This window comes from Lathyrus oleraceus, chromosome 4 (assembly GCF_024323335.1).
Source record: "Lathyrus oleraceus cultivar Zhongwan6 chromosome 4, CAAS_Psat_ZW6_1.0, whole genome shotgun sequence".
Lineage (NCBI taxonomy): Eukaryota > Viridiplantae > Streptophyta > Magnoliopsida > Fabales > Fabaceae > Lathyrus > Lathyrus oleraceus.
Window position 1 is genome coordinate 418828771 of NC_066582.1, and position 72089 is coordinate 418900859.

The 72089-nt window shown below is 38.6% G+C and overlaps 1 protein-coding gene, 1 long non-coding RNA gene and 1 other non-coding gene across 12 annotated transcripts; 1 reads left to right on the forward strand and 2 right to left on the reverse strand.

Moving 5' to 3' along the window:
• Positions 1-1880: 1880 nt before the first annotated feature.
• Positions 1881-36745, forward strand: LOC127075800 (uncharacterized). 10 transcript variants are annotated; one of them, XM_051017287.1, is made up of 4 exons: positions 2002-2210; positions 2846-2936; positions 32365-32429; positions 34818-36745. In XM_051017287.1, the coding sequence occupies exon 4, from the start codon at positions 34864-34866 to the stop codon at positions 36583-36585; it is 1722 nt and encodes a 573-aa protein (XP_050873244.1). In that variant the 5' UTR covers positions 2002-2210; positions 2846-2936; positions 32365-32429; positions 34818-34863; the 3' UTR covers positions 36586-36745. The 10 variants fall into 10 exon arrangements, 5 of the variants coding, with proteins under 5 accessions (XP_050873244.1, XP_050873243.1, XP_050873242.1 ...); XM_051017285.1 differs by having other exon boundaries at positions 2003-2210; positions 2362-2936; XM_051017283.1 differs by having other exon boundaries at positions 2009-2210; positions 2300-2936.
• LOC127075802 (uncharacterized) lies at positions 22388-23516 on the reverse strand. The gene is made up of 2 exons (XR_007786669.1): positions 22945-23516; positions 22388-22847 (listed from the first exon to the last, which is right to left on the reverse strand). It is a non-coding gene; the product is annotated as an uncharacterized LOC127075802 (long non-coding RNA).
• Positions 36746-52525: 15780 nt separating the features above from the next.
• Positions 52526-52599, reverse strand: TRNAV-AAC (transfer RNA valine (anticodon AAC)). The gene has a single exon. It is a non-coding gene; the product is annotated as a tRNA-Val (tRNA).
• Positions 52600-72089: the final 19490 nt, after the last annotated feature.

Below are 72089 nucleotides of genomic sequence, written 5' to 3' on the forward strand. Positions count from 1 at the left end.
GACTATATTTTCGACAAATTTTCCATCCTTTGTCTTGGAAAATTGACTATCCTTCCCTTGCTTGAAAGTGAACATCATATAAATCCTCCCCTCTTATCATTCAAGCAACCCAAAAACAAATATGATGTTGCAAAGCGAGTGATTCCAGGTCTTATCAACTCACTTCCTTAAGCGTAATGATGCAACAAAGTTATAAGATCAATCATAACATAAATGTAAGTTGTGATCTTTTTACCCGAAACAATAATCTCCTTATGCATAGGTATCTTGATCTCAAAATACTCTAACATTATATCAATGCAATGAGCTGCACAAGGTGTCCAATAAAGCTTATTCCTTTTATCCATCAACATTTGTTCAGCCAACTTGTAGTTTGCAACATTGTCTGTTACAATTTGGACAATATTTTCTTCCCCTACTTCCTCAACAATATCATCCATCATTTTGAAAACTTTATCAACTGTCTTTGAAATGCCAGATGCATCAATTGATTTTAAAAAGAAAGTACCCATAGGACTATTGACTAAAAAGTTTATGATAATCCTCCTCTTTTGATCAACCCATCCATATGTCATTATTGTACATCCAAACTTTTTCCACGCAGTTTTATGCTCCACCAATATGCTATTTTATTTTCTTTAAATATTTACCTCGAGTGTCATGGTAAGATGGTGGCTTATATCCTTTACCATATTGGACAATCATTTCACACATCTTTATAAATTCTTCATCTTTTACAACGTTAAAGGAGATAACATTATTGTAAAAATAAGTTGCAACTTGTAAGTCAGTGCCCTCCTTCTCTTTTTTCTTAAAAACATCATTGATAGTTGATTGAGAAGTTATCCCCCTCTTGAAAATATTTGCAAGACCTGAAGAATCAACTTTTTTCTTTTACCATCTTCCACATCAACCTCTACTACATCTTCACTTAGAGTTCTCTTCTTTATGAGTTTGCATTGCAATCTATGAACAATGGTTCACATTTGTTTGCAAACTTCATCTGGAACAAATACATAGGATTCAACATTACTATTTGTCCCTGTTAAATGATGCTTAAATCGAAAAGCATCACCGCTATATTGATTATGACAATAGTTACACTTGATCTTTCTTGATCCATCGTTTACCGGAGTGCCATGTTCCCATGCCACATCTTGTCTTTGACCATAAGTATTTTTTGCAACTTTCTTATTTCTTACATTTCTAACACTTGGGTTTGTTGGAGGAGAAAGTGACACACTACTAGTACGATAAGCCATAGATATTTGTCCCATTAAAAAAAATTAAGACAAATAACTTTTATATAAAAAATAAAAAAATACAAATATTGTTTGAAAGTTAAAACACATAGTAATATAAAACAAGAAAAAACCAAGGCAAATAAATTTTATATAACAAATTTAAAAATACAAATATTTTTTAAAAATTAAAACACATAGTAATATAAAAAAAACAAAGAAAGAGTGTAAATAATATGTCGTACAAACATATAAATTAATTAATTAATTAAAAAAGATAAATAATTTTTATAAAAAGAACAAATAGATAAATAAATTTAAAAGGATAAATTATTTTTTTCTAGATCTATATTCATGTGTTTCTAATATAATTTAATAAATAATATATTATTATGTAATGTCACTATGTCATAATTTGTAGCATATGAAAACAAAAATATTCATTATTAAAAAATAAAGCCAATTAAAAAAATAATTGTAATATATTACACTCACACCGTCAGAAGTGACCAAAAGAAGGAACAAAATTACATTATTAAGAAAGTAGACAAGACATTACTTTGAGTCTGACAGTGTAGATCTAATAAAGCTTTCTTCATATTATTTTAAGAACTCTTCATAAATATTATAGTAGAGTAATGACTAAAAGTATATTATATTAAGTACAAATAATCTTAAGAATCTTGCACAACTAATACATCTGACTCATTCTATATTATATTGAATTATTATAATAATTATATTAAAAAAGTAATTTTAAAAAGCTACTTTGTAGTACTAAGTCACACGTGAACCGTCCTTACTACTTACAAATTGCCAAAACCAAGTAGTAATAAATAACATTAAAATAAGAAGATGAAATAAGAAACCGAGCACGAACACAAAAAATAGAGTGCTTTTCTCCAGCAGCAAAACTTGAGAAGGTTGAAGTTGGCCAACAATTAGGATTCAGAGTTATTGGAAATAAAGGTATTTATGTATTTATAGTATACGAATTATAAATCAGATTGCATTTGACCCAAATAATTAAGTCCAAATTTATGGAATTTTACTTTCAGATTTCGAAATCAATTAATTTCGTCGCAATTTTTACCTAAAAATGATTCTGCTTGCGATCCAGATCGGTGGAGGTGATTGAGATCGCATAATTGTGCGATTCCACGATCTGGATCGCACTCTTGACAACATTGGTTGAGATGATAATGACTAGATGTTGACATGTGCAATTCAATATGTTGGCATGCTGTTATAAATTGTGTGAAATTTATAAATAATGTAATTTATGTTTTGAATCGTTAAAAATAATGTAATTTGTGTTATTGAAGTTTATTATAGAAATGCATGTAATATAGTTTGAGTGTTTAAGTTTATTATAGAAATATCAGAGAAACAAATCTAAGTGGGTTCAAGTCTAAGATTACAAAAATGCAAGAAATAAAAAGTATGTAACAATAAAAAAGAAATGAAAAAAAAGTAAAAACCCTTAAAATATGATAGAAGGTTGAAGGTTGGAAACCTCCATTATTGTTTATTTGTGTTTCATGCTTTACAAGCTTCTGACCCTCTGTGTCATTTGTGTAATACTATTGTAACTTTGCGATGAGGTCTAACATTGGGGTGAGAGAGTTAACAACAATGATGCTTCGGAGAAAAACTGTCTACTTAAAGCATCAACAGTAAGATTAGATCTGTCAGGTTTGTAAAAAATTTCGAAGTTGAATCCTTACAATTTTGAAATCCAATTTTGTTGTTCTGGAGTCTGGATTTTTTGTAGTAACAAGTTTCTGAGACTCTTTTAATATGTGTAAATATGAAAGTATAACACCAATCGCAACACCTGAAGCATCTGTTTCTACTGTAAAAGTTTTTGTAAAATTTGGCAAGGCAAGAACCGACATGTCGGTCATCTTGTGCTTTAATTCTGTAAAGGTTGAATTAGCCTCTGTAGTCCATGTAAATTTAGTGGAACGTAACAAATCAGTGAGCGGAGCGGCGAGAGTGGTATGATTACGCACAAAGCATCTATAGAATTCGGTGAGGCCTAAAAATCCACGGAGAGTCGTGAGCGATCGAAGTTGCGGCCAGTCCAATATGGCTTTAACTTTATCTGGACCAGGTACAACACCACCAACCGAAATCACATAGTCTAAACAATCAATTTTATCAGCTGGAAAAATACACTTCGATAGTTTCACAAAAAAAAAGTGATTTTAATAAGTCAAACACAACCTACAAATGAAGTAGGTGATCATTGAAAGTAGAACTGTAAATCAGAATGTCATCAAAGAACACTAAAATAAGTCAATGTAAGTAAGGCCTGAGTAAATCATTCATTGTTGACTGAAAAGTGGATGGGGCATTCGTTAACTCGATGGGCATTACAAGAAACTCATAATAACCATCAAATGTATGAAAAGTTGTCTTATGCGTATCTTCTCATGCAACACAAATCTGGTGGGAGCCTGAGCATAAGCCTATCTTGGAAAAATGGTTGCAGAGCGTAACTCATCTAACAATTCATCAATAGTGGGTATGAGAAATCTATCTTTAACTCTAACAACATTAAGTAAATAATTATACAACATAAATCCATTGAGTAGTGTTAGGAAGAGGCATTGGACAACATATAGTTTGTTGTGGCTTGTAAGACTAATTGTACTAAAGTACTAATAAGTGATTTTTCTTTCTTGGGTTGTGGACTCATCCCCCCAGACGTAGGTGTAGTTTCATCGAATTGAGTAAATAATTGATTGTGTTAATTATTGCTTTTCTGCTCCATCATCTATAAATAATTATTATAGTGATTCTAGTGTATCGTAACGAACCTGTTGTCGGAGCATTGTGTTCGACATCTGTCCCCCTGAGGAAAAAAATTAAAATTGGCATCAGAGCAGACACCCTAGCCTGTTGGGTGAGCTCTATGAAAGAGAAGTTATGCTCAAATGGAGACCATGAAAGATGGATGATCAGTCAATAAACCACCTATTTTGTATGGCACACATTTTTCTTATTGGAAGGTGATGATGGTTGCTTTACTAAATTCTTTAGGAAGCTAAGCATGGAAAGTCGTGTTCATATGATGGAAACAACCAATAATCACTACTAAAGATGGCACAACCAGTCCAAAATCATAAGTAGATTGGACTGATGTTAAATATGAGGAAGCTCTTGGAAACTCAAAGGCTTTGAATGCTATTTTTAATGGTGTGGAAAAGAGCATGTTCAGGTTGATCAACGCATGTTCATAAGCTAAAGAAGCTTGGGAGATTGTCAAAACATCTCATGAAGGCACATCTAAAGTTCGTATGTTAAGGTTGTAGCTCCTTATCTCTAAGTTTGAGAACTTGATGATGAATGAAGAATAATCTATTTGTGAGTTCCATATTGGATTGTGTGATTTGCTAACACCTTTTTTGCCTTAGGTGAAAAGATGTATGAAGAAAAGCTTTCTAGGAAAATTCTTAGATCATTTCATAAGAGGTTTGATATGAAAGTAACTTCTATTGAAGAAGCTCAGGATCTAAGTAGTATAAAGGTTGATGAACTTATTGGTTCCCTACAAATCTTTGAGATGACCTTGAATGATAAATATGAAAATAAGAACAAAATCATAGCTTTTGTGTTCAACACTGAAGATGATGAAAATCAAGGTGGAGAAATATTTTCAGAGGCTATAGCCCTTGTTGGAAGAAAATTCAATGATGATTTGAAAAAGCTGGACAAAAAATGGAGGACAAATGTCTGAGACAAGATGTCAGACATCAGTCCACTGAACAAGAGCAGAGATGATTTCAAAGATAACAAAGTCAAATAAGGTCAATGTTATGAATGTGAATGGTATGTCCACACTATAGCTGAATATCCCACTTTTATAAAGAAACAGAAAAAGGAATTGCCAATCACTTGGTCCGAGTATATTGATGAAACAGCTAATAAAGTGATGGTTTTGTTGGGAAATATGACTCTTGCGATGAGTCTAGTGATGAAGAGATGTCAGTAAAATATCTTGTTGAAACTTTTAGAGAGTTTCTCATTGAATGGAAGGAATATTGCTTGAGATAAGAGAAACAAAAGAAGACCATAAGTGTTATATTCCTAGAAAAAGAGAAGTTTGGTTTAACCATTGCAGGACTGAAAAAGATGTCACATTGTTAAAATCCAAACTTGACAACTTGACAAAATCTATTCGTATGTTGAACAGTGTTTCTGATATGTTAGATGAGACATTAGAGATTAGCGAGAAGAAAACTATAGGGTTTGACTATAGTTCCATGAACAAAAAGGTCGAATTCCCCACTAAGAAGAAAACTGAGTTTCAAATGTTGGACCACATGTCTCAGCATCGTGCTAGACATTTGTACCCTTAACACAAGGGTTACAAGAACTTTGTAAAGAGATATCACCACTGTGGTAGATGTGGTCATATAAGACCATTTTGTTATAAACTTTATGGATATCCTCAGTATTATAGTCAGCCAAAGTCCATAGAAAAGAAAGGGAAGAAAACTCAAGCTAAGAAAGTGTGGAAACCCAAGGAAACTATTAAATGTCTTTTAGCGCATGTTCCTCTTAGAGTTTCTTCTATAAAGGATTGATATTTTGATAGTGGATGTTTATAGCATATAACCAGTGAAAGGATCTATATTGAAGAGTTAAAGCCCTATTCTAATAGATATGTCACATTTGGTGATGGAACTAGAGGAAGAATCAAGGGGATAGGTGAAGCTACGTGAATTATACCCTAGCGCATCGCACGCTCAAAGATACAACAGAGTTGCCATCAAACTTTATTTATTCCCGAAGGAAAGGGAAAACGTCGATAAAACCCAGGGGAAAGAGAAATGGGTAAGGAAGTCGGTTATGTAAGGGTAAGGTATTAGCACCCCTAACATCCATGGTACTTCATGGGAACCGTTTTGAATGTTCTTTGCAAGAATAGGTGTTATTATCTTAAGATTACTCGCGGAAAGGGAAACGGGGGTTAATAGATAATTGTGAAAAAGGTGAGAAATAGATAATTATGAGAATGAAGGTTATAAATAATTATGCTCACCAAGGATTTGGGCCCTCGTGCCTATGTATCCTCATTCGTGCAATGAGGAAACCAAAGCTCTGTAGTTCGTGGAACTAGGACTGATGTGTTAGTTGTTTTTAGTGAACAGTATTAACGTTCACGTTCTACTGTCAACTGGCTTGTATGCTCGAGCATGGGAGCTTTAAGCGTCTGTTTGTTTGCGCTAGAATGGATGAACTCAGATCGCACTCTAGCAGTTAAACATTGCTTGCTCGCGCATGGAGGCTTAAGTGTCGTTCACGATAGAGCGGAAGTAACACGTCCTTTCTGAAAAGGTTTTAAACTAAAAATGAATCCCAAAGGCAAAACTGAGTTCGATGAGGTGAGTTTGATTTTATTCTGAAATGAGAGTCATGATTTGGATCGTACTAAATTCTATGAATGGAGATGAATACAGTGAGCAACTGGGTCATTCATCTCGTACCCAAAGATATTCAGAATGGGGGTAGAAATTCTCCAGTCCCATTCATTCTCCATTGCTTAAGGCTCGTGTCGTACAATCCTAATCGTAGGGTTAATTGTTTTTGAATTTATTTATAAAATGGTTTTAGTTCTACTGGGAGAACAAAGGGATAGAAAGTGAAATCCTAAAAGGTGGAAGTCTGATCTTCAGTCTGATCTTCAATTTATGTTTCAGTCTGTTTAGAAAGACTTATCAATTATTTGATTTGAATTGCACTAAAGTCTATGAATAGAGGTGGATACAGTGAGCACTGGGTCATTCGTCCCATATCCAAAGATATTCATAATAGGGGTAGGAATCCTCCAGTCCCATTCCTTCTCTACTACTTAAGGCTTGTGACATGAAATTCGCCTCATAATCGATGAGTGTTGAATTTGAATTTCCTTGCAGTTTCCCATGATGAAGGGTTGTCTTTGAAGAATGAAGAGGCTTGTTAATCAACTAGAATGAAGTTGTGTTAAAGCCTATGAATAGAGGCGAATACAATGAGCAAACAGGCCATTCGTCCCGCACCCAAAGATATTCAGAATGGGGATAGGAATTCTCCAGTCTCATTCATTCTCTATTACTTAAGATTCATGGCACACAACTCGGCTCATGATTATCAAGCGTTGAGCTTGACATTTGTAGTGCTTAAATAGTAGTCATGTCTTGTACTGATTTGCATTGCTTGAACTCTCGATCTTGATCTTTTAATCTTGATTGACCTTGGGGATCCAGTATCCAACATCTTGATCACAAGGACTTGCTTTATCAAGTGATCAAGGGTCTTTTGATCACTTGACTAAGCTTGGGGAATTAAGCACAATCAAAGGATTTAGTCAATCAAAGCGTACTTTGATTGACTTAATCGGTGAGAAGAAATTAACTGAAAGTGAATACAATTACCTAAAGGGTTAGTGTTTTTTTTGGAATATTTTATAAGTCATAAGACTAAGGGAACATGCAAAATTGACTATTTCTAACCTAGGGGTAAAACAGTCATTATTCACCATTATGGTTATTGACTTAAAATTCTAATTATCAATTCTAACGAAAAATCAATTAAGTTCTAAACTATTCTAAGTTTTAAAGTTCTAAACGATTAATCTAACCTAATTATCCTAATATTTCTAAGATCCTAGAATTTATTACTATTTCTAACCAAAATTAATATTCCTAAAAATTCTATTAAATTCTATTTAAGACTTTATTCTAAAATTCTAAATATATTCTAATTTCTAGAATTCTAAAAGATTTGTATTCTAAAAATTTCAATGAACCTAAATTCCTATTTTTTTCTCTTAAAATCTAATTAACTTCTAACCAAATTGCTTCTAATTACTTTCTAACTAAGTTCTAACATAATTTTAATGCCTAATTAAAATTCTAAAAAAAACTAATTATCTAACAATCTAATCTAAATCTATATTTCTATTAAGTCCTAATTAAACTATTTAATCTTAATTAATTCTATAACTAATCGAGATTATTTCTAAAAAAAACTAAATAACAAAGCCCCCAAAAACATGAAGAAAGGTGGATGTGCCTTGGATGGTTGTTGCGAAGGGGTGCATGCCCGCTCGCTGGGGGTGTGAGAAGTGGTCCTGGGATGTAAACCAGAGTTCGGACCTTGGGCCCAAATCCAAACCCAAGGCCCAACAGGGAACAGCCTTGCCCTCGTTGAAAGGAAAAAAAGAAACGCCCAGTTCCAAAAGCGCTTCTGCAAAGAAGCTCAAAGCAAAACGGCCACCGTGACGTCGCGTCCATCACTATTCCGTTTCGAAGCTTCAAGAACTCGCGGATTTACAAGTCTCATAATCAGCCATGGTTCACACGATTCAAGTCGTCGTGGCGGTTCGAAGGTTCAAGGATTTTGCGATTCAACTCGCTTCGTTATCATACATGCAAACGGAGGGGAAACATCATCGAGATGGAATCGGGAAACTCACCGGACTGAAATTCGGATCGTAGATGAACTTCTGTTGTTAGGCTTGACGGTGTCGTCGCGTTGCCGGCGGAGATGACGCCTTCAAGTTCGCGCTGATTCCCAAACTCCGACGCCAACTTCATGTATCTCGCTCTGTTTTCGTCTCTGCTTACTCTTATGCTTTCTTCGCTTCTTCTTCTCTCTTCTGTGCTCGAGTCTGGATTTCACGATGGTGGATTGTGAAGGCGGAACGTGGATTGATTGGTGAACTCGCGAGAGAAGGAACGAAAGACTCTGTGCTTCTGCGTTGATGAAGAGTCAAGAGTCCGAAAGAAACCTCTCGAGCTATGAAGGTCGATTTGAATATATAGGGGAAGATCTAACAGAGCAATCTAACTCTGTTAGAAGCTGAAGAGGAAAGTTGGTTAGATCACTCACGGAGTCCGTTCTGTTAATTCAATATGCTTCAGTTAGTTAAGGATCGAGATTTCTGTTATAGCGGTTAATGATTAAGTTAAAGTCGTTAGAGGTTCGTTATTAGGGTGCAAGGTGGTTTTTGTTGAATGCCGCGATTAGAAAAAGAGAAGAACGTTTGGATGTTAACTGGGATTGTTTGTTACTCTGTCAAAAAAAGTTCAGCAGATGAAGTTTAGTCCTTTGTATGTTTGCAGTAGGGGTGGACATCGGTTGGGTTGGATCGGTTTTCGGGCCCAAATTCCCAATCCGACCTAACCATCGGTTGGAAAAAACATAACCAAAACCGACCGGTTTGCAATTCGGTTATTTTCGGTTTCGGTTTTGTTCGGTTCGGTTTCATAATGCGGTTTATTCGGTTTTAAAAATAATTGAGCTCATTCCAAAATAAACCCAACACAAGTGGATTTTATCTAGGATTTAAATAGCACAATTTTATACTAGTCTTTAAACTTTTAGTTTACTTATGAACAAAAAAATAAAACAATATATCTTAAAACTTATGAAATTGCTGCATTTTTCGGAAATGGATTGAACAATCATTGTTAACATTTGTATTCTAAATTTCTACTCATATTATATCTATCTTGCTGACATGGATACAGGGCCGTTCAATGTAACAAATGTCTTTGAGTTCCATAATGGACGGTGGTATATGGTTCATCATCACAGTTCTGTGATGAATGGGGATGTAGAGCAACAAATTATGCATGGATAGTAATAGTAAGAGAGATGATATGTTATTATGTCTGATACTGGTCTCAGAAAAGGTTTATTTGCAGAAGCAAGATGCTTGAAATTATTTTCGTAATTGGAAGTTTTGTTTTGAGCTTTGAATCTTTTGTTTTCATACTGTATATAATACAGGAAATTGCAATGGGGCCAAAAAAGTGTGAAAAATAGATTAAGTGGATTAAAGTAAATACAAAAGATCGATGGAAAAGATTACATGTGAATCAACGTCCAATACATCGGTGAGACTTGTGAAAAACCAAGGCTGTGCAGTTGCAGGAGTTACTAATTCAAAAGTATAGTCCAATTTTGGCGTGCATTTTAGTTCTCTAGCAGTGTGTGCATTTTTCAATATTGTAAGAGACAAGTCCATTCCGGCAATGCAATATCCAATTAACCTTCAATGCAATATCCAATCAACCTTACCTATAGATGATCATCAATCAACAATCGTATATATAAGAGCTAGTGCATAACAATTTCTATAACAAAAGATAAAATCAAATCAAATTCTTTTCATAAGCTATTACCAAGTTCAAGTGATGAACACGCGTTAACACCTTAAGCTCGGCAAAAAATTCTTTTGATGCTTTCATGTCCATCTTCTTTATTGCAGCTTTCTGTGTAATTAGATAGAACTTCAGCATTATCATATTCAACATTAGTTAGCATGAGAAAAACAAAAACCAAAACAGACACAATACATATCAGCAGCATTAAACCAGAGGCCATGCTTGTTTTCACTTCATGAGCATATTCAGCACAAGCTAGACCAAGGAATGTTAAAGGGAATGAGTAGATCCACCATGTAATGTTTAACCTTTTTATAGTTTTCTTGAACAGTCCTGGCCTGCAAATAATGTACCATTCCTAGTGAAAACATTGAAATCGCAAACTCGCTCCAACCGATTTCTGTCGCAACTTGAGCCGCCACCAAGTTTCCTATAACAGAAACAAGGTTAACAGGGTTTGCTACCACTGATAGAAACCTCTTTTCAATAGGTAAACTTTGAGAACAATGGTCTTGTACTCACCAAAAACAAACATGGTAGCTCTGAATCCACCTTTCTTTCTCTTCCATTCAGCAAGAAGCTTGAGCTATTCAGTCTCCTCTTGATATGCCTGCAAAACAAAAAAATTTGAATCTCATCAACATTATGCATAAAAAAAGTATATAGAAAAATGGTTGAGTAAGAGTTCATTCAAATCCAAAACAGGAAAAAAATTGAATTGTATTATTGATGATTAAGGGTACAGATTAATGATGCTTAACCAATCAATTATCATAATCATAATCAAACCTAACATATAGTATAGTATACCCCACTCTGTCTTTATTCCACAGCTTAAGCATTAGTACTGTAAGGTGAAATGTCTTGGGCTTAATGAATATAGATTTGTTAATCCCCAAGTCTGTAAGAGTGAAAAAAACCAGTCATATTTCAGATAAAAAAATAGCACATAAGCGAATGAGATTAAAACAGAAGCATACCAAAAAAATGTAACATTTCGAACACTGAATTGTTATGAAACTAGCAGCAGTGGCTGCCCAAAAAGTTTCTGAGTCATGATTCTCATAACAACAGCAATATGAAATAACAACAATCTGAAATAAATAAACATGATTCTCATAAATAACAACAATCTGAAATAAATAAACATAACAAATGATCCATGAACATTATGCAGAGGCATTACCTTCCTGATGACCAGCAAACGCAGTAGCTACTGAAACGGTTCCATCCTTAGTTTCAAAAAATGACTCCAAAAAAGAAAGGCTTGTCTTATTGAATCACAAAGTGACTCCAAAATATTCAAAAATTCACAGCTGCAAATCAAATCAAATCAGTATAGTTAAACCAATGTAAGACATAAAACAAAACTATATTTTTCATACCTAGGCGAGAATTAAACAGGCCCAGCCTGTGTAGGAGCAGCTGCTCCACCAGTAGCTACTTGAAACTCTACAAGTTGTTTAAACATACGTTAAACATATAGCAAGAGGCTTAATTTTAACAAATATTTAAAATAATGTTAAAAGAGACAAAGTTTTCATTAATAACGTACCTGAAACAATTGATTCACTAATCTCATATTCTTCAGTCATATTAAGGACATTTAGATCATTGTCAGAAGGCTTCAACCAGTTTTGAGTACATATAAGCGCTTCGACCATATCTGGACTCAAAGAGCTCCTATAGATATCTAAAATCCTCCCCCCGTGCTAAAAGCACTTTCTGAGGCTACACTAGAAACAGGTGTTGCCAACACATCCCGAACCAAGGTTGCTAATATAGGATAACGGGTGCAATTTTCCTTCCACCAATTAAGAATACTAAAATTTTCCCCCTCCCCGCAACAAGGGTCACCTAAGTACTTCTCTAGTTCATTTTCATTTTCAATTGTGTCTTTTTCCTTCAGATGTTTCTTAAAAGCATTAGCCCTTGTAAAAGGTGATGGTTCTTTTGGTTGGGAAGATGCTTCTCCAAGGGAAGTGCTCCCTGGTGCACTTAAAGGACTAGCCCCAACATTCTTATCATGATCAGATTTATGCCAATTATATAGTTTAAACAAACTAGTTTTGACACATTCAATATTTTTCTTGGCAAGGTCACTAGAATGCCCATACATATCATTAAAAGACCACTCAATATAGTTAAACTTAAACCTAGGATCAAAGATCACTCCATAGTAAAGAAAATGATTCACTTTTCCCACATCCCCCCAATACTTATCATATTTAACATTCATATGTGAAATCATTGGAGCCACATAAGAATTCAAGTTAAATGAAGCTTCTTGAAGCTCACACAAAATTGAAGACAAGTTATGAAAAGCTAAATGCAAGGACACTTCTTGCGAAGTTGAAAACACTTTGGTTGCCTCATAGAAGGTTTGTAAGAAAACCACAAAAGCCCTAACTTTTTTCCAATCCTGAGAACCGGGTGGACCGGTAAGGAGGTCAAAATATTCGATGTATCCAGGATCCTCATCAATCATATTGTCAAATGCAGCTTACAAGGTTTGTCTGATTGGGGTCTTTCAACAAAAGGGCAGGGTTTTTGTAACACACTTTCGAGTGAGCTAGCATGTTAGAAGTACCATGTGTTTTAGGGTCACATCGGTACCTTTTATGACAGTGTTTACACGCGGCTATAGGTTCAGGCTCATCCGGTAAAATGTTAAACTCTTCCCAAACCGTAGAAGTTTTTCTACTACCACTAGCATTAAGTTTCCTTTTTCGAAGTGGAGGGAGTGCAGTACCAGCAGCTGCTCCTATAATTCATACATTTAAAAATGACAGCATAACATGTATCACTTATTAAACAAACACTCAGTATAAAAATGACAGGTGATGGCATTACCTTGACTCACTCCTTGATCTACAACTCCGCTAGGAACTCCAACTCCTTGCAAGCTAGGAACTCCAACTCCTTGCAAGCTACTTTTGCCGCGCTCCATCTTCCAGTACCAAAACACAACCAACAAAACAAGAATTGTCAATTAGAAACATAAAACAGAAGGAAAAAGATGAGATGAGAAATACACATGGAATATTTAACCAACAAGCTTTCTCAGTAAATGAAATTCATTTATAGGCATAAATATCAAAACTCAGTTAGAAACCAACCTGAAGCTGTTACTCCGAAAGAGAATGATTCAACTTCCACCTCAAGGTTACTGTCTCAAAGATCAATCTCTTCACAACAAGAGTTGTGGGCCTATTAATAACCTCTAAACCAATAGTTGTGGGACTGGAACCATAATCTGGCAATAAAATGTGATGAAAAATCATTTGAAAAAAGAAGTGTGATTACAGAAAACTAGTACCAGAAGTGTGATTACCGAATTCTACTTCATATCCTTTAATATACCAACACGCACCAATAATTTTCCTGCCATTATATGAAAGGATAAATGTTTAAGAACTGCATCTACTATAGCAGAACTAGAAATAAATTTTAATGATATGCATCCACTGCTTCTTGACATACAGTGTTGTTGAGTAGGCAACCCAAACTCAAATTTATCTTCTTCCCATTGCGTGCTATGATCAATTAGCTGGCACCTTCATAACAAATTATTATCACACTAAAAGCATACAGTACAAGCCAAATAACTAACAACTCATCTTTAGCCTAAATGCCACTTCATATGAGAATACCTATTAGGACACTTACCTTGAAATTGTGTCGGTGGGTGATGCTGGTTAGAAAGTTCAATGTTTTCAACGAAAAGAAATTTAAAAAGACAAGTATTTGAATAGGGAGTGTTAGCGCTGGACAGAATAAAGAAACTCAGCCCAAACCGACCAAACCATGTGGCCCCTTAGAGGAATACAAAACAAATAGAGGAATACTTATAAATATTATTTTTAAATAGTTACAAACAGACAAGAATTACAAATAATATTTTATATTAACAAACTATCAAAGTATTAAACTGATGTGTAAGGATTAAAACGGTTTTTGGACACAGATTTATACTTCGATTGAGTTAGGTCGTTGGCGGCAGGACTCATCCAATTACCTTTAGAATATTGTTCCTCGTTACAATAACAGCACATTGTGTTACCAGATATCCATTAGAAACAACCAAGATTGAAATCACTATTGACCATGCCTCATAATTATTAAAATTTTCATTTCTTTTTTGATTTTTATCGAATATTCAAGACTTTGTAAACAAACTTGGTTGTTGGTCTACATCTTTTCTGTGTTAAAGCAAATTTCAAATTAAATAACACGACTTCCAAAAAAAACTACAGTTGGACAGATCTATTGTGTAAAGCAAATTTCAAATTAAAAGATGTACATATAAACATATGTTAGGCCTGATTTGCACATACTTTCACCCTATAAACCAAATATGATGACAGAAACAGCATATAAATTACTAGATAACGTAATCAAAAAGACTGATGAGGTTCAGACATTGACAAAAAAAACATTTCAATATGCAGCTAAGGTAAAAATTTAAGTATATCATCTATATTTATATATCTATACAAATAGATGAAATGAGAAAAGAGAATAATAAACTTTACATGAACTAACAAAGTTTTCAACATTGGGGGAAGTAAGAATTCTCTAACGGAGAAGATATAAAAATTGAATTCCTCAATTCAAATTTATAATTAAAAGGTTTAAATCCTAGGATTAAAAGCAACAACTATTAAAATGAAGTGTGACTTATGATCCAACACCTAAGCATCGTAATATCTTGATATGTCCAACCATTCTCATAATATTCAAACAAGCCATAATAATCAGTATAAAAGCTATTCAAAACAAAACCAGAACTAATGTGAACCATACCACAAAACTCAAACCATCAAGTATAGCTTAGCTTACTCAAAACTAATAATGCCACACAACCCAAACAACTGAACAATGAAATAGTTTTATAATCATATTGAAATATCAAGAAAGTACAAAATAAATAGAAAATAAAACAGAAACAATGAGGCTGCAAAAACAGTAGTTCAAAAATACTTGCCCCAATCACAAATAACTAATTCTAAAAACAAGTATTCCTCTATAACAACTTAAACTTATTTCTGTCAGATGCAAGACTAGCATGATAAAGAGCCTATTTGTTAATGCTTGAAAAAAGTGATTTCAAACTTGTGTAAGAAAATGATTATTTCTTCATAGCAGTAACTAATGATTCTTCATAGCAGTAGTTATAGCTTTAAAAATCACTTTTTAAAAATCACTTTTTATTTGAACAGCTAGTTATTAGTAGCTATAGATAACATGAAGTTTATAACGGCCAAGAGTAAAACCTCAGGCTTCTTATTCTGGAAGTTGTCGGCGAGCTGAGTAGGAACAATATTTACCGACAACACCTTCACAAAATCAATCTGAAGAAGCAGTTTTAGAATCGGAGTTAAAACAAAACAAAGTCAAACCCATCAGAAATAGTTCAACCAAACTTAACATTTCAACCATAGTCAGAGAGAAAGAGAGGGAAAGAGAGAAAGAAAGATAAGGAGTAACTTACATCGGTGGTGATTTGTGGTTGAATAATGGACGGCGACGGTTCTTCGTTAAACGATGAAACCACGAACTAGCATCAACCGAAAAATTGGAAGGTAGAAAGAGTTAGTTCTTAAACGATGAAACCACGAACTGGAAATTGAAAGGATGAACCCTAGAATCAACCGATTACCTGAGAGAATGATGAACCCTAGCGGAGTAACGTTGCTGTTTGTGCGTATGAATCTCACGAAGAAGTGGAACTAATGAATTGAGATTTGAGACTGAGAGAGAGTCTTGGTTTTGGTTGGGCCGGCCGGTTGATTTAGGAATTTATGGTCTATAACATAATTTCTACTGAACCGGTCGGTTTAGGATATCATCGGGTCCATAAATTCAAACCTAAACCGACCGGTTTAACCCATGTGAACCCAAGATTATTCAAACCGTCAAACCGAAAAACCGACTCACCCGAACCGGTGTCTAAGGGGCCACATGGTTTGGTCGGTTTGGGCTGGGTTTCTTTATTCTGTCCAGCGCTAGTTCACATGTAATGCATTTACCTGCAAACTAGCGCTGGACAGAATAAAGAAACCCAGCCCAAACCGACCAAACCATGTGGCCCCTTAGACACCGGTTCGGGTGAGTCGGTTTTTCGGTTTGACGGTTTGAATAATCTTGGGTTCACATGGGTTAAACCGGTCGGTTTAGGTTTGAATTTATGGACCCGATGATATCCTAAACCGACCGGTTCAGTAGAAATAATGTTATAGACCATAAATTCCTAAATCAACCGGCCGGCCCAACCAAAACCAAGACTCTCTCTCAGTCTCAAATCTCAATTCATTAGTTCCACTTCTTCGTGAGATTCATACGCACAAACAGCAACGTTACTCCGCTAGGGTTCATCATTCTCTCAGGTAATCGGTTGATTCTAGGGTTCATCCTTTCAATTTCCAGTTCGTGGTTTCATCGTTTAAGAACTAACTCTTTCTACCTTCCAATTTTTCGGTTGATGCTAGTTCGTGGTTTCATCGTTTAACGAAGAACCGTCGCCGTCCATTATTCAACCACAAATCACCACCGATGTAAGTTACTCCTTATCTTTCTTTCTCTCTTTCCCTCTCTTTCTCTCTGACTATGGTTGAAATGTTAAGTTTGGTTGAACTATTTCTGATGGGTTTGACTTTGTTTTGTTTTAACTCCGATTCTAAAACTGCTTCTTCAGATTGATTTTGTGAAGGTGTTGTCGGTAAATATTGTTCCTACTCAGCTCGCCGACAACTTCCAGAATAAGAAGCCTGAGGTTTTACTCTTGGCCGTTATAAACTTCATGTTATCTATAGCTACTAATAACTAGCTGTTCAAATAAAAAGTGATTTTTAAAAAGTGATTTTTAAAGCTATAACTACTGCTATGAAGAATCATTAGTTACTGCTATGAAGAAATAATCATTTTCTTACACAAGTTTGAAATCACTTTTTTCAAGCATTAACAAATAGGCTCTTTATCATGCTAGTCTTGCATCTGACAGAAATAAGTTTAAGTTGTTATAGAGGAATATTTGTTTTTAGAATTAGTTATTTGTGATTGGGGCAAGTATTTTTGAACTACTGTTTTTGCAGCCTCATTGTTTCTGTTTTATTTTCTATTTATTTTGTACTTTCTTGATATTTCAATATGATTATAAAACTATTTCATTGTTCAGTTGTTTGGGTTGTGTGGCATTATTAGTTTTGAGTAAGCTAAGCTATACTTGATGGTTTGAGTTTTGTGGTATGGTTCACATTAGTTCTGGTTTTGTTTTGAATAGCTTTTATACTGATTATTATGGCTTGTTTGAATATTATGAGAATGGTTGGACATATCAAGATATTACGATGCTTAGGTGTTGGATCATAAGTCACACTTCATTTTAATAGTTGTTGCTTTTAATCCTAGGATTTAAACCTTTTAATTATAAATTTGAATTGAGGAATTCAATTTTTATATCTTCTCCGTTAGAGAATTCTTACTTCCCCCAATGTTGAAAACTTTGTTAGTTCATGTAAAGTTTATTATTCTCTTTTCTCATTTCATCTATTTGTATAGATATATAAATATAGATGATATACTTAAATTTTTACCTTAGCTGCATATTGAAATGTTTTTTTTGTCAATGTCTGAACCTCATCAGTCTTTTTGATTACGTTATCTAGTAATTTATATGCTGTTTCTGTCATCATATTTGGTTTATAGGGTGAAAGTATGTGCAAATCAGGCCTAACATATGTTTATATGTACATCTTTTAATTTGAAATTTGCTTTACACAATAGATCTGTCCAACTGTAGTTTTTTTTGGAAGTCGTGTTATTTAATTTGAAATTTGCTTTAACACAGAAAAGATGTAGACCAACAACCAAGTTTGTTTACAAAGTCTTGAATATTCGATAAAAATCAAAAAAGAAATGAAAATTTTAATAATTATGAGGCATGGTCAATAGTGATTTCAATCTTGGTTGTTTCTAATGGATATCTGGTAACACAATGTGCTGTTATTGTAACGAGGAACAATATTCTAAAGGTAATTGGATGAGTCCTGCCGCCAACGACCTAACTCAATCGAAGTATAAATCTGTGTCCAAAAACCGTTTTAATCCTTACACATCAGTTTAATACTTTGATAGTTTGTTAATATAAAATATTATTTGTAATTCTTGTCTGTTTGTAACTATTTAAAAATAATATTTATAAGTATTCCTCTATTTGTTTTGTATTCCTCTAAGGGGCCACATGGTTTGGTCGGTTTGGGCTGAGTTTCTTTATTCTGTCCAGCGCTAACACTCCCTATTCAAATACTTGTCTTTTTAAATTTCTTTTCGTTGAAAACATTGAACTTTCTAACCAGCATCACCCACCGACACAATTTCAAGGTAAGTGTCCTAATAGGTATTCTCATATGAAGTGGCATTTAGGCTAAAGATGAGTTGTTAGTTATTTGGCTTGTACTGTATGCTTTTAGTGTGATAATAATTTGTTATGAAGGTGCCAGCTAATTGATCATAGCACGCAATGGGAAGAAGATAAATTTGAGTTTGGGTTGCCTACTCAACAACACTGTATGTCAAGAAGCAGTGGATGCATATCATTAAAATTTATTTCTAGTTCTGCTATAGTAGATGCAGTTCTTAAACATTTATCCTTTCATATAATGGCAGGAAAATTATTGGTGCGTGTTGGTATATTAAAGGATATGAAGTAGAATTCGGTAATCACACTTCTGGTACTAGTTTTCTGTAATCACACTTCTTTTTTCAAATGATTTTTCATCACATTTTATTGCCAGATTATGGTTCCAGTCCCACAACTATTGGTTTAGAGGTTATTAATAGGCCCACAACTCTTGTTGTGAAGAGATTGATCTTTGAGACAGTAACCTTGAGGTGGAAGTTGAATCATTCTCTTTCGGAGTAACAGCTTCAGGTTGGTTTCTAACTGAGTTTTGATATTTATGCCTATAAATGAATTTCATTTACTGAGAAAGCTTGTTGGTTAAATATTCCATGTGTATTTCTCATCTCATCTTTTTCCTTCTGTTTTATGTTTCTAATTGACAATTCTTGTTTTGTTGGTTGTGTTTTGGTACTGGAAGATGGAGCGCGGCAAAAGTAGCTTGCAAGGAGTTGGAGTTCCTAGCTTGCAAGGAGTTGGAGTTCCTAGCGGAGTTGTAGATCAAGGAGTGAGTCAAGGTAATGCCATCACCTGTCATTTTTATACTGAGTGTTTGTTTAATAAGTGATACATGTTATGCTGTCATTTTTAAATGTATGAATTATAGGAGCAGCTGCTGGTACTGCACTCCCTCCACTTCGAAAAAGGAAACTTAATGCTAGTGGTAGTAGAAAAACTTCTACGGTTTGGGAAGAGTTTAACATTTTACCGGATGAGCCTGAACCTATAGCCGCGTGTAAACACTGTCATAAAAGGTACCGATGTGACCCTAAAACACATGGTACTTCTAACATGCTAGCTCACTCGAAAGTGTGTTACAAAAACCCTGCCCTTTTGTTGAAAGACCCCAATCAGACAAACCTTGTAAGCTGCATTTGACAATATGATTGATGAGGATCCTGGATACATCGAATATTTTGACCTCCTTACCGGTCCACCCGGTTCTCAGGATTGGAAAAAAGTTAGGGCTTTTGTGGTTTTCTTACAAACCTTCTATGAGGCAACCAAAGTGTTTTCAACTTCGCAAGAAGTGTCCTTGCATTTAGCTTTTCATAACTTGTCTTCAATTTTGTGTGAGCTTCAAGAAGCTTCATTTAACTTGAATTCTTATGTGGCTCCAATGATTTCACATATGAATGTTAAATATGATAAGTATTGGGGGGATGTGGGAAAAGTGAATCATTTTCTTTACTATGGAGTGATCTTTGATCCTAGGTTTAAGTTTAACTATATTGAGTGGTCTTTTAATGATATGTATGGGCATTCTAGTGACCTTGCCAAGAAAAATATTGAATGTGTCAAAACTAGTTTGTTTAAACTATATAATTGGCATAAATCTGATCATGATAAGAATGTTGGGGCTAGTCCTTTAAGTGCACCAGGGAGCACTTCCCTTGGAGAAGCATCTTCCCAACCAAAAGAACCATCACCTTTTACAAGGGCTAATGCTTTTAAGAAACATCTGAAGGAAAAAGACACAATTGAAAATGAAAATGAACTAGAGAAGTACTTAGGTGACCCTTGTTGCGGGGAGGGGGAAAATTTTAGTATTCTTAATTGGTGGAAGGAAAATTGCACCCGTTATCCTATATTAGCAACCTTGGTTCGGGATGTGTTGGCAACACCTGTTTCTAGTGTAGCCTCAGAAAGTGCTTTTAGCACGGGGGGAGGATTTTAGATATCTATAGGAGCTCTTTGAGTCCAGATATGGTCGAAGCGCTTATATGTACTCAAAACTGGTTGAAGCCTTCTGACAATGATCTAAATGTCCTTAATATGACTGAAGAATATGAGATTAGTGAATCAATTGTTTCAGGTACGTTATTAATGAAAACTTTGTCTCTTTTAACATTATTTTAAATATTTGTTAAAATTAAGCCTCTTGCTATATGTTTAACGTATGTTTAAACAACTTGTAGAGTTTCAAGTAGCTACTGGTGGAGCAGCTGCTCCTACACAGGCTGGGCCTGTTTAATTCTCGCCTAGGTATGAAAAATATAGTTTTGTTTTATGTCTTACATTGGTTTAACTATACTGATTTGATTTGATTTGCAGCTGTGAATTTTTGAATATTTTGGAGTCACTTTGTGATTCAATAAGACAAGCCTTTCTTTTTTGGAGTCATTTTTTGAAACTAAGGATGGAACCGTTTCAGTAGCTACTGCGTTTGTTGGTCATCAGGAAGGTAATGCCTCTGCATAATGTTCATGGATCATTTGTTATGTTTATTTATTTCAGATTGTTGTTATTTATGAGAATCATGTTTATTTATTTCAGATTGTTGTTATTTCATATTGCTGTTGTTATGAGAATCATGACTCAGAAACTTTTTGGGCAGACTTTTTGGGCAGCCACTGCTGCTAGTTTCATAACAATTCAGTGTTCGAAATGTTACATTTTTTTGGTATGCTTCTGTTTTAATCTCATTCGCTTATGTGCTATTTTTTTATCTGAAATATGACTGGTTTTTTTCACTCTTACAGACTTGGGGATTAACAAATCTATATTCATTAAGCCCAAGACATTTCACCTTACAGTACTAATGCTTAAGCTGTGGAATAAAGACAGAGTGGGGTATACTATACTATATGTTAGGTTTGATTATGATTATGATAATTGATTGGTTAAGCATCATTAATCTGTACCCTTAATCATCAATAATACAATTCAATTTTTTTTCCTGTTTTGGATTTGAATGAACTCTTACTCAACCATTTTTCTATATACTTTTTTTATGCATAATGTTGATGAGATTCAAATTTTTTTGTTTTGCAGGCATATCAAGAGGAGACTGAATAGCTCAAGCTTCTTGCTGAATGGAAGAGAAAGAAAGGTGGATTCAGAGCTACCATGTTTGTTTTTGGTGAGTACAAGACCATTGTTCTCAAAGTTTACCTATTGAAAAGAGGTTTCTATCAGTGGTAGCAAACCCTGTTAACCTTGTTTCTGTTATAGGAAACTTGGTGGCGGCTCAAGTTGCGACAGAAATCGGTTGGAGCGAGTTTGCGATTTCAATGTTTTCACTAGGAATGGTACATTATTTGCAGGCCAGGACTGTTCAAGAAAACTATAAAAAGGTTAAACATTACATGGTGGATCTACTCATTCCCTTTAACATTCCTTGGTCTAGCTTGTGCTGAATATGCTCATGAAGTGAAAACAAGCATGGCCTCTGGTTTAATGCTGCTGATATGTATTGTGTCTGTTTTGGTTTTTGTTTTTCTCATGCTAACTAATGTTGAATATGATAATGCTGAAGTTCTATCTAATTACACAGAAAGCTGCAATAAAGAAGATGGACATGAAAGCATCAAAAGAATTTTTTGCCGAGCTTAAGGTGTTAACGCGTGTTCATCACTTGAACTTGGTAATAGCTTATGAAAAGAATTTGATTTGATTTTATCTTTTGTTATAGAAATTGTTATGCACTAGCTCTTATATATACGATTGTTGATTGATGATCATCTATAGGTAAGGTTGATTGGATATTGCATTGAAGGTTAATTGGATATTGCATTGCCGGAATGGACTTGTCTCTTACAATATTGAAAAATGCACACACTGCTAGAGAACTAAAATGCACGCCAAAATTGGACTATACTTTTGAATTAGTAACTCCTGCAACTGCACAGCCTTGGTTTTTCACAAGTCTCACCGATGTATTGGACGTTGATTCACATGTAATCTTTTCCATCGATCTTTTGTATTTACTTTAATCCACTTAATCTATTTTTCACACTTTTTTGGCCCCATTGCAATTTCCTGTATTATATACAGTATGAAAACAAAAGATTCAAAGCTCAAAACAAAACTTCCAATTACGAAAATAATTTCAAGCATCTTGCTTCTGCAAATAAACCTTTTCTGAGACCAGTATCAGACATAATAACATATCATCTCTCTTACTATTACTATCCATGCATAATTTGTTGCTCTACATCCCCATTCATCACAGAACTGTGATGATGAACCATATACCACCGTCCATTATGGAACTCAAAGACATTTGTTACATTGAACGGCCCTGTATCCATGTCAGCAAGATAGATATAATATGAGTAGAAATTTAGAATACAAATGTTAACAATGATTGTTCAATCCATTTCCGAAAAATGCAGCAATTTCATAAGTTTTAAGATATATTGTTTTATTTTTTTGTTCATAAGTAAACTAAAAGTTTAAAGACTAGTATAAAATTGTGCTATTTAAATCCTAGATAAAATCCACTTGTGTTGGGTTTATTTTGGAATGAGCTCAATTATTTTTAAAACCGAATAAACCGCATTATGAAACCGAACCGAACAAAACCGAAACCGAAAATAACCGAATTGCAAACCGGTCGGTTTTGGTTATGTTTTTTCCAACCGATGGTTAGGTCGGATTGAGAATTTGGGCCCGAAAACCGATCCAACCCAACCGATGTCCACCCCTAATGTGAACCTTTATGACTGTGTTTCTTGTGATTTTTACAGGCTGTTTTGACTTGATGGTTATTGCATTGCCTTCAGTTCCGTACGTCACTTCATAGCTGGCGCGTTTGGCTTCGTCGCAGCACTTGAAGCTTGTTTGCGCACGCAGCTTTCCCAATTGCATTTTCCCGTTTCTTTCGCTTCATTGGGACATATGGGGTTACCTTGTGGGTACCACTTGCATAAGGGATAATTGGCTTTCCTTTGGACTGTTAACGCTAAAAACAAAATGATGATGTACTTAGAAATTGTATTGGGTTTTTGATAATTGTTTTGTGAATGGTTTGAAGTGGTTCCAAATGGATAATGGATATGAATGAATTTGGTTTTAAAATGGGTAGTTGGATTAATGTGTATTTAAATGCCGAACTAGTAAATGGATTTTGATTTTTGGAACATGGATATTGAAAATGAATAATAATTGGTTAATGGATAATGGAACTTGGATTACAATTGGGTTTGATAAAATGGATAAAATGGTTTTAAAGATTTTGATAATGGATAATTGGATTATGTAAGAAAAATTGGATTAGAAATGGATTGATATGGATGTTGGATATGGGGTATTAGAATATGGTTTTAATGGATAAAAAAATGGATGGTTGAAAAATGGGTTATTGAATGGATAAAAATGAATAATGGGCTAAATTGGATTTCAAATGGATAATTGTTAAAATGGGCTAAAAAATGATGAGATGGTTATGAAGTCGAACTAATTCTCTAAAGTCGATTTGAATCTCAAGGATCAAGTTTTGAATGATCAAAGACTTAGAGGTTGATGGTTGACTTTGGTCAGCTGGTTGATCAAAAAGTCAATAGTGGACCAAAGGTCAACCTAGGTAAAAATGCATATTTCCTTATGGATAAACGAATATGGATCATAATATCCTGAACCAAACGACTTATGCCAAACCTATAAATCAAACCAGGTGAATGTCCACCAAACATGTCATGCACAAGATCCTTAACTAACGAGGTCAAGAGTCAGGATTCCAATCCATATTATGTGCAATGCCATAAACTTCAATCCAACTCCGATTTTATCACCCACAATATCTGAATCCATGATACTTGCTAACAAATGTTGGTCATGAATGAATGAATGCACGTGAATGAGCATGAATGAGGTCAAATGGATATCAAGCTATAGTCAGATGAAAAAGCGAAAAGGAAGGCAAATTTTGGGGTATGACAATAGGCAAACTGGTGAGTCCAGATTTACCATGTCTTAATGGTGTGCTGCTAGTAGAAGGATTAACTGCTAACTTGATCAACATAAGTCAATTATGTGATCAAGGTCTGGATGTTAGCTACAAAAATTGAGAATATATTGTCTCTAGCAGGGATCAAGTTGTGTTAATGAATGACTCAAGATCCAAAAATAACTATTATATGTGAATTTCTCAGCCCTCATCCAAAGTTAAAATCTTGAAGGAGATCATTTTAAAGATGATGTCAAGGGGTTACAAAAACTAAAGATTGAAGAAGAATTGCCACTTATGGGATTTATGAGACAAATGGAAGGAGTTTTCATTGAAGGGAATGTTGATGGTCAGGCTAGAGGTCCTCACAACATTGAAAAACAAGTAGTGGTTCAGAAGAAGGAGTTGGAGGTTAAGAGGAATTTTGGCATTCCTTATGATATGATGGGAGTTATGATTAACCAAAATCATGATAATGAGTTTGGTGAAACAGTAATTGGTGTTTCTCATAGTATCTTAGAGTCTAGTCTTAGGTTGTATGTCAAGAAATATGTTTCAGATATTGCTCTCCATAACATTCCACTTGTTGAAAAATCTGATTTACCAGCTGGTGGAATTGTGATTAATGCCCCTCGCATGTATGGGTCAATGGAGAATCATCATCTAGTTCTGATGTCTTTTGGTGAAGAGACCCATGAATCTAATCTGGGAATTCATAATGATGATAATGATGTGTCAGACATCATGTACGACATGTTGACATAATCTCAAATTCATAAGGAGAATGACGATCATGAAGATGTTAAGGTTGATACTATTGTATCCAATGAAGACCTTGTTAATAATAATGAGCATACAATAAAAGATGTGGTGACATGGTGTGAAGAAGTGAGAAGTAAGGATGAAAATGTACTTCTGGTTTGTGATGTTAACAACAAGGAGTATGGATTGTTTACCAAGGGCACCCAATCTGTAAATGATATGTCTCCCCAAAATAGTAAAGATGTTGATCTCAGTGGTCTTGCTATGAAGCAGGTTGTTATTGACAAATCAGGTAACATGTTGCTTCCCGCTGGAGAAGATGGGAGTATATGTGATGCTGATACTTTTGGAGCCATTAGTTTGAGATCTAGACTGTCATGTATCATGAAGCTCAAACTTAACCGGATGAATGATCAAAGTACCTTCTTCAGTAGGAACTTAAATGTAAAAGTTTAAGACTTATCTTTTGTTATCATGGTGAAAAAGATCATGAAGATCTTGTTCAAGTCTTGTGACGAGGCTACTCGTGAAAATAATCATAAAGGGAATGACCACATTGATGATGTTGTCAATATAAACAAAAAAGTTCATGATAGGTCTGAAGCTTGTTGGAACACTCTTAAGTTTTTATGATAATAAAGTATTTAAAGATATCTATAAAATAGTTTCTTATTTTTTTCAAAAACTTGACTTTTTTATTCTAAAATAAAATTTTTATTGGGTAATGCTAACTTGTGCCCCAAGGGCACATGTTAAAAAACCCATAAATAGAAAATTCATATTGAAAGAAATAATAAAAGCATTAATTATAAAATTTTATTAAATTTAAGGCACAATTTTCAATAATTTTTTACTATATTTATCTCTTAACTTGTGCTCTTGGGGCACAAGTTAGCATTATCCATTTTTATTTTACAAAATCAAAACTTATATCGATGTGGTAATTTTTTAACTTAATTTTAAAATCAAAGATTTTTAAAATGAAGAATTAAAAAAATAAAATAAGAAAGCTATTGTGACCTAATTATTAATTCTTCTAGCTTAAAAAACTAGAAATTTTGTGTTATGTGGCGCTGATTTGGTGCTATTAATGCTAGGAACCCATAATGCCAACTGTAACCCTTCGTTTTCTAAAAAATGTATATATGGCTTCGCCCGAACTTGAATCGGAGACCTTCAGTGTGTTAGACTGACGTGATAACCAACTACACCACGAAACCATGTTATAGTGTCCCCTCACATTTCCTATCCATATTTTGTATCATTATGACAATCTTCAGAAGAAAATCATCCAACTACGAGGCTTCTTGCTCCAAATCAAAGTGAGTTGTACACAATATATGTGAGAAAGATTGAACATATATTGAAAACCAATTTTGATAAATATTCTAAGGTGAGTATAATCAAGATATTGTGACTGATCTCTTGGGGGAGCGGATTTTTGTTGTTGATGGTGAAAAGTGGAAGCAGCAGAAATAATGCTGCCAAATTAGTTGAAGTTATATCAGAATTTTCTCACGAGGGTCTTCATTTTGATATGCAAGTGAGTAGTTACTTATATTTTCCTATAATTTATGTTCAAGTTGTTTTGTTATTGAGGAAGCATTTTGTTCTTCTTTTTGATGGGTCGAATGTGCAGAGGAGTTTCGCCCGGAAAGATGGATTAATGAAGGAATTTTCCAACCGAAATCGCCGTTCAAATTTGTAGCATTTCATGTAATTTGTATATTTGTTTCCTTTGATTTTTCTTTCTTTATAAGAATTGATTTGATATTGTTTATGAGAGTTATTATGGTGTGTAAGTTTTCAAGTTTGATTGTTGTAGGGTGGACCTCGCATGTGTTTAGGGAAGGACTTTGCATACAGACAAATGAAAATAGTAGCAACCACTCTTTTACATTTCTTCAGATTTAAATTGGCAAATGGAATACAAAATGTGACTTAAGCTAAGAAAGTGTGGAAACCCAAGGAAACTATCAAATGTCTCTTAGCTCATGTTCCTCTTAGAGTTTCTTCTATAAAGGATTGGTATTTTGATAGTGGATGTTTATAGCATATAACCGGTGAAAGGAAATATATTGAAGAGTTAAAGCCCTCTTCTAATAGGTATGTCACATTTGGTGATGGAACTAGAGGAAGAATCAAGGGGATAGGCAAACTGGTGAGTCCAAATTTACCATGTCTTAATAGTGTGCAGCTAGTAGAAGGATTAACTGCTAACTTGATCAACATAAGTCAATTATGTGATCAAGGTCTGGATGTTAGGTACAAAAAGTCAGAATATATTGTCTCTAGCAAGGACCAAGTTGTGTTAATGAATGACTCAAGATCCAAAGACAACCATGATATGTGGATTTCTTAGCCCTCATCCAAGGTTAAGGTCTTGAAGGAGATCATTTTAAAGATGATGTCAAGGGGTTACAAAAACTAAAGATTGAAGAAGAATTACCACTTATGGGATTTATGAGACAAATGGAAGAAGTTGTCATTGAAGGGAATGTTGATGGTCCGGCTAGAGGTCCTCCCAACATTGAACAACCAATAGTGTTTCAAAAGAAGGAGTTGGAGGATAAGAGGAATTTTGGCATTCCTTATGATATGATGGGAGTTATGATTAACCAAAATCATGATAGTGAGTTTGGTGAAACATAAATTGGTGTTTCTCATAGTATCTTAGAATCTAGTCTCAGGTTGTATGTCAAGAAATATGTTTCAGATATTGCTCTTCATAACATTCCACTTGTTGAAAAATCTGATATGCCTACTGGTAGAATTGTGATTAATGCCGCTCACATGTATGAGCCAATGGAGAATCACCATCTAATTCTGATGTCTTTTGGTGAAGAGACCCATGAATCTGATCTGGGAATTCATAATGATGATAATGATGTGCCATACGTCATGTACGACATGTTGACATAATCTCAAATTCATAAGGAGAATGATGATCATGAAGATGTTAAGGTTGATACTATTGTATCCAATGAAGATCTTGTTAATAATAATGAGCATACAGTAAAAGATGTGGAGACATGGTGTGAAGAAGTGAGAAGTAAGGATGAAAATGTAAATCTTGTTTGTGATGTTAACAACAAGGAGTATCGATTGTTTGCAAAATGTAAATCTTGTTTGTGATGTTAACAACAAGGAGTATCGATTGTTTGCCAAGGGCACCCAATCTGTAAATGATATGTCTCCCCAAAATAGTAAAGATGTTGATCTCAGTGGTCTTGCTATGAAGTAGGTTGTTACTGACAAATCAGGTAACCCGTTGCTTCCTGCTGGAGAAGATAGGAGTATATGTGATGCTGATACTTTTGGAGCCACCTGTAACACCTCAAAATTTGCCCTCCTCTCTTGGGACTAGCATTAACATATTTGCATTTCATTTTAGGACATTAGGCATTTCATATTGCATAACATGTGGTTACATAGTGCAAGCTATCTTCCCAAGTCTTGATCAGAAGATGAGGAAGTCAGAAAATGCAAGCCTAGGGTTGTACTGATTGATCATGGGCCATCTGAGGATTGGGCTGTGAATTAGGGTTTTGTGACTCCCAAGGGTATTGGTCTTCATGTTGATTGAATCGATACATCATCATCATCATGGTTGGATGTCATCAGAAGATTGGAGAAGATTCCTTGAGGTTAGGGTTTTGACCACTGGTCAACCCTAATCAGTTGTATTGGGCCAATCAGGGTTTAATCAGGAGATGGTGTTTGAGATGGAGATGAGGTTCATTATATGGTTAAATGGTGATTATTGAGGCTAGGGTGTCACCCTTGAGCCATTTCAGTTGAGAATTGGGGTTCAATTTGATCTGTGCATTGCCAAATTCATCTATCAGATGAAAAGTCAACTGTGGTCAACTGTACATGATCTGGTTAATTGGGAGGTGGAAATGAGTTGAAGACACTTCATTCGGGTTGGAACAAGTGTTAAATGACATCTCAAAGCTTAAGAATGAAGAAAATCAAGTCAGGACAAAAACTGCCAAAAATAGCAACTGACTTGTAATAGAAGTTTCCAAAAGTGGAAAGTTTTTGACCTCAAAAACAGAAGTCCAAGGAAGCTTCAAATGAAAAATTGTTCAACATGACAGTTGTAGATCTTGCTCTTACCTTTCCAAAAAGTCCAAGAACTTGAAAATCCAATGTACGGTTTGCAAAATATGGCTCAGTGAATTTCAGAAAAGACCCGTAATCAGGAGGTCATAACTACCACATACTTTGTCCAAATTGCAAGTTCTTTATATGCACAAACTCCATTTGACATGTACTTTGAGGGTGCATCATTGGATTTGTTCAAAAATGGCCAAGGCAAAAAGTCACTTTTCAACTGGACAGCTGAATTGGACCAGGGGCAAAATTGTCCAAAAGTCAAAATATTGGGAATTTTTGAATGGAACTTTTTCCAACACCTCAGGAATGGCATTTTAAGTGTGTTTGAATATTCATTTCATGGTTAATGCACATGGTTTGAGTTTTGTCTTGAAAAATGGAAATGACAAAAATGGACACTTTGCAAATACATGGTGAGTTTGAGAAATACATGACCAATTGCAATGGGAATTGTTTCTACACTTCACATATGGTGTTTTGGACATGTTGGAACCAATTGTGAGCTGGCATGTGCTGTCATTGTGTATTGACCAATTTGCCCTCATTTGCAAAAATTACATTATCACTTAATTAAGCCAAATGATAATTAACAAGATTAGAGCTTGGATTAAGGGTGCATATAAATTCCAAATCATCTCCTAATCATAACTAACTCTCACAATTACCAAGAACAGATCTAGAAACCTCTCATTCTCTCCATTTTGCTCAAGAACACACCAATCTTCAAATCCAAATTTCTTCCTCAATCTTCAACCAAAACTTGATTTTCTTTTTGCTGTGATCTTGTTTCAACATGTACTAGGACTGTTTTCATGATTCATCATCAATCAAGCCTTGCATCGCAACTGTTCAAGAACACCTCAACAATGGCAAATTCGAATTAAGAGCAGTAGAGGTCGAAGCAATTGGAACTGGACACGTCATTCATCTTCCACAAGGCTCTAGTACAACTGTTTTGAAGAGTTGGAGCTTAAAGCCGCGATCTACGCACTGCCATTGCCGGTATGTCGAAATTTTGAATCTCCTGTTTTGTTCGATTGATAGGTGCTTTGTGTAGTGCATTTCTTGTAGAATCCAATGGTGCTTGCGGTTTATAGAATGGTTGACTGTAGCTTAAGAAATCGCGATTTGAAATTATGAATTCAAACCCTAAGTGAGTCGATTCGAGAGATTTAGGAACTTTTAGGATGTAAGAGTGTGATGTTCATGTTCCTCTTGAGAAGACGGTTCGAATGATATGTCGCATGCTTGCTTTGGTGTTGGTTTGAAATTTGTGTGTTCTTCGTGTGGCTGTGAGGAAGACGATGAAGGTTCTGCGTGAAACAGTATTAGATCCAAAATCCCGTTCAAAAGTTTGAAAAAACTGTTTCCCTCCCCCGCCAATTATAATTACCATTATGCCACTGAAATTTTTAATTAATTATTAAAAAATGTTTAACACATTAAAAAATTTCAGAAAAATAGTAAAAAAAATCAGAAAAATATGAAAAAAATTGTGTTGACTTTGTCTTTGAGTGTAGGATTTTTTTGACCTATTGGTCAAAGTTGTGCTTGGTAGGATTTTCAATTGACCTAGGGTTTTCCATTGTATGTCCATTTTTGACACATGTTTGTAATTTGATCATGGAATGCATATGGTGTAAAAGAAATTTGTGCCAATTTTTGTGGTGATTCATGACTATTTGAGGTTTATTTGGATATAAATTTTGTGCATTTATGATACCTGGACAGGGAGATATGATTTTTGGAAGGTAGGTGTGACAATTTGTGTCACACCTCTTAATGTCAACTTGTGGAATTTAATTGGATAACCTATGCATGTTGGAATTGGATGAAATTTTGCATGATGACTTGTTGACATGTTAGGTTGTTATATGAATTTTTGTGGAATTGTTCGTTGCATTTTCAATTTAATCTTGATTTTTCATTTCTGGTTGTTGAAATTGCAAGCTCATGTGATACATGTTGGTAGATTGATTGGGAAATCCTCATATTGTATTGTATGGTCATGAAATTTGATATGCATGAACTAGACCCATGTTAGGACCTCCCTGTTTTGGTCTCATCCATTTCTTTTTAGTTTTCAATGAGATATTAATTTTTGAAGTGGATGTATGCATTGATGGTATGAATTGAAGCATGTAATTGTGTCTGTTTTTGTTGATTTTCATTGACATGGTTCCATTTGCCCAATTGAGCTCAAATTTGACATGGTAGACCTTGATTGACCCCTGTTTAGGTGTAATTAATTTGAGAATTTTTGGATGTGTTTTGGTATAGATTTGAATGCAATACTTCTGTTTGTATGCTTGGTGGTTCATTTGGCATCATTTGACTTCTTTTGTGCATGAATTGAACATGATGGATGATATAAACATGAGACCAATGATGTTTGCTCTTGTTTGATGTTAATTTGATGTTGGATGGTGGATACCTTGCTGTTTTGAATTTTTTCTTGCTTTTGGACCCTAGGCTTGGCCTAGTGGTCTAGTTACTAATATTTGCTTGGTTTTTCAGGATCAAAAGCATAATGTACATGGAGAATGATACAAGTTGATTTTAATTGATGTTGTGGATGTTTGTACACTAACATAACATTGTTTTGTAGGTGTTGGAGCTTGGGCTTAAGCCTTGAGCTTGCTTTGTGTTGTATTGTTTAAACTGTTTGATTGTTTGCTGTACAATTTGTCTGATTGAATACTGACTGAGTTTGATTGTTTCCAGGTACTTTAGTTGCTCAGTTCCTTGTGAACTATTGCTTTGCTTTGCTTAAGCAACTTGCATTTGAGGTATAACCTTCTTACTTCATGTAGTCTGGAGACCCGGCTGTTACCGGGCCGGGCAAATTGTCTGAAGTCCTCCTTAAGAGGCAATGCTTGTGTATGTTTATTTTTCAAGCCCAAGCAGGAAAAGTCCTTCAAAGAAGGCAATTGGTGGAAGGTAGGGACAAGCAACCTGTCCCCCACTATTCAGTGAGTCTTCTCCTTGCTCCCATTACATGGTTGTAGCATTGAGATCAAAAGCCCAAGATCTGTCGTGTCAGAGTCATCGAGTATAGAAGGGTTCCCCTATTCTGGACCCATGCTCATTTGTCAGCTCTCCCTGGTTAGGGATAAGAGCTGTGAGGTCTGATCCTCACTTCACCCATCATCTGCTTCACCTTAGCCTCGTAATGGCAAGGTTAAGAGCAAACACAACCTGTACAGACGATTGCTTAGGCAGTCAAACCTGATTGATTGAGCCCCTTGTTTGGTTATAGTGGGTGCTATGTGGATATCTGATTGACATGTTTGTTTGAGATACCTGTTCTCATTTAATGTTGATATATGATTGTATGCTTGTGTGCTAGCTTCTTTCCTGGTTAGGTTAGTTTGCTTATGCAAGTAGGATAGAAAACCGAACTTAGGGTTAACGATGCATGACAATATTAGGCTCGAGTCTCAGATCCCTAGTTGTGTGTCTTTCCCCGGTTTCTGGTTAGCAATTTAGTCCCTTTCAGGGGAACTACATCGCCCTGATCCTCGTTCCAGACGAGGTATGTAGGCAGGGGGTCGTGCGAGACCTCTCCGGGCAAACTTTTTTTCTTTTTTGTGTATGTTATCTGATTGATTGTTTGGGTTCGGATGCTGACGTAAGCCCAGGATTGGCTGTCGGGCTCCATGTTTGCCCATTTGAGTGTGTTTTGGTTCGGATGCCGACGTAATTCCATCCAGTGGTTGTCGGGCTCCATGTTTGCCATCTATTTGATTGTTTGTCTGTTGTTTGGCGTGCGTAAGCCGAACTACAGTGGCTCTGATTCTTGTTTCAGACAAGATATGTAGGCATAAGGTGCGATACCTTATCGAGCTCTTTCCTCTTAACCCCACCTGCGTTCCCCGTGTGTGTGTGTGATGTTTAGCAACCTTTTCTTTATTCTAGGACGTGGATCCCGTCGAGTACGACGGACGTGAGGGTGCTAATACCTTCCCCTTGCGTAACCGACTCCCGAACCTTTTCTCTCTGGTCGCGAGACCATGTCTTTCCAGGTTTCTCTGAGCGTTTCCTTTCCCTATCTTGGGATAAATAACGTTTAGTGGCGGCTCTGTGTGTTTTTATTTTTAGGCTCGCCGGTTGATTTTTCGCAGGATGCGACAGCTGGCGACTCTGCTGGGGAAATAACATGTTGACCTATGCTGGTCCATCGTCCCTAAGCGAGTCTCTCCTAGCGCTTTAGGATAGGTTTGGTTGCTTGTTTTGTTTATTTATTGCATTTATTATACTAACCATTGTTTATATACTTGCATTAAATATGTGCATGCATCATTACTGTCATGTTGCTATCGTCCTCTGCAGGTGGTTCCTCTGTGTGGGGTGGGTGTTCTGAGTGGGGCTAAAACCCAGGCCCGAGTATACACCTAGGACTAGTGTGGTCTCACGTTGCCTCTTTCATGTTAAGTCAACATGTGCCTGGCGGCGTGATGTGCCACAAGCCGGACGAGACTCACTTGATAGTGCTCATCTCTGTGGATATTCCGCTTTGTTTGAGTCATTCCATTTGAGTTGTTGACTCTGGTGACCGATCATTCCCGGATCTTTGGTTTAGACGATTTTAAGGGAGCTACAATGGCACACCCGAAAGGGCAAACCCATTGAGTATCTCCGCCCGATTTGTCGAGACTATTATCCGCCTTAGGATGGCTTGTTTAGAACCTACCTGTGAGGGGAGGGTTGTTCTGTCAGATGTTTGTTCAGATAGCCTTCAGATGGTGACCTTTTGATCTGTGATTCAGAGACATAATTATAAGTCGAATTTATGGTTATTTATTGCTGTGACGCCGGAGTGCTGTCCGTGACTTATCAGTGGGGATCCGTTTATTTCGGATTCCCCGGGCCGAGATATGTATCAGTGGGGATCCGTTTATTTCGGATTCCCCGGGCCGATTCAGATGGTGATGGTGTGTCTGCTCAGAGATGGTCTGGTGTTGATGATGATGATGATGCATCTGTCTTCCGTTTATTTCGGAACCCGTGGATCAGATTGGTGATTATTTGTCCACTCAGATGGTTATGATCAGTTCAGAGCCCAGATTCAGTACAGATGATCAGATGGCTTGGAGGATGGCAACGCATTGCATTCATTCATCAGCATCATTGCATTTTGCATTATTTGCATCTAACTCATGTTTACCCATATGCAGGGACACTTTTGATCGAGATCCTGGTTGAGAGACTTTCTGTTCAGAGATGAGGACCGGCCTGAAGAACAACATTGCTTACAGTTTCTTCGATCCAGAGATTGGTGTGCTCAAGGATATGGTAGCATTGATTACTCCTGACCATGTGGGGATGTTTAGAGAGTCATACGGTGGTATTCTGAAGACGGTTTTCAGGCTCACTGACTGTGATAGGAGTGCCATTCATACTCTTCTTCAGTTCTACGACCCGGGGCTGAGGTGCTTTGTATTTCCGGACTATCTGTTGGGGCCTCTGATGGAGGATTATGTCAGCATCCTGGGTATTCAGATCCGTGATCAGATTCCTTTCCATGTCACTAGGGCGGAGCCGGATGTCCTTGGGATTTCACGTGCTCTTTATTTGAGTCCGGAAATGGTCAAGGAAGGTTTGAAGGAGAAGGGAAAGTTACCTGGATTTCATTTGAGTTTCTTGGAGGCTAATGCCAAGGAACATGCTGCTGTGGGTAACTGGAAGACGGTTTGTGCTCTGATTGCTGTGAGCATTTATGGGATTGTTCTGTTTCCTAACCAGAAGAATTTCGTGGACCGTAATGCTATCAGGTTGTTTATGCAGAGAAACCCTATTCCTACCCTGATTGGAGATGTATACTACTCAGTGCATAACAGGAATGAGAAGAGGCGTGGTGGTCTGGTCAGATGCTGCTCTCAGCTACTCTTTAGGTGGTTCATGGGATATTTGCCTTCCCGAGGTGCCTTTGTTCAGATTGATCCTAGTGTGAAGTGGTCCTTTCGATTGATGGGTCTGCGGGCTGATGACATTGCTTGGACTCATAATGGTTTAGCTGGTCGGGACTTCATCTGCAGTTGCGGGAGTTTACCTAATGTGCCTTTAGTGGGAGTTCAGGGTTGCATTAATTACAACCCGATGCTTCTCCGGAGACAGATGGGGTTTGCTATAGAAGGTCCTCCTCTCGGGCGAGAGATTCAGGAATCCTTTTACTTTCCGATTGATGGCAACCGGGCCAAGCTGAGGCAAGTGTTGGACGAATGGCGAGATATCCAGAGGAAGGGTAAGGTTCTTTATGGCAAAGTCAACTGCCGGTATTTGCCACTATTTGAGGATTGGTTGCGAAAGAGGATTGAGGCCACATTTCTACCATTTCCTGGAGGTGATTTGGGTTGTCCTATGATCGAGGGTCCAAGTTCTTCTGTTAGTGTGGAGGAATTCCTCGAGATGAAGAGGGCCAGAGATCAGTTACTTGCGGAGAAAGCGGAGTTAGAGATGACTGTTGCTCGAATCCAGATGTCCAACCAAGAGATGAAAGTGAAGCTGGAAGATCAAGACAAGCGGCATGCTTTAGAGACCAAACGCTTTGAGATGGATACAGCCTACTACGGGAAGATCAGCCAGGCTTTAGCATCATCCAACCGGGAGCATGACATCACGAAGGAGAAGCTGTTCAGAGCATCGAAGGTGATTGAGGATGAGAAGAGGAGGCAGATCCTTGTCAGAGAGCAGAGAGATGACAGAGTCAGAGGAATCATTGCTGAATGGGAGGCTAAGCTGCAGGTCAAGGAATCAGAGAGTCTGAAGATCAGGGCTGAGAAAGATCATTACATGGCTGAGAGAGACCACTACTTCAGGCAGATGAAGATTCATCAGAAGGAAGTTGGAAGACTACAGCAGGAGAACACAGAGCTCAGGTTCGCCGCCGAGTTCGTGAGGATGGAAGACGAGATAAGGTCACCTGCGGGACCCTCATCCAGCTAGTTCTTTCATTTGTGTTGAATTACCGTCAGGCTTGTTGACGGAATTCACTTTGTCTGTATTTCTTTTCTATTCTGGAGGATTGTATTTGATATTTGATCTGATGTATGACTATTGCACCGATTGTGCACTCTTTTGGTTATGTGATGGTGATTTTCATTCAGTGATTGGTCTTCGAGCTTTATTTGCTTTACCATATGCACTTACACAAGCACACACATGGTTGGGGGTATTCTTGCTAAATCACATATCTCCGATCTGCACAACAAAATCAAACACTGCTAATCAGAATGTTAATGCCGGCTTATTATTTGTCTCGATGATGCCAGGGTCGAGAGACAAAGTGTCCTTCATATGGATAGACACTGCATTCATGCATAATCATAATAATTGTGTTTTATTTTGCAGGTGACTATTACTAACGTGTTTGTTTGTAAACAGGAATCATTGCTCGCGCTCGAAGAGTAGTACCCCTGCACTTAACTCGCCCTCACCGATATTACACAAGGAGAAATACACCCAGACTCATGGAGCTTCCCAGTGCTGACATGCTGGAACTGAAGGAGAAAATGAACGAACTGATCAATATAATGCAAGGTTTTGCCATTGGTCAGAAAGCTCTTGCAGACAAGGTTGAGAAACTCGAGCGGGTTTCTGCTGTGAACAGTGGGGTCAACCTGGATGGAGTCTCCAACCAGGGGCCAGGATCTCGCGATGGTGGGAAGAGAACAACGGTTGGGTTGGTGAACAATGCTGCTGGTCAACCTGGACCAAGCCAAAATCTGAAGGACAACTTTGTGCCTCCGTTTTATGGCTTTGATGATGATCAGGAAGAGGATAGAGAGGCGGATCAATTCTCGATACAGAATGAGCCGTTTGTGCCTTACAACGTTCCTCCACAGAACAAGGAAATCCAGCTGCTGGCTGAGAAGATAAAAGTGCTTGAAAGTTATGCCACGCCAGGGGTGGTTAACATGTCCAACATGGGATTGGTGGAGGGGATTGTCATTCCTCAGAAGTTCAAGGCGCCTGCGTTCGATAAGTACAATGGTAGTTCTTGCCCGGAAACTCATCTCCAGGCATTTGTTCGCAAGATCTCAGCGTACACTTCAGATCAGAAGCTATGGATGTACTTCTTCCAGGACAGCCTGTCCGGGGGCTCCCTGGAGTGGTATACTAAATTGAAATCGTCTGATGTAAAAAGCTGGCAGGATTTGGGAGATGCTTTCTTCAAGCAGTACCAATTTAATGCAGACATGGCTCCGAGCCGTACCCAGCTGCAGGGTATGTCTCAGAAGCACAATGAGGGCTTTAAGGAGTATGCGCAAAGGTGGAGAGAGCTGGCTGCAAGGGTGCAACCTCCTCTCGTCGATCGTGAGATGACGGACTTATTCATGGGGACCCTGCAGGGGCCGTTTGCAGAAAGAATGGTGGGATGTCCTGTCACCAATTTCTCTGACATCGTGGTAGTAGGGGAAAGGATAGAGAGTTGGTTAAAGTTGGGTAAGATCCAGAGTGGTGCGTCTTCTTCTTCTTCTGGTACGAAGAAACCATTCGGCAATAATGGTGGGCAGAGAAAGAAGGAAGGAGACACCAGTGCAGTCTATACGCAGCGCGGACCTAGTAGGGACCGTTACTTCCAGCACACTGCTGCAGTAACAATTCCTGCTGAGTCTCAGTCAGCACAACCGCAACAACAACAACAACAGCAACAACAAAGACAACCTTTCCAGCAGAGGCAGCAGAGGGCTGGATACCAAGTCAGGGGCAGGGCAAATGATAGACAATTCGACAGGCCTCCGGTGACTTATTCGTTTCTGTTGAAGAAGCTTCTGGATCTCGGGCTGGTGTAACTGAGGACGCTGGCGCCTTTGAGACCTGATCAGAGGCCGCCCAGTTACAATGAAAATGCTAAGTGCGAATTCCACTCGGGTGCGCCCGGGCATAATGTTGAGGACTGCAAAGCTTTTAAGCACGTAGTCCAGGACCTAGTGGATTCCAAAGCAATCAACTTTGCGCCTTCTCCCAACGTAAATGCAAATCCCATGCCTGCGCATGGTCAGAGGGGAGTAAACGCTATTTCTGCGGAAGATAGAGTGGGGCTGTCTGAGGTCGATCAGTTGAAGACGCCTTTGGTTGAGTTGAAAAGACAACTGCTGATGAATGGGGTTTACCCGGGCTGTGGGTTCGAGTGTGCTGAGTGCACTATTTCTACGAACGGTTGTGAGCTTCTGAGGAAGCATGTCCAGGGTCTGATGGACGGTGGTGAGATTGTGATCGAGAGGACTGAAGGAAAGAAGGAAGAGGTCTCCACCATAACTATATACTATGATCCGGTGGATTTGTCTAACCTGGTGGAGGAGGCTCCAGTTACCATCACGGTACCTGGGCCAATTCCATATGACAAAGATGATGCCGTGCCATGGCATTATGGGGGAGAGGTCTACTGTAACGGTGAGAAGGTTGAAGAACAGACTGCTAGTGAGACCACCGTGCTAAGGGTGGATAATGCCGGTCCCAGCGGTTTCACGCGCAGTGGAAGATTGTTTGCTCCCGATGCATTGAGGAGGGGAGAGGAAGAAAAAGAGAAAAAAGAAAAGGCCGAGGCTTTAGCCAGGGCAAAGGGTAAAGCTGTGGCAGATAACGGTAGTACTCCTGTGATGACACCGGCGCCTGCGGGGTCGGATAACAAATTTAATGATGAAGCTGAAGAGTTTCTGAGAATAATCAAGAAGTCGGAGTATAAGTTGGTGGATCATTTGCAGCAGACTCCGTCCAAAATCTCCATTCTTTCATTGTTACTGAGCTCAGAAGGGCATAGGGAGGCTTTGTTGAAAATATTGAAGAAAGCCTATGTTCCTCAAGAGATTACAATTAACCAATTGGAGACGGTCGTATCCAACGTGCATGCCAGCCATGGGTTGGGCTTTACTGATATGGATTTGACCGTGGATGGGAGAAATCATAACCGGGCTTTGCACATTGCAATGGAATGCAAAGGAGCCGTGCTTTCGCATGTGCTGGTTGATACCGGTTCCTCGTTGAATGTGTTGCCTAAGAAGGCCTTGGCAAAGTTAAACTGTGATGGGCTGATTTTGACCCCGACTGATTTGATTGTGCGGGCGTTTGATGGGTCAAAACGGGCCGTGTTTGGGGAGGTGGAATTGCCAGTGAAGATTGGCCCGGAGGTGTTTAAGTCAACCTTCTATGTTATGGACATCCAACCAGCTTACAGTTGCTTGTTGGGTCGCCCATGGATTCATGCTGCGGGGGCAGTTACGTCGACTTTGCACCAGAAGCTGAAGTATGTCTGGGGAGGCCAAGTCGTTACTGTTTGCGGAGAGGAAGACATCTTTGTCAGCCACCTGTCTTCGTTCAAGTATGTTGAGATGGACGGCGAGATATGGGAAACGCCGAGTCAGGCATTTGAAACCGTCAGGGTGGAGAATGCTTTGTTCGCCAAGCAAGAGGAAGAGAAACCGTCCATCGCTTCCTCTAAGCAGGTTGCTGAGGTAGTCAAGAGCGGAGAAGCTCCAGGCTGGGGCAGAGTAATGGAGGTTCCCGAGAAGAAGGACCGATTCGGGGTCGGATATAAGCCGAGCCGAGGCTCTGGGCCGAGCAGAGGGGGTCGTGTGCCTGTGACTTTCACCAGTGCTGGAATGCTAGATCCAGACCACATCTGCATGATGGGTGAAGATACTGACAGCGACTGTGATATGGACCGATGGATAACGCCGTGCGAACCAGGGATGGAAATCCACAACTGGAAGGCCGAAGAGATCATCCGGGTCACTCTCCTCGAAGAGTAATATTTTTCTTGTTTCTTTCTTATAAGCATGCAAACCATACGTGTTGCCCGACACGTAATGGTTCATTGTAAGGGCCACCTCATGTTTATAATTTGCAAGTTTTGCATCATTAATAAAGGATGTTTTTCAATCAAAAGCGGTGTTCCTTGTTTTTCATTTATTTTCGCAGTTTAAAAATAAAAACAAAATAAAAATGGCAATGTTTTCATTTCTCTTTTTTGTTTTTTCACACCGGTTCTAAAGCAGTGCATGAATCAACATTCATGCAGATGCGATTCCTCTCCGGATCTCACTGATAACAATCCTGTTACACCTCTATATGATTTCGACAATCCGATCTATCTTGCTGAAGAAGAAGACGAAGAAGATTGTGAACTGCCGGAGGAATTAGCCAGGTTGTTAAAACAAGAGGAGAAGGTGATTCAACCGCATGAAGAGCCGATCGAGGTTGTGAACTTGGGTACCGATGAGGTTAAGAGAGAAGTGAAAATCGGGGCTGCTTTGGAGGAAAGTGTCAAGAGCAGAATGGTGGCGTTGTTGAAAGAGTATGTCGACATCTTTGCCTGGTCTTATCAAGATATGCCAGGGTTGGATACCGATATCGTTGTGCACAAGCTACCGTTGAGAGCTGATTGTCCTCCAGTAAAGCAGAAGTTGCGCAGAACTCGACCTGATATGGCAATGAAGATTAAGGAAGAAGTGCAGAAGCAGTGGGATGCTGGTTTCCTTGCTGTCACTAATTATCCGCCATGGGTTGCGAACATTGTGCCAGTCCCGAAGAAAGATGGGAAAGTAAGAATGTGTGTGGACTACCGGGATTTGAATAGAGCTAGTCCAAAGGATGATTTTCCATTGCCTCACATTGATGTGTTGGTAGATAATACAGCTCAATTCTCGGTGTTTTCCTTCATGGATGGCTTTTCTGGCTATAATCAAATTAAAATGTCGCCAGATGATATGGAGAAAACAACGTTCATTACACCGTGGGGTACCTTTTGTTACAAGGTGATGCCATTCGGTCTCAAGAACGCCGGTGCTACTTATCAGAGAGCTATGGTGACTTTGTTTCATGATATGATTCATCATGAAATTGAATGCTATGTTGATGACATGATAGCAAAGTCCCAGACAGAAGAGGGGCATTTGGTAGATTTGGCCAAGTTGTTTGACCGGTTGAGACAGTTCAGACTGAGGTTGAATCCGAATAAGTGCACGTTCGGAGTGCGGTCCGGTAAATTGCTGGGGTTCATTGTAAGTGAGAAAGGAATCGAGGTTGATCCTGCAAAAGTAAAAGCGATAAAAGAAATGCCTGAACCGAGAACAGAGAAGGAGGTTCGTGGTTTCTTGGGTAGATTGAACTACATTTCACGGTTCATATCTCATCTAACAGCCACGTGCGAACCAATATTCAAATTGTTGAGAAAAGATCAAACGGTCAGGTGGAATGATGATTGCCAAGCGGCATTTGAAAAAATAAAAGAGTATTTGCAGGAGCCTCCGATTCTGATGCCTCCTGTTGAGGGAAGACCGTTAATTCTGTACCTGACAGTCCTCGAGGGGTCTATGGGGTGTGTATTGGGGCAGCATGACGAGTCTGGTCGAAAAGAGCATGCCATATACTACCTTAGCAAAAAGTTTACCGACTGTGAAACAAGATATTCACTGCTCGAGAAAACTTGCTGTGCTTTGGTCTGGGCTGCTCGCCGACTAAGGCAGTACATGTTGGTTCATACCACTTTGTTGATTTCCAAGATGGATCCGATCAAGTACATTTTTGAGAAGCCAGCATTGACCGGACGGGTTGCGAGGTGGCAAATGATTTTGACTGAATATGATATTCAGTACACCTCTCAGAAAGCAATTAAGGGGAGTGTATTGTCTGATTACCTCGCCCAGCAACCTATTGATGATTATCAACCGATGAAGTTTGAATTCCCTGATGAGGACATCATGTTTCTCAAATCGAAAGATTGCGAGGAACCAATCCCAGAGGAGGGGCCTGACCCTGAATCCGAATGGATTCTGATGTTTGATGGGGCCGTTAACGTGAATGGAAGCGGTGTTGGTGCTGTTTTGGTTACGCCGAAAGGATCCCACATTCCTTTTGCTGCCCGGCTAACATTTGAGTGTACCAATAACGTGGCTGAATATGAAGCTTGTATACTGGGTATTGAAGAGGCGATTGATTTGAGAATCAAGAACCTTGTGATATATGGAGATTCAGCTCTGGTGATAAATCAGGTTAACGGAAAATGGTATACGCATCAATCTCATTTGGTTCCGTATCGAGATTATACGAGGAGATTGTTGACGTTTTTCACCAAGGTGAAGATGCATCATGTGCCCAGAGAGGAGAATCCCTTGGCAGATGCTTTGGCTACTCTGGCAGCCTTGATTAAGGTGCAGAGGTGGAATCAGTGCCCCAGTGTGGAAGTGGGTCGTCTGGATAGACCGGCTTATGTGTTTGCTGTTGATACAGCGCCTGATGATGAGAAGCCGTGGTATTATGATATCAAACACTATCTGGAGACTCAAGAGTATCCTGAGGGAGCGTCAAAGAAAGACAGAAAGACTCTGCGGAGATTAGCCATGGTATTCTACCTGAATAAGGATGGGGTTTTGTACAAGCGGAATTTTGATTGGGTCTTGCTCAGATGTGTTGATGATGCAGAAGCAAGCCAGTTGATGAAAGAGGTTCATGAGGGGTCGTTCGGTACCCATGCCAGTGGGAATGCAATGGTGAAGAAGCTGCTGAGAGCAGGTTATTACTGGATGACAATGGAGGCCCAATGTTTTAATTTCGTGCGGAAGTGTCATAAATGCCAGATTTATGCTGACAAGGTGCACGTGCCTCCAAACCCATTGAGTTTGATGTCGTCTCCATGGCCGTTTGCTATGTGGGGCATTGATATGATTGGAAAGATAGAGCCTACGGCTTCGAACGGGCACCGGTTCATATTAGTGGCTATTGATTACTTCACTAAGTGGGTAGAAGCAGCCTCTTATACGAACGTGACGAAGCAGGTTGTGGCCAGATTTCTCAAGAGAGACATCATTTGCCGATATGGGGTTCCCGAGAGAATCATTACTGATAATGGTTCTAACTTGAATAATAAGATGATGGCAGAGCTGTGTCGGGAATTCAAGATTGAGCATCACAATTCTTCTCCCTATCGTCCGAAGATGAATGGGGCGGTTGAGGCAGCCAACAAGAATATAAAGAAGATTGTGCAGAAAATGGTGGTAACCTACAAGGATTGGCATGAGATGTTGCCGTTCGCATTGCATGGGTATCGAACGTCGGTACGCACATCTACTGGGGCAACTCCGTTCTCGTTGGTATATGGGATGGAGGCTGTACTACCTGTCGAGGTTCAGATTCCCTCTTTGAGAGTCCTGATGGACGTAAAATTGCAAGAGGCTGAATGGGTAAGGACCCGGTACGAAGAGTTGAGCCTGATAGAGGAAAAGAGGCTAGCAGCCATCTGTCATGGGCAGTTGTACCAGCAGAGGATGAAGCGTGCTTTTGACAAGAAGGTGCGACCTCGGGTGTATCACGTGGGTGATATGGTGCTGAAAAGGATCCTTCCTCCTCAAAACGATCGAAGGGGCAAATGGACGCCGAATTATGAAGGTCCATTCGTGGTCAAGAAGGTCTTCTCTGGCGGAGCCTTATTGTTAACGACCATGGATGGCGAAGATTTTCCATCCCCTGTGAATGCGGACGCAGTTAAAAAATACTTCGTATAAAAAGACCCGCTGGACGAAAAGAACAAAATAGTCCAGGCAAAAATGGGCATCCCGGCGAACCAAAAACAGAAAAAAGGTTCGGGCAAAAGTTAGGGATATAAAATGAAAAAATTGTACACCCGGCAAGTCGAAGACCTGAAAAGGCGACTTGGGCAAAAAAGGGTATCCCGGTGGACTGAAAACCCGAAAGGGCGGTCCAGGCAAAAGAGGGATTAAAACGAACAACTGCGTCTAGCATGATCGTTTGCGCTTTGGTTAAAGCATCATGGATAATACCCGGTAGGGATCAGTCAGAATTGTCTTGTTCAGAAGACAGAAAGCATGGAGAGTCTGAGGACATATGGGGTGTAACCGAGTTGGAACTTGATGAGATCACGGGTTTCACATTGCCATTAGGATAGATTTTTCCTTTTGAGCGCAATTACCTCTTTTCAGGAATTGCTTCCTTTTGTATTGCTCATTTGAGCCACACTTTTCCAATCAATAAAATGCATATTCAGTCAAATAATTTTGTTTTTGTTTTTCATTACCGCTTTGATTGCGAAAACGTCCAGATATTTTTGATAAAGAATCTTGCATTTTTAAAACATACAGGTTTCCTTCCAAGGCATGTTTATAAGATTGAAGCTTGAAATCTTATTTGGAAGGTTGAGTGACCCAAATGTTGAAATCTTGACGCGCCTGGGGCACGGTTTTATCTAACGATCTGTTTTGCAGGAACTGTAGATACTTTTCACTCACTTGCAGGTTGTGATGTGGAGGCTTTGACAAGAGAAATCCCCAGAGAGTCCGGTCAGGGACGAGTGTATGAAAAATGACGAAGGCGTTGAGGCGTACGACGATCCTTGATGATAATCAAGAAGACTCTTCAAAATCGGAAGACTTGAAAGTATGCAGTTCCCCGCAGAGTTCGATCAGGGAAGAAGGAGGAACGGTGGAGAGACGACGAGAGACGTCCGACGACCATTGAAATTAATCAAGAAGACTCTTCAAAGTCGGAAAATTGAAATTTCTGTATAATTCCCAGGAGTACGTTCTCGTCGAGCACGAAGCGGCTTGAAATACAAGATGATGGAGCAGAAAAGGTCCGGATGAGTCCGGGAATTCTTATTTCCCAGCTAAGTCCCCAAGCAGAATCGTAGGACTAGCTCCCCAGCCGAGTCAGTGTGGTTATACCTGGCAGGTTTATAATGGTGTTTCCTCAGCAGTCAGATCTGAAGGTTGCTACCCCCGAGTGGAGCGGGTCTTTTCCAAGGAAATATATCTCCAGCAGTGTTCATCTTACCGGAGGATTGAACAAATTCCCGTGGCGGACGGGTTTCTGCATCCCCAGCTGAGCCGATTCTACCTATGGATTGCATGGGTAATCCCCAGCGGAGTAGCAGTCGTTTCTCCTAGCATGGTCTGGATGGTCATCCCCGGTAGGTTGAAGATTGCTCATTTCCTCAGCGGGAGTATCGGTGAGGGTTCCCAAAGCAGAGTTGGGACGTGTATCCCCAGCAAGACAAAGAGATTGTGGTATCCCCACAGAGCGCGATGATGGTTCTTCTGCCCCAGCAGGTCCTCGAGAGGGTTGGGTGCAAAGGAGGTATTCCCCAGCAAGGGTGGCATTCTCCCAGCAGCAGTACTATTCCCCGGCAGGGTGGAAATCGGAGCAGTGACGAGAGCCTCAGCAGAGAGTCTCGTGTCCCCCAGAGGATTCCCCAGAGGGGGATATTTCTTTTTATGCATTCATCATGAAAAAATAGCATGGCATATTGCATAAAAAATGAATAATCGCGTAGCATTTCCATGTTTATGGAGCATTACGCAGAAAAATCAATCATGCATCATTGCAAGCATAAGCTAGTCCCAAACCGTGGTTACCGTTTGAGGGGTGGTTTTGCTGAAAGATAAAGGTGTTATTCTGAGGAGTCTAGCATCAGAACGTCAGATCAGCAATGTTCCCCAGTAGTGCGATATTGGAGGAAATGTTTCCGTCGGGCGGAGAGGGAAATAAAATCAGAGGACGTTACGCGATTAGCAGTTTTCCGGAGTTCAGACCGAGGCGGTATCCAGACCGAAGTGGCGTTCAGGCCCAGTTTCCGATTCTCAGATCGAAGAAGTTTCCGACGATCAGGTTGATGTACTTGTGGTATTCAGGCCCAGTTTCCGATTCTCAGATCGAAGAAGTTTCCGACGATCAGGTTGATGTACTTGTGGTATTCAGGCCCAGTTTCCGATTCTCAGATCGAAGAAGTTTCCGACGATCAGGTTGATGTACTTGTGGTATTCAGGCCAGTTTTCCGGAGTTCAGACCGAGGCGGTATCCAGACCGAAGTGGCGATCAGGCCAATTTCCCGGAGTTCAGACCGAGGCGGTATCCAGACCGAAGTGGCGATCAGGCCGATGTCCCGGTGTTCAGACCGAAGGGGTTTTCAGACCAAGAATTATCAAAAGTTCCGGGGTTCAAATGCAGAGATCCGAGGATCGTTTGCGCGGAGAAAGTTTCGGGGTTCAAGAAAATGAAAAAAGATAAAGAAAATTTCGGGGTTCAAGAAAAGAATAAGAAGAAAGAATAATACTCCCGAGGGGATGTGCGGTGTTCAGACCGATTTTCTCCGTACCAGACGGATTTTTGTTCAAAGTTTGTTTCTTCGCCGATGCTGACAGGCGTTGTTAATTATTATCCCATCAGAGTGCAAATTGTTCGTCTGTTCTTGGTATTCAATCACTCTTCATCCTGATCATCCGAAAGCCGAGGCTATTTCGTATCGACAGGTTCACAGTGGATTGAATAGGGGCAGCTGTAACACCTCAAAATTTGCCCTCCTCTCTTGGGACTAGCATTAACATATTTGCATTTCATTTTAGGACATTAGGCATTTCATATTGCATAACATGTGGTTACATAGTGCAAGCTATCTTCCCAAGTCTTGATCAGAAGATGAGGAAGTCAGAAAATGCAAGCCTAGGGTTGTACTGATTGATCATGGGCCATCTGAGGATTGGGCTGTGAATTAGGGTTTTGTGACTCCCAAGGGTATTGGTCTTCATGTTGATTGAATCGATACATCATCATCATCATGGTTGGATGTCATCAGAAGATTGGAGAAGATTCCTTGAGGTTAGGGTTTTGACCACTGGTCAACCCTAATCAGTTGTATTGGGCCAATCAGGGTTTAATCAGGAGATGGTGTTTGAGATGGAGATGAGGTTCATTATATGGTTAAATGGTGATTATTGAGGCTAGGGTGTCACCCTTGAGCCATTTCAGTTGAGAATTGGGGTTCAATTTGATCTGTGCATTGCCAAATTCATCTATCAGATGAAAAGTCAACTGTGGTCAACTGTACATGATCTGGTTAATTGGGAGGTGGAAATGAGTTGAAGACACTTCATTCGGGTTGGAACAAGTGTTAAATGACATCTCAAAGCTTAAGAATGAAGAAAATCAAGTCAGGACAAAAACTGCCAAAAATAGCAACTGACTTGTAATAGAAGTTTCCAAAAGTGGAAAGTTTTTGACCTCAAAAACAGAAGTCCAAGGAAGCTTCAAATGAAAAATTGTTCAACATGACAGTTGTAGATCTTGCTCTTACCTTTCCAAAAAGTCCAAGAACTTGAAAATCCAATGTACGGTTTGCAAAATATGGCTCAGTGAATTTCAGAAAAGACCCGTAATCAGGAGGTCATAACTACCACATACTTTGTCCAAATTGCAAGTTCTTTATATGCACAAACTCCATTTGACATGTACTTTGAGGGTGCATCATTGGATTTGTTCAAAAATGGCCAAGGCAAAAAGTCACTTCTCAACTGGACAGCTGAATTGGACCAGGGGCAAAATTGTCCAAAAGTCAAAATATTGGGAATTTTTGAATGGAACTTTTTCCAACACCTCAGGAATGGCATTTTAAGTGTGTTTGAATATTCATTTCATGGTTAATGCACATGGTTTGAGTTTTGTCTTGAAAAATGGAAATGACAAAAATGGACACTTTGCAAATACATGGTGAGTTTGAGAAATACATGACCAATTGCAATGGGAATTGTTTCTACACTTCACATATGGTGTTTTGGACATGTTGGAACCAATTGTGAGCTGGCATGTGCTGTCATTGTGTATTGACCAATTTGCCCTCATTTGCAAAAATTACATTATCACTTAATTAAGCCAAATGATAATTAACAAGATTAGAGCTTGGATTAAGGGTGCATATAAATTCCAAATCATCTCCTAATCATAACTAACTCTCACAATTACCAAGAACAGATCTAGAAACCTCTCATTCTCTCCATTTTGCTCAAGAACACACCAATCTTCAAATCCAAATTTCTTCCTCAATCTTCAACCAAAACTTGATTTTCTTTTTGCTGTGATCTTGTTTCAACATGTACTAGGACTGTTTTCATGATTCATCATCAATCAAGCCTTGCATCGCAACTGTTCAAGAACACCTCAACAATGGCAAATTCGAATTAAGAGCAGTAGAGGTCGAAGCAATTGGAACTGGACACGTCATTCATCTTCCACAAGGCTCTAGTACAACTGTTTTGAAGAGTTGGAGCTTAAAGCCGCGATCTACGCACTGCCATTGCCGGTATGTCGAAATTTTGAATCTCCTGTTTTGTTCGATTGATAGGTGCTTTGTGTAGTGCATTTCTTGTAGAATCCAATGGTGCTTGCGGTTTATAGAATGGTTGACTGTAGCTTAAGAAATCGCGATTTGAAATTATGAATTCAAACCCTAAGTGAGTCGATTCGAGAGATTTAGGAACTTTTAGGATGTAAGAGTGTGATGTTCATGTTCCTCTTGAGAAGACGGTTCGAATGATATGTCGCATGCTTGCTTTGGTGTTGGTTTGAAATTTGTGTGTTCTTCGTGTGGCTGTGAGGAAGACGATGAAGGTTCTGCGTGAAACAGTATTAGATCCAAAATCCCGTTCAAAAGTTTGAAAAAACTGTTTCCCTCCCCCGCCAATTATAATTACCATTATGCCACTGAAATTTTTAATTAATTATTAAAAAATGTTTAACACATTAAAAAATTTCAGAAAAATAGTAAAAAAAATCAGAAAAATATGAAAAAAATTGTGTTGACTTTGTCTTTGAGTGTAGGATTTTTTTGACCTATTGGTCAAAGTTGTGCTTGGTAGGATTTTCAATTGACCTAGGGTTTTCCATTGTATGTCCATTTTTGACACATGTTTGTAATTTGATCATGGAATGCATATGGTGTAAAAGAAATTTGTGCCAATTTTTGTGGTGATTCATGACTGTTTGAGGTTTATTTGGATATAAATTTTGTGCATTTATGATACCTGGACAGGGAGATATGATTTTTGGAAGATAGGTGTGACAATTTGTGTCACACCTCTTAATGTCAACTTGTGGAATTTAATTGGATAACCTATGCATGTTGGAATTGGATGAAATTTTGCATGATGACTTGTTGACATGTTAGGTTGTTATATGAATTTTTGTGGAATTGTTCGTTGCATTTTCAATTTAATCTTGATTTTTCATTTCTGGTTGTTGAAATTGCAAGCTCATGTGATACATGTTGGTAGATTGATTGGGAAATCCTCATATTGTATTGTATGGTCATGAAATTTGATATGCATGAACTAGACCCATGTTAGGACCTCCCTGTTTTGGTCTCATCCATTTCTTTTTAGTTTTCAATGAGATATTAATTTTTGAAGTGGATGTATGCATTGATGGTATGAATTGAAGCATGTAATTGTGTCTGTTTTTGTTGATTTTCATTGACATGGTTCCATTTGCCCAATTGAGCTCAAATTTTACATGGTAGACCTTGATTGACCCCTGTTTAGGTGTAATTAATTTGAGAATTTTTGGATGTGTTTTGGTATAGATTTGAATGCAATACTTCTGTTTGTATGCTTGGTGGTTCATTTGGCATCATTTGACTTCTTTTGTGCATGAATTGAACATGATGGATGATATAAACATGAGACCAATGATGTTTGCTCTTGTTTGATGTTAATTTGATGTTGGATGGTGGATACCTTGCTGTTTTGAATTTTTTCTTGCTTTTGGACCCTAGGCTTGGCCTAGTGGTCTAGTTACTAATATTTGCTTGGTTTTTCAGGATCAAAAGCATAATGTACATGGAGAATGATACAAGTTGATTTTAATTGATGTTGTGGATGTTTGTACACTAACATAACATTGTTTTGTAGGTGTTGGAGCTTGGGCTTAAGCCTTGAGCTTGCTTTGTGTTGTATTGTTTAAACTGTTTGATTGTTTGCTGTACAATTTGTCTGATTGAATACTGACTGAGTTTGATTGTTTCCAGGTACTTTAGTTGCTCAGTTCCTTGTGAACTATTGCTTTGCTTTGCTTAAGCAACTTGCATTTGAGGTATAACCTTCTTACTTCATGTAGTCTGGAGACCCGGTTGTTACCGGGCCGGGCAAATTGTCTGAAGTCCTCCTTAAGAGGCAATGCTTGTGTATGTTTATTTTTCAAGCCCAAGCAGGAAAAATCCTTCAAAGAAGGCAATTGGTGGAAGGTAGGGACAAGCAACCTGTCCCCCACTATTCAGTGAGTCTTCTCCTTGCTCCCATTACATGGTTGTAGCATTGAGATCAAAAGCCCAAGATCTGTCGTGTCAGAGTCATCGAGTATAGAAGGGTTCCCCTATTCTGGACCCATGCTCATTTGTCAGCTCTCCCTGGTTAGGGATAAGAGCTGTGAGGTCTGATCCTCACTTCACCCATCATCTGCTTCACCTTAGCCTCGTAATGGCAAGGTTAAGAGCAAACACAGCCTGTACAGACGATTGCTTAGGCAGTCAAACCTGATTGATTGAGCCCCTTGTTTGGTTATAGTGGGTGCTATGTGGATATCTGATTGACATGTTTGTTTGAGATACCTGTTCTCATTTAATGTTGATATATGATTGTATGCTTGTGTGCTAGCTTCTTTCCTGGTTAGGTTAGTTTGCTTATGCAAGTAGGATAGAAAACCGAACTTAGGGTTAACGATGCATGACAATATTAGGCTCAAGTCTCAGATCCCTAGTTGTGTGTCTTTCCCCGGTTTCTGGTTAGCAATTTAGTCCCTTTCAGGGGAACTACATCGCCCTGATCCTCATTCCAGACGAGGTATGTAGGCAGGGGGTCGTGCGAGACCTCTCCGGGCAAACTTTTTTTCTTTTTTGTGTATGTTATCTGATTGATTGTTTGGGTTCGGATGCTGACGTAAGCCCAGGATTGGCTGTCGGGCTCCATGTTTGCCCATTTGAGTGTGTTTTGGTTCGGATGCCGACGTAATTCCATCCAGTGGTTGTCGGGCTCCATGTTTGCCATCTATTTGATTGTTTGTCTGTTGTTTGGCGTGCGTAAGCCGAACTACAGTGGCTCTGATTCTTGTTCCAGACAAGATATGTAGGCATAAGGTGCGATACCTTATCGAGCTCTTTCCTCTTAACCCCACCTGCGTTCCCCGTGTGTGTGTGTGATGTTTAGCAACCTTTTCTTTATTCTAGGACGTGGATCCCGTCGAGTACGACGGACGTGAGGGGTGCTAATACCTTCCCCTTGCGTAACCGACTCCCGAACCTTTTCTCTCTGGTCGCGAGACCATGTCTTTCCAGGTTTCTCTGAGCGTTTCCTTTCCCTATCTTGGGATAAATAACGTTTAGTGGCGGCTCTGTGTGTTTTTATTTTTAGGCTCGCCGGTTGATTTTTCGCAGGATGCGACACCACCCGTTTGAGATCTAGACAGTCATGTATCATGAAGTTCAAACTTTAACTGGATGGATGATCAAAGTACCTTCTTCAGTAGGAACTTCAATAAAAAAGCTGAAGACTTATCTTTTGTTATCATGGTGAAAAAGACCATGAAGATCTTGTTCAAGTCTTGTGACGAGACTACTCGTTAAAATAATCATAAAGGAAATGACCACATTGATGATGTTGTCAATATAAACAAGGAAGTTTGTGATAGGTCTAAACCTTGTTGGAATAAAATTGGTTTGTATCATATCTCTTAAATTTTTATGATAATAATGTATTTAAAAATATCTATAAAATAGTTTCTTATTTTTTTCAAAATCTTAACTTTTTTATTCTAAAATAAAATTTTATTTCAAAAAACAATACTTATATCGATGTGGTAATTTTTCAACTTAATTTAAAACAGAAAGGAGATAAAAATAGGTGGTCAAATAATTTTTTTAAAAAATAATTAAAAAAATAAAATAAGAAAGCATTTGACCTGATTATTAATTCTTCTAGCTTAAAAAACAAGAAATTTTGTGTTATGTGAAAACCAACCGTGTGCGCTGGCGCTGATTTGGCTCTATGAATGCTATAATGCTAGGAACCCATAATGCAAACGGTGACCCTTCGTTTTCTCAAAAAAGTATAAATGGCTTCGCCCGGACTCGAACCGGAGACCTTCAGTGTGTTAGACTGACGTGATAACCAACTACACCACGAAACCATGTTGTAAAGTTGATTCAAATTTCTATTAGATCTCTTCAGATTTAAATTGGCGAAAGGAATACAAAATGTGACTTATAAAGTCATGTTTACTCTTCATTTGGACAAGGGTCTCCCTCTCAATGCAATTCCAAGGTCATGAGAGTGAGGTCACATGTGAAGTAAAGCAAATCACTATGCACATCATTTCTAAAATTTGGTTGTATAATGCAATTAAACTTTTCTATGGCATTTTATCAATTGCAATATAATTTTTTTTATTCTTCTTTCTGTGAGTAGGACTGCATACAATACAATTATCATACACATCATTACCCTTCATCACATTTAATAATACACACTCATAAAAAAGATAACTGAGAAAACTTTCAGAGAGGAAATGAATAAATAAGAATTTATTATAATACAAGTTTAATAAGTTTAGAAGTCCCAGATTTATTTTGATTCTTTAATTAATAAATAGTGTATATTTATAATTCAGTTAATCTAATTCATTTTTCTTAACTTTTAACTGTAAATGTCTAAACATAGTTATATTATTAACGTCTACCGTTGATCATATTTTCTTTAATAATTTAACCATTCGATCAAATTAAAAAATATTAAACAATTGGATATTAAAAGTTTATTGAATCTAAAAATAACCACCCACACCTAATGTTTTGACATTCTTCATTTTGTTGCTGTTAAAATATGTAATATAATTCAAGTTGTGTGAGACTCAAGTCCAAAGTTAATTAAAGTTTAGATTTGTTATATTTGTTACTTAGTAGTCAAATCATTTAGTTGTATATAAATAGATACTTTATAATTCAGTTATGTAACACATTCATAATTCAATAATACAATCCTTATTCCTCTCTCTCTCTCTCTCAATATATATATATATATATATATATATATATATATATATATATATATATATATATATATATATATATATATATATATCCTCACTAAAAGTGTCTCATGCACTAACAAATTGGTATCTAGAGCTTCAGTTAGATTCTTGATTGTGTTTTCAAAAATCACACGTCAGTGATCGTGGATTATTAATCAATCGCTACAAAGATGAATGGTATTAATGACATTTTAAATAATCTTTCAATTTTTGACGGTAAAAATTGGAACCGATGGAGCAAGCAGATGAAGTCCTTGTTCGGCTTTCATGAAACCATAGAAGTGGTTACTAATGGTGTCCTTGAGCTTGCTGAGAATGCAACTGATGCTCAGAGAGTTGCGAACAAAGAGGCGGAGAAGAAAGATTGCAAGGTCGCGTATTGCATTCAATCGATGGTGGATTCGACGAATTTCGATAACATCTCTCATATTGAATCGGCGAAGGAGGGCATGGGTGAAGGAGAATTGCGGTCCAAAACGCAGCGGAAATTAAAATTTTCTCCTTTAGAGATCCTTACGAATGGTCATGATCAGTGATAGAATATTTACCTCTTGTGACGGTTGAAACCTTTGGTGCAGATCTCTTGTGACGATCAGAACCTTTGATGCAGATCCACGAAGCGATCACGAACGTTGAACGATGACAACGTCTCTACTCAGTCCACACGAACAGATTCCTTCAATCTCAGTGCTAGCTGGTACGAATGAAGGCTTTGAGTGAGAGAGAGAGAGAGAGAAAAAAACGAAAAGAATGCAACCGCAAATTTTTGCTTCTGCACAAGAGTTCTATTTATAGAACCACTTGTGTGGGCTTCAAGCTAAAAGCCCACTTAAGTGTATTTTGGCCCATATCTTATAATATGCCCAAAATCACTTAAGCTCATGGTACCTTACCATATTTCGTATTCTACTCAAGTACACCGTACCTTACGATGTTCTATAACTCACTTAAGGGCAACGTACCTTACGGTATTCCTTAGTTACTCTATCTCTCATCAATCCGTCCTTTGTGTGTGACCCTATAGGTTTTCGTGACGTTGGCAATTATATTAAATCACGCATTTAACATAATAAACAGTGAGCGGTATCTAGCAACACATCACTGCTACCCAAGACACGAAAATGTCATGTGATCTGACAATTCCTTCTGTGATAATACTTATGTGTATAATTACCCTTTTGCCCTTATGTCTATATTGAACACAAGGCATAGACCGTGTCATCCTTGTCCAGTTCAATATTGGGCCCATAGACATTTAACCTGTTATGCAGGATGGGCAAATTCCATCTAGGTCACTCATGTCCCTCAGCATGCTTTGTGGAGTACCCATCAACTGTCTTTATGGTTATCCAGTTACGGACAACGTTGGATCAGCAATAAAGCACTCGACTCTACATCTAGGATCCATAGTGGTTTCAGGTCGAAGAGTGGAATACACTATTATCACCATGAGAATAACTTATGACACCTTGCATAACTTTCTATATAGTATTCTCATAGCGGGTCAATCCGGTATAAATATTACTCCTAATATTCATACCTATGTTTAAGACTTGATAACTCTTTATCCATGATCCATGAGATGTGATCATCAGTCTACAAACATAATAGTCTTAATGCTTTAATGTTATCCCACTTCACACTAAAGCTCGACTACGGATACTTTAGGAATAGTGTCCTTATGTTTAATGTGTTCTCATGATTAAGTCACACTTAATACATTAAACGGACTATCTATTCCAGGGACTTTATTAATCAACCATAATAAAGAGAATGCCTTTTATTATTCGATACAAGTACCAAAATGTATTGGCCTCTAGGGCTTACACCAACAATCTCCCACTAGCACTAGAGCCAATCAGGCATACCCCGTATGCCCATTGATCTAGTATGGCCATCATGCTTCTGCTGCGCAAGAGGCTTTGTCAGTGGGTCAACTATATTGTCAAGTGTAGGTACTTTACATATTTTCACATCTCCTTTATCTATTATCTCTCGAATGAGATGATAAAGCCTAAGTATGTGTTTGGATCGTTGGTGAGATCTAGGCTCCTTGGCTTGTGCGATAGCACCATTGTTATCATAATAGAGACCAATGGGATCCACAATGCTAGGGACTATGCCAAGTTCACTAATGAACCTTTTTGATCCAAACAACTCCCTTTTCTGCATTTGAGGCAGCAATATACTCGACCTCGGTTGTAGAATCAACAACTGTATCTTGCTTTGAACTTTTCAAGCTCACAGCGCCACCATTTCAGCAAAACACATAACCATTGGAATCATTCATATTAAAGCGTCTCAGCACCTTGTCTATGTACTCTGACTTAGGCCAAGCATTTTATGATCCATCTCTATAGATTCTGATTCCTAATATATAGGCTGCTTCACCTAGATCCTTCATAGATAAGCATTTCCCCACCCAAGACTTTGCTTGTTGCAGGGTAGGGATATCGTTTCCAATAAGTAATATGTCATCTACATATAATACCAGGAATACGATCATGCTCCCACTAACCTTCTTGTAGACACAAGGCTCATCTTCGTTCTTGATGAATCCATATTGTTTTACTGTTTCATCAAAACGAAGATTCCATGAGTAGGTCACAAGCTCATCTTGATCCATGAGTAATACATCACCTTGATCAGATATCCATATATCTCAGGTAGGTGACGTATCCTGCCTGACCTACGCTGGTTTTGTTCTACTTGAGCAGGTTGCTCTTCCACAACTTCTTGTGTTTCCTGCTCTAATTCCTCCATAGGTGTATCTATGCTTTGTGATTCTTGAATTTCTTCAAGCTCTACTTTCCTCCCACTGGTTCCTTTGGAAATAAAATCCTTTTCTAGGAAAACTCCAGTTCGAGCGACAAACACTTTGCCCTCAGAAGGATTGTAGAAGTAATACCCTTTTGTTTCTTTAGGATACCCCACAAATAAGCATTTGTCAGATTTGGGCTCAAGCTTAGTTGAAACTCGTCATTTCACATAAACCTCGCAACCCCAAATCTTTATGTAAGACATATGTGGTTTCTTACCACTCCATATCTCATATGGTGTCTTCTCAACCTTTTTGGATGGAACACGGTTAAGTGTGTAAGTTGCTGTCAATAGTGCATGTCCCCAAATGGAGTTTGGAAGATCGGCGTGACTCATCATGGATCGGACCATGTCTAACAGGGTTCGATTTCTTCTCTCAGATACACCATTCCATTGTGGTGTTCCAGGAGGAGTAAGTTGGGATAGGATCCCACACTCTTTCAGATGGTCATCAAACTTTAGGCTTAAATACTCACCGCCTCGATCTGATCGAAGAGTTTTAATATTCTTACTTAGTTGGTTTTAACTCGTTAGGTTTCACCCTTTTAGTATTAATGTTATTAATAGGCATTTTGAGATCAAGGACATATAGTCCATTGCTCATTTGTGCAATAACATAGAATATATCATTCAAATAAATTGAGCAACAATTGTTCTTTATTATAAATGAAAAACCAAACTTGTCCAAACAAGAAATGGAAATAATATTCCTGCTAATTGCAGGTGCATAATAACATTTCTCTAACTGAATTATAAAACCACTAGGTAAAGTCAATACATAAGATCCTACGGCTAAAGTAGCAACCTTTGCTCCACTGCCAACTCGTAGGTCAACATCACCTTTTGCCAAATCTCTACTCCTTTTCAGCCCCTGCACATTTGTGCAAATGTGAGAACCGCATCCAGTATCTAATACCCATGATGCAGAAGTAGATTAATTTATTTAATAACAAAAATACCTGAAGTTGAAGTCTCTACTCCATTCTTCTTATCTTCCAGGTACTTTGGGCAGTTCCTCTTCCAGTGTCCGGTCTTACCGCAATGGAAGCAGGTGCCTGCCTTTGCTATGCCTCCACTAGGCTTCAAAGCAGCAACGGTGGGTCTGGGTTTGGCAACTTCCTTGCCTTTCCCTTTATCACCCTGCTTGGTGGGCCTTTTGTTCTGTCTCTTTCCATTTCCGATCATCAGAATGGACTTCCCTTTTGACTTCAGATTCTGCTCGGCAGTTCTTAACATGGCGAGCAGTTCAGGAAGAGATTTGTCCATATCAATCATATTGAAATTTAGGACAAATTGACTGAAACTATCTGGCAACGATTGCAAGACCAAATCAGTCGCAAGTTCCTTTTCGAGGGGAAAACCCAATCTCTCAAGGTTTTCCACATACCCAATCATCTTGAGTACATGGGGACCTACAGGGGCTCCCTCAGCTAACTTGCTTTGGAAAAGGGCTTTTGAAACTTCAAACCTCTCATGCCTTGCTTTCTCTTGATAGAGTAGCTTCAGGTGTTCGATCATATCGAACGCTGACATGTTCTCATGTTGCTTTTGCAATTCTGAGTTCATGGTAGCCAGCATGAGACAAGCAGTTTCATTGGCATCATCGACATGCTTCTTATAAGCATCTCTTTCTGCCTTAGGTGCAGAACTAGGAGGTTCCTCTTCAGGAACAGGTGTCTCCAAGACATACAGCTTTTTATCATGTTTGAGGACAATCCTCAGGTTTCGGTGCCAATCCAGAAAATTTGTCCCAGACAATTTTTCCTTGTCAAGGATTGATCGCAAGATGTTGTTGGAGGTGTTTGCTGTCATGGTTATCTACATAAGGATTAAGAAAATATAAGTATCATTGACATATTTAATTAGGCCTTTAATCAAATATGCTCCCACTATTTTACTCAAAACAAATGACCCTCATCATTTGATTCGGAAAATCCCGTTGGAAGATTTTCTAGTGGGTTGAGATCCATATTTCACTTCGTTCTAAGTCCGCGTAGGCGGATTACACAAAACTAGGTTATTTAGGTAGGAACTCCTTCCAATTGTATCTCATACAACTCTCGAAAATTTCAGTTGGGTGAATAACTCCTTATTCGAATCCATCATATGGATCATTCCCAACTCTTGCTTCTAAAACATATATGATATTATTATAATTAAGTTTGACCCATTGTCTTAGCAGTTGGATATTATAATTATCCTATCGCACCTTACTAATATAGAACATGCACCTCGCTTTGGCGAAACCTACATTATCCGATACTAGTCTTGATGAGTGCTAAAACTTGGAAAGCATAAACTTAATATTTTAGTTTGAGGGAATTGCAATTGTTATGATCTCACCGGCTTGTTTATCATATAAATCGTCTCTCACATGCATCAACATACATTCACATGCATCAACATACATACAAACAAAATGAAACAGTTATGGCCCCTAGCGCAATTGTTCTCCCAAGCCAATGAGAGAACCTAAGCTAACCTACAACGATCTAAGCTTCTCCAAGCAAGATCTTCAAGGTTGTCCTCCTTTAATATTGAATTCTTCTCTAAGCTTCTCCAAGCAAGATCTTCAAGATTGTCCTCCTTTGATCTTGAATTCTTCTCTTTCTTCATAACATTGTCTTCTTCTCTTTCTTCACAGTATTACATTCCAGAAGAAACTCGTTTTACATACGAGGGTTTGAGATGAGAAAAGAAGTTACATTAAGAGATCAAAAGGAGAGGCACGACACGCAGGTCGCATTTAAAAAATCCAAAACAAAATAAAGGATAACTAAGGCCATAACTGATCACCACAAGGCAATAATAATAAACACATTGTTATTATTAAATTTAATTCCTTTAATTAATTAATACTAAATTAAATTTCGGCGACCGATCACACTACGCAGAGTTAGCCGGTGGTTCCGCTGACCGATCAGCGGACGGGGTCAAGGGGCAGCGCCCCTGTCCAAAATTTTAATGAACAATTCATTTGAAATGGACATTGTTTTTGCATCAACACAACTCCTGCGCAGGCACAAAAATAGAAACCCCAAAATTTTGACTCTGGGAGTGTGACGACCGTCACAAGCATGTTACGACCGTCACAGGTCACAAGCATGTTACGACCGTCACAGGCATATGTTACGACCGTCACGAGGCCAAAACAGTAATGCCTAGAATTTTGGATCTGTGAGTGTGATGACCGTCACAAGGCATGTGACGACCGTCACGTCCTTGTTACGACCGTCATGGGTTTGTTACGACCGTCATGCATCCAGCTTGTTACGCTTGTTACGCTCGTCACACGAGCTTCACGCGGCCAAAATAACAGACTTTGAAACAGTCAACACACGTGTTCCAAAACCCTAAATTCACAACTCCTTGACGGCACAACCCTTGCGCCGTCACCAACCCTAATGCGCCAATTTCAGACCATCAAACACACCTCGATTGTTGATTCAGTATGATTGATCAACAGGTCATTGCTTCACCATACTAATGTCGGATTCCGAAGCAAATGACCATTGATCGCTCAAAGGAAAACAATCATTTAGTGTTCGAATGAACGAAACAGAAACAGTATATCACATATACCGTATTTTGCATTAGGATTACTTATATCATATATAAGTTGATCGGTCTCAATTGCGTAACCTATGGACGATCGATGTATCGCTGCTTCACCATACTAATGTCGGATTCCGAAGCATAGTCAACATCAATCATCCAACTCGTACACTCATGATGCCAAATTTAATTGCCCTTTTAATTTATTGATTCTTTCTGTCTTTTAATCATATTAATACAGAAATTAAACAGCTATCCGAGTCATGGTTTCGTAAGTGGCTCTGATACCACTGAAGGAGAATTGCGGTCCAAAACGCAGCGGAAATTAAAATTTTCTCCTTTAGAGATCCTTACGAATGGTCATGATCAGTGATAGAATATTTACCTCTTGTGACGGTTGAAACCTTTGGTGCAGATCTCTTGTGACGATCAAAACCTTTGATGCAGATCCACGAAGCGATCACGAACGTTGAGCGATGACAACGTCTCTACTCAGTCCACACGAACAGATTCCTTCAATCTCAGTGCTAGCTGGTACGAATGAAGGCTTTGAGTGAGAGAGAGAGAGAGAGAAAAAAAAACGAAAAGAATGCAACCGCAAATTTTTGCTTCTGCACAAGGGTTCTATTTATAGAACCACTTGTGTGGGCTTCAAGCTAAAATCCCACTTAAGTGTATTTTGGCCCATATCTTATAATATGCCCAAAATCACTTAAGCTCATGGTACCTTACCATATTTCGTATTCTACTCAAGTACACCGTACCTTACGATGTTCTATAACTCACTTAAGGGCAACGTACCTTACGGTATTCCTTAGTTACTCTATCTCTCATCAATCCGTCCTTTGTGTGTGACCCTGTAGGTTTTCGTGACGTTGGCAATTATATTAAATCACGCATTTAACATAATAAACAGTGAGCGGTATCTAGCAACACATCACTGCTACCCAAGACACGAAAATGTCATGTGATATGACAATTCCTTCTGTGATAATACTTATGTGTATAATTACCCTTTTGCCCTTATGTCTACATTGAACACAAGGCATAGACCATGTCATCCTTGTCCAGTTCAATATTGGGCCCATAGACATTTAACCTGTTATGCAGGATGGGCAAATTCCATCTAGGTCACTCATGTCCCTCAGCATGCTTTGTGGAGTACCCATCAACTGTCTTTATGGTTATCCAGTTACGGACAACGTTGGATCAGCAATAAAGCACTCGACTCTACGTCTAGGATCCATAGTGGTTTCAGGTCGAAGAGTGGAATACACTATTATCACCATGAGAATAACTTATGACACCTTGCATAACTTTCTATATAGTATTCTCATAGCGGGTCAATCCGGTATAAATATTACTCCTAATATTCATACCTATGTTTAAGACTTGATAACTCTTTATCCATGATCCATGAGATGTGATCATCAGTCTACAAACATAATAGTCTTAATGCTTTAATGTTATCCCACTTCACATTAAAGCTCGACTACGGATACTTTAGGAATAGTGTCCTTATGTTTAATGTGTTCTCATGATTAAGTCACACTTAATACATTAAACGGACTATCTATTCCAGGGACTTTATTAATCAACCATAATAAAGAGAATGCCTTTTATTATTCGATACAAGTACCAAAATGTATTGGCCTCTAGGGCTTACACCAACAATGGGATACTCTTGTCAAGTACTATGAAAGAGGTGAGAAAGTCAAAGTCTTCAAATTGCAGACTTTGCGACGAAAATATGAATTGTTGCAGATGGGAGAAGATAAAAGTATTGCAGGCTATGTGTCGAAGATGTAGAATCTCGTCCATATCAAAAAGGATTGTGATGAAACCCTATTTAATAAGATGATAGTTGAGAAGGTAATGCGTATTTGACCTCTCACTTTGATCATGTTATCGTAACTATTCATAAATCCAACAATCTTGAAACCCTGAAACTAGAAGATTTGGTTGGTTCGTTGGAGGCGCATGAGATTAGGATTGTTGAAAAGAAAGAGGTTCAAGATCCGATACAAGTACTGCCTGCTCATGCTTGGAAGAAGCATGGTGGTCTAACAAATTCAAAGGCAAAGGAGACAAGAATCTGAGCAAGAAGTCTTGGTCGAACCCTCAAAAGCATAAGGTCGATGATAATGCTTATGAATCCTCGAAAATAGGAGAAGGAAAATCCTATAAGAAAGACAAAGAGAGAAAATCTGTGCAATGTTATAATTGTGAAAATTGGAGTCACTTGGACAAGAATTGTTGGTACAATAAAGACAAGGGAGAGACAAAAGGCAGGGAGCAAGGAGCAAACCGTGCACACCAAGATTCAGATGATTATGAAGATATGGTGGTTATGGATGCAGTTGCAGATGTCCATGTCAACTCCCATATATGGTTCTTCGACTCGAGATGCTCGAATCACATGACTGGTCGAAAAGTGTGGTTAGCATATTTTGAATCATCGAAGAAGAGCAAGGTCAAACTTGCTGATAATAGCTCATTGCAAGCATAAGGTACTGGCGACATAGTTATTCAAAGGAGAAATGAAGGAAAAGCTATGATCAAAGATGTACTCCATGTACCTGGAATAAAGTGCAATTTGCTAAGTGTTGGACAATTGGTCAAAAAAGATTTCTCATTGATTATGAAAGATGGAGCCTTGGAACTGTTCGACACTCAGAATAATTTGGTCTTGAAATCTCCTTTGCCGAATAATAGGATATTCAATACCATGATCAACTCGAATGAAGTACAATGTCTATAAACAGTCGTCGACCACAAGCATAGTTGGTTGTGGCATTTGAGGTTTGGACATTTGAACTTTCGATCGCTCAATCAACTCATTACTCAAGATATGGTAATTGGCATACCAAGTCTTGAGGTGCCCGATAAACTCTGTGAAGGGTGCTTTGTTGGAAAGAAATCTAGAAAGTCTTTCATTTCAACTATGCCAATTAGATCCTCCTGCATACTCAAAGTTGTACATTTATATGTATGTGGCCCTTTTGAGGAGCATACCATTGTTAGAAACATGTATTTTGTTTTATTTATCGACGAGTTTAGTCAAAAGTTATGAATCTATGTGATCAAGCAAAAGGACTAAGTATTTGAAATCTTTAAGAGATTCAAGATGCTTGTCGAAAAACATAGTGAGGAAAAATCAAAGTTCTGCGAACAGATGAAGGGGGCACGAACACACATATAAGATGTTTGAAGAGTTTTATGTAGAACATGGTGTCGATAATGAGGTAACTTCTCCTTACATGCCTTAATATAACAGAATAGCAGAAAGAAGAAACATGACCATATTGGACATGGCGAGATGCATGTTGAAAAAGAAGAATCTGCCAAAATCCTTATGGGGTGAAGTAGTCATCATCGCTGTCTATATTCTGAACAGGTGCTCTACCAAGAAATTGAAAAACAAGGTTCCTGAATAAGTTTGGAGTAGAAAAAGACCACTGGTGAATCATCTGAAGGTGTTTGGCTCTATTTGCTACAAGCATATTCCTGATGATAGAAGAAGGAAGCTTGATGACAAGAGTGAATCTATAATTCTAGTAGGATGTCATAAAAATGGTGCATACAGGATGTTCAATCCAATTAGTCAGAAGATCGTGATGTGTCGAGATATTGTGATTGAAGAAAAGTTTTCATGGGATTGGAATTCTAGTGATGCAATTAATAAGCCATTGATGAGCTATGATTTCGACGAAGTAGAAGTCGAAGAAATTATTGGTATTCCAGCCGAAGTCGAAGCAATTGCTGACATGCCCGACACAGTCAAAATCGAAGATGGTATAGTTAGTACTAGTCAAAGACCTCAAAGAACTATAGTTCATCCAAAAAGACTTCAAGACTTCAAAGTCACTCGTGATGATGAAGTCACACCAGATATAGAATTAGTTTATTTTGCTTTACTTGCAGGTGCCGAACCAATCAACTATAATGAAGCCTTAAATGATAAATATTGAAAGTCTGCTATGGTCGAAGAGTTGCAAACAATAAAAAGAAATAACACATGGGAGTTTGTCGAATTTCCAGCATATACAAAAGCTATCAAAGTGAAGTGGTGTAACACCTCAAAATTTGCCCTCCTCTCTTGGGACTAGCATAACATGTGGCATATAATTTTTAGGTCATTAGGCATTGCATATTGCATATCATGTGGTTACATTGTGCAAGTCATCCTCATAAGTCTTGATCAGAAGATGAAGAGGTCATGATACAAGCTAGGGTTTCATTGGACTGGATCATTAACTGTCTGGGGGTTGTGGTCCAAATTAGGGTTTGTGATTCTCAAGGAGATGGAGCTTGATCTTGGTTGAAATGGTACATCATCATCATCATGGTCTTGATATCATCCAAGAGATTCAAGTGTTTGATCATATACATTGGGATTAGGGTTTTGACCACTGGTCAACCCTAATCAGTTGCATTGGGCCAATCAGGGCATGGCAAGGAGATGGGGTCTATAATGGATATGGGGATCATCATGTGATTATATTGAGCTTATGAAAGCTAGGGTTTCATCCTTGAGCCATTTCATCAGAGGATTGGGGCTCAGATGGATCAGTGCATTGCCAAATTCATCTATTAGTTGAAAAAGTCAACTGTGGTCAACTGTGTTTGATTTTATGGATTTGGAGGTGGGAGAGAGTTGGATACACTTCATTCATGTTGAAACAAGTTTCATTTGACATGTCAAAGCTCAAGAATGAAGAAAATAAAGTCAGGACAAAAATTGCCAAAAATAGAAAGTGACTTGTAATGGAAGTTTCCAAAAATGGAAAGTTTTTCACCACAAAATTACGTGTCCAAAAAAGCTTCAAATGAAAATTTGTCCAACATGAAAGTTATAGATCTTGCTCTCACCTTTCTAAAAAGTCCAAGAATTTGAAATTCTCATGTATGGTTGACAAGTTATGGTCCATTCATTTTCCAAAAATGCCTATAATCAAAGTGGCATAACTTTCACAGGGGATGTCCAAAATGGATGATCTTTTTATGAACAAACCCCATTTCACATGTACTTTCATGGTGTATGATCAAAATTCATCAAAAATGGTCAATGCAAAAAGTCAAAATTCAAGTGGACTTAAGTGTATTTTTGGTGTGAACATGTGATTTTGAGATTTACAAGGCCAATTGACATGAGACCAAAGCCAACACACTCCAAATGCCAATTGGAAGTTGTTTGAGCTGTCATCTTGCTGTCACATAGCCAATTTGGAAAGGTCACTTTTGCCCTTGCATTAAGAAAACACATTATGCTAATCCAACTCATTTTTGCTAATTTGAGATTAAGAAGTGATTAAGGCATTGGTATAAAGCTCTAATTGTAACAGAATGCTAATCACAATTGCACATTCCAAGAAATCTAACTGATTTTCCCTCCATTTTCTCCATTTTCTCTCAAATTTCATCAAGCAATTTTTGATCAAAACTTCATCAATTCTTCACCAAATTGAACAATTCTTTTTGGTTCGTGCTCCATGAACATCAATCTCCAACTGTTTTGGTGAATCCATGCAAGAAACCTCAAGGATCGCAACTGTTCATAATGTGCACAACAATGGCAACTTGATGATTCTTCCAACTGAAGCATCTTTGAGCTAAGGCACGAGTGGCATTCATCTTCCTATACATCAACCTCGATCTGTTTTGGAAAATTGCACGCGAAAGCATCAAGAACAACAACTGCCATTAACACAAGGTCAATTTTTGAATCTCATCATTTCTTAAATTATCGTATGCGTTTTGTAGTTCGTTCATCATAGATCAACATGCTATGCTTGGTTTGTGAATTGGTTAATTGTGGAGAGAGATATCACGATTTGAATGTTTGTGTTCATAACTTAATTTGCTCGATCCCTTCGCCATGGTTAGAATTAGGAGAAATCATTAGCATATTCGTGATCTAGGAAGAGAGACGGTTCTTTTGACTATAAGATTGTAGCATTTGGTTGAGATTTGATGTTCATCAAAATCTGGAAATTCGTGTTTGGTGAAGAACCTGTGTAACGCGTTTTGATCTTCGAATCCATTGCCTGCGTTTGAAAATTGTGTTTACCGCCCAAACCAACGAATCACGCTTTGCCATGCAATCTGTTTGAAACGGCGTCGTTTTGCGCCTGGACTTTAATATTACGCTTATGCCACTGGTCCTATTTAATTAGATATTATTTCATTTTCATTTTCTTTGGTTATTTCATTTGATTACATGATCTTAGAAAATTCATAGAGGCTTCATTTTTCATCCAAATTTTGTGAAATTTTTTGCATTGTTCTCATGATGATGTGAAGAATTTAATTATGATTTTTGTGAAATTTTTGCACGTGTAGAAAATTAATTGGCCTAGGGTTTGCTTGATGTTGTCACATTTGCACATACCATGCCATATCTATCATGAAATGATGATGCCTTCAAATAAATGGATGAAATTTTTTGTGCTTGTTCTGGACTCATTTCTGGTGATTTTCATGTAGAGTTTGTGATTTTTGGATACTTGGTTGATTAGATATGAATTTTTGATTATAGGTGTGACAATTTGTGTCACACCAAGCTAGGTCAACTTCATGATTTTATTTAAAATGCTTAGGGATGTTGATTTGAGCTGAAATTTTGTGTGGATGATCATATGAATGGCAAGATCACATGTGAAGTTTCCTGGAATTGTTGATGGCATTTTCTAATTGATTGATAATTTTCTTCCCTGTGTGGTCATTTGGTGACATTGTGTGACACATGTTGGTAATTCATTTGTGAAATTCTCATATTGTACTGGATGAATGTGAAATTTGGTATGTGGATTGTAGACACATTATAGGACATTGTGGTTTTGATCCCATTCATTTCTTAATTGTTGTCACTGTTTTATGATTTTTGGAAGTTAATGCTTGTTTGGATGCCTTGTTTTGGCTTGTATAAATGTGTCTGGACTTCTTGATTTTCATTGACCTATTTCCTTTTGTCCAATTGAGCTGAAAATTGACATGCTATGCCTTGAATGTGTCCTGTTTAGGTGTGAATTTTTGTGGAATTAATTGAATTGTTTTGGTATGCTTTTGGTTGAGGTAGTTCTGTTTGGTCATTTGAAGTTGCAAATTGCATGTTGGATGCTATTTTGTGCATAAAATGATAATGGTGAAGGGTATGAGCATGGGACTAATTGCATTTGTTTCTAATTTGTTTGAATGTGATTTTGGATAAATTTCACTTGCTGTTTTGATTTTTTCATTCCCTTTGGACCCTAGGCTTGGCCTAGTGGTCTAGTTTCTCACATTTGGTTTGGATTTTCAGGTTGAAATGCAAAAGGCCTAAGGGGAGAAATTCAAGTTGTAAATTGAGATTGTTTGATGTTGTAAACTAACATTGATTTTGTGTTGTAGGGTTTGATGCTTGAGCTTGAGCTCATGGCTTGCACTTGTGTGCATTAACTTGTGTTGTCTGTATAGATTGACTTTTGCTGTTTATTGTTGGTTTGTCTGAGTACTGATGATACTTGATTGATTTCAGGTACATTTAGTCGCTTACAGTTCTTTAAGAACTTGCTTGCTGCTGCTTGGTTTTATAAAGCAGTTGAGGTAAACTCTCTTGTCTCCATGTAGTCTGGAAGACCTGGCTTGTTATTTAGCCAGGCAACTGTCTGAAGTCCTCCTTAAGAGGCGATGTTTGTGATTGTTTACTTTTGTGCCAAGCAGGTAAAGACCTCTATGAGGCAATTGGCGGAACCCAAGGGATATGCAATCTATCCCCCACTATTCTGTTGAGTCGTCCCTCTGCTCACACCACTGTGTTGATGCATTGGGACACAAACCCAAGATCTTGTACTTTGTACAGTTGTGTCAGAGTCTTGAGCGTAGAAGGGTCCCTCCATTCTGGACCCACGCTCCTTTGTCTGAAGCTCTCCCTGGTCAGGGATAAGAGCTGTGAAGTCTAATCTTCACTCACCTTTCATCAGCTTCACCTTAGCCCCTCAATGGTAAGGTTAAGAGCTAATACTACCTCTGTACAGATGACTTGCTTCGGCAGTCGAACCCTTTGTTTGAGCCTCACTTCTGACTGGATATAGTGTGTGCTTTGTGAATATTTGTTTGAAATGTTTGTTTTATTTTATTGATGCTTGCATGCTTGCTTTCTTCCTGGATAGGATTAGCTTGCTGTTGTGCAAGTAGGTAGAAACCACAACATAGGGCAATGATGCATGATAACACTAGGCTCGAGTACAGCTCCCTGATAGTGTGTCTCCCTTGGTTTCTGGCTAGAATTTCTTTCCCTTTCAGGGGAACTACATCGCCCTGATCCTCGTTCCAGACGAGGTATGTAGGCAGGAGGCCGTGCTAGGTCTCTCCGGGCACTTTTTTTCTTTTTGTGTGTGTTTTCTTGTTATCTTCTTGTGTGTCAGGATATGGATGTAAGCCCAGCGATTGGCTGTCCGTATCCTGATTGTGTGTTTTGGTTCGGATGCTGATGTAAGTCCAGTGATTGGCATTCAGGCTCCATGTTTGCCTGTGTTTGTGTTTGCTTGTTTGGCGTGCGTGAGCCGAACTACGGCAGCTCTGATTCTCGTTCCAGACGAGATACGTAGGCATAGGATGCGATGTCCTATCGAGCTCTCTTCCTCTTAACCCCACCTGTGTTGTCTTCGGTGCATGTGTGTGTGTGGTGTTTTAGCAACCTTTTCTCTTCTTAGAGCGTGGATCCCGTCGAGTACGACGGACGTGAGGGGTGCTAATACCTTCCCCTTGCGTAACCGACTCCCTTACCCTTTCTCTTTGGTCGCGAGACCATGCTTTTTCCAGGTTTCTCTGAGCGTTTCGTTTCCCTATCTTGGGATAAATAACGCGCAGTGGCGGCTCTGTGTGTTTTTTTGTTTTAGCCCGCCGGTTCTTTTTCACGGATGCGATAGCTGGCGACTCTGCTGGGGAATTTCTACATAGATGTTGACCTATGCTGGTCCATCTTCCCTAAGCGAGTCCTTCCTAGCGTGCTAGGATAGTTTAGGTTGCTTGTTTGCTTTATTTATTGCATTTATTATTCTAACAGTGTATATATTTGCATACATCATACTATCATGTTGCCGTCCTCTGTGCAGGTGGTTCCTCTGTTTTGGGGTGGGTGTTCTGAGTGGGGCTAAAACCCAGGCCCGAGTATACCCCTAGGATTAGTGTGGTCTCGCGTCCCTCACATGTCGGTTGGGCATGATGTTGCGACGTGACATACCACAAGCCGGACGAGGTTCATCTGAGAAGTGCTCTTCCTTAGTGGGGTTTTCCACTTTGGTCGGGTTACCTCTTTTGGATTATTGACTCTGGTGACCGTTCATTTCCCGGATCTTTGGTTTAGACGATCTTAAGGGAGCTACAATGGCACACCCGAAAGGGCAAACCCATTGAGTATCTCTGCCAGATTGTCGAGACTATTATCTGCCTTAGGATGACCTGATTAGAATTTACCTATGAGGTGAGGGTGATTCTTTCAGATGCATGTTCAGATGGTGACTTTGATGGTGACTAATGGTTCCGTGGATCAGAGTCCTATTTATAAGTCGGATTTATGGCCGTTTATTTCTGAGACGCCGGAGTGCTGTCCGTGTTATTTATTAGTGGGGATCCGTTTATTTCAGGATTCCTCGGGCCGATTCAGATGGTTATGGGTATCTGCTCAGAGTTTATCTGATGATGATGATGATGTATCTGTCTTCCGTTTATTTCGGAACCTTTGAGGTGGATTGGTGATTACATTCTCCTTTAGATGGTTGTGATCAGTTCAGTGGTCCGGGCTGTGACTCAGAGCAACAGATGATCAGAGGACTTGGAGGATGGCAGTGCATTGCATTCATACATCTACATCATTCTCAGTTTGCATTCATCTGCATCAAGCCTATGTCTAGCCATATGGGGAGTATGATGGATTGAGAATCTGGTAGAGAGACATCCTGAATGTCAGAATATGGATGTAAAAATATTATCTGTCTCGATGAAACCAGAATCAAAGGACAGAATCTTCCTCATATGGATAGACATTGCATTCATGCATATTAACTGTTTGCTGTTTTGCAGGTATCAGTTCTAACGTGTTTGATTGTTTCAGGAATCATTGCTCGTGCTCGTAGAGTTGTACCTTTGCACTCAACCCGTCCTCACAGATACTTCACCAGACGCAATACTCCAAGACTGATGGATCTCCCAAACACAGATATCCTTGAGCTGAAGGACAAGATGACTGAGCTGATCAACATCATGCAGGGTTTTGCAGTTGGTCAGAAGGCTCTGGCTGATAAGGTCGAGAAGCTCGAGCGAGCTTCAGCTGCTAACAGTGTTGTTAACCTGGATGGTGTCTCCAACCAGGGGCTGGGTGGATCCAGAGACGGTGAAAAAAGAGCAACCGTAGGTATGGTGAACAACAATGCTGATGGATTAGGTGCTGCTACTGGTGGTGGGCCCGGTCTGGGGCATAATCTGAAGGATAGTCTGTTCCCACCTTTCTTTGGGGTTGATGATGACAGAGAGGAGGACCGAGAAGCTGATCAGTTCTCCATGCACAATGAGCCATTCGGTCAATATGGTGTCCAGCCACAGAGCAAAGAAATTCAGTTGCTGGCAGAGAAGGTAAGGGCTCTGGAAAGCCATGCTACTCCGGGGTTTGTCAACATGTCCAACATGAGGCTGGTCGAGGGGATTGTGATCCCACAAAAGTTCAAGGCGCCCGCATTTGACAAATATAATGGGAGTTCTTGCCCAGAGACTCACCTTCAAGCATTCGTCCGCAAGATCTCTGCATACACGATGGATCAAAAACTGTGGATGTACTTCTTCCAGGACAGTCTGTCTGGAGGATCCTTGGAGTGGTATGTAACACCCTTCTAAAATACCCCAAATTTAATTAAAACAACATATATAAATCAGAGTAAATATGCAACTTAAGGGTGTCACACAAACACTTCACACCATGTTCCAAATTATCCTGTCATGCTCATTTATTTAATCAAAATAAAACATTTGCATAATTCGCAGCGGAATAAAATCCAACATCAATACAAAACATGTACCACATTACATGTATACTTATTCAACAATCATCAATGAAAAACAAGCAAAACATCCCGTCCCGATGTTACATCTATCAGAGCATGACCCACTAAGGAACTACACTAGACTCCAAGGACTAGCTTCTACTCAATCACTGCTCGTTACCTGAAAACATAGTTGTAAGGGTGAGTTCCTCAATCGATATAATAAGCATTATAAAATATCATGTAATGCTAAGTAAATAACACATTTCATCACCCTAATCATAACACACGTTCAGTAACGGCACACCAACTCAAACATCATACTCAACAGTAACATAAAGCACATGTACAATATTGGAATACATCCATTCATATTATACGCCATACATACATTATGCAATGAGACTCCATGCATGCGGTACCGACTATTCGTGAACATATAGTTCAACCTCACCGATCAAATCCAGATACGGCTACCAAGCTCACTAGTCCCGCTCATTTGAGACCTAGTGACTCACATCACTAATTCCTCACCATGGGAATTAGCTACCACCCCAAGGGCTATGCTATGCACGCTAAATCACCTAGCATGCAAACATCAACAACAATCCACAATAACTCATCACTAATTCCTCACCATGGGAATTAGCTACCACCATAAAGGCCACAACATGCATGCTAATCACCTAGCAATGCTACATCATCAACAACAATTCAAGGATAGATATATGCTCACACTCTAAGCCATAAAACAGTCTATTCACAAATGCACACATAACTGATACATTCACAGCATCATGCATACCATCACACATCATCAGTATTTTATCACATAAGCACATCATATCATGCCAAATAACAACCACAGTATTAGCACACTCTACTAATACCTATACTACTCAAAATAACGGGAAATGATCCCTAATATATCATACATCAGCTAAATTACATCACTCAGCTGAACAGCTAAAAACTGCACAACAACAGCTCAGGAAAATCACAAGTCTGCCCATACGCGTATTGCCTATGCTCATACGCGTATGGCCCAATTCTCAGCCAAAACCCATACGCGTAACACCATCTCATATGCGTATGCTACGCGTACCACATCTCCATACGCGTACCAACAGAGACCAAAACACGTTCAAAACATCATCTTCCTCATCCATACGCGTACTGCCTAGCGCCATACGCGTACCA

Bases quoted from the DNA above. Each gene is read 5' to 3' on its own strand.
- LOC127075800 (XM_051017287.1), top strand. From the start codon at position 34,864: ATGAGGACCGGCCTGAAGAACAACATTGCTTACAGTTTCTTCGATCCA.